The sequence below is a fragment of the Grampus griseus genome, assembly GCF_964374135.1.
Source record: "Grampus griseus genome assembly, chromosome: 17".
NCBI lineage: Eukaryota > Metazoa > Chordata > Mammalia > Artiodactyla > Delphinidae > Grampus > Grampus griseus.
Window position 1 is genome coordinate 64,279,980 of NC_139011.1, and position 72,089 is coordinate 64,352,068.

A 72,089-nucleotide genomic window follows, 5' to 3' on the forward strand; every position below is an offset into this window, starting at 1 on the left:
TATTGAGATGAGCATGTGATTTTTTAATCTTTCATTCTGTAATGTGGTGTATCATATTAACTAATTTTTGTATGTTGAACCATCCTTGCATCCCAGAGATAAATCTCACTTGGTCATGGTGCATAATGGTAATAGTTTTGAGAGAATCCTAAGCATTACATTGTCATGTACATGATAATTTGCTGTTGAACCTTAGATTTTTTTATATTGCCAAATATCTGTAACCTCAAATTTGAAAGAATTCATTAAAATATAAAATATTTAAAAGAAAAAAGTCTTACAACTTATTTTAGCTATGTTCTTAAAGGCCTCTTGCTTTAAAATCCCAAGAATATGTATTTACGTGTTATAAGTAAACTTTTCATTTAAATCTATGTTAGTATTTAATTTGTATGATGGAAAACAATTTCTTTTTTTGTATTTTGTGTCCTGAATCCGGTGCAGCATCTTACTTTCATCAGCACTGTTGAAAAAAGAAGAAAAAATGCCAATGCTGCCTCCTGAAATCAAATTTGAACCTTCTAATGTCACCAGAAATTCCCTTGACAGTTGTTTTCTTTTTGAGAGAAGTTGGAGGAAAGCAGTTTTAGAAACACAAAAGATGAGGAAAGGTAACTTCATTTTATTCTTATTTTACTTACAAAAATATAGAAGTAGTACCTTGAATTTACATGTACTTTTTTAATCAGTCAAGAGACATTAAATAATTTTTGTAACATTTAGGTAAGAAGGATAATACCATAGGCTTATGGAAAAGAAAAATGGAAGCAGATAAGGAATAATTTACTTAAGGTCATTCAATAACTCATGATAAAAAACAAATTCTAAAGAACTACTCTTGATCTCAGTGTAGTGCTACCTCTGTTGGATCATACTTCTTTTTGTAAGTCATGTTTGTTTTAAAATACCTCAAGTTGGTATTTATATTTTAAGAAACTCAAATCTTTAACAGCACCTTTTTGTATTAATAATTCTAACCCAAACTTTATTTTTTGAGTGAGCTATGTGGAAAGTATCTTATATCTTATAGTTGCTCAATAAAGACTAATTTCAGAACTTTTGACTTGTATATGAGTGTAATAACTTTCCCCCTTAATTTCAAATTATAATTGTATTTTTTGTTTATACTGAATTTTGCCTTTGGCTTTATTAATGGAGATAGAATTCTTGAAAACAGCAAAATTCAAACTCCCCAGCCATTTCATCACTCCTGGTTTTGACTGTGTGTTACTGTATTTTTTCATCGTTTTTACTAGATTCCTATTAAAGATACACCAGTTTATCTGTTCTCCTACCTCCAAATCTAATTACTGAAAAGAAACTCTACATGATTTTGATCAAGAGAAACTATTTTTTCCAAAAAAGAATAATCAAAGGTTGAAAAATAGCATTTTGAGCATTTAATATTACTCTAGTCCCATTAAATGCTATTTCTATTGCTATGCTAGATTTACTTAGTAGAGAAAGCTTAGAAAACAATTCTCTATGTTTAAAAATCATCCAAACCTTTAATCTCTTGATCTTCTTTTTCCATTTACTGTCTTCATTTTGAATTTTTTTTTAAAGAAAGAAAAATTTGAACAACGTCTTATACCAGTGGTACCTGAGGTCAGTAGAAGAAGCCCTCCTGATGCTTCAGATGTTGCTGTTTATAGATTTGATGGGGGACTTTGCAGAGTGAAAGTTAAAATCAATGCCTGAAATGGAATTCTTTTCTCTCTCACTGCTAGCTCCGATAATCATGTATTTGTACCTCTTGATTTCTACACAAAAGCAGGAAGGTGAAAGGATTTAAAGTAGCAGATATTACAAGATGCTTGAAAGTGCCTTTAATCTGTCTTTCAATGTGAATGTATCTAATGTTCTGGGAATTCTGATTAAATAAAATAATGAAGGACAGTGATGACTATGGGAGATCTGTGAAGCTGCCCTTCTTCCTTTTTCTAATAGTTCTTAGCGCCTTAGTCAGCCTTGCCTACAGTCCCTATCCTTGGAATTGAAAGGTATTCTCTTGGGAAAGATGCTAGCTCAATTACAGTAGCTTAATTTTATTTTCTTAATGACTGATTTGGTATATTTATTATACATTTTAGTATATAGCAAAAAAAATTATATACATTTAATTAAGAAGTAATACAGATGGTTATTATACTATTTTTAATTAGAATACACCACAGCATTTGGTCTAGAAGAATTCAAAGAATGTGTCAAAATGCCATATTTACCAGGATTGCAAAATTGCCAAAAAAGTGTAAGTTCCACTCCACCAGAGGTTCATAAAAGACTCCTGCATGCTGATACCGAGATGCCTCCTGTCAGGTAGGGCATTTCTTTTCGATTCTCTTTTGTTGAATATTTATTTATAGTAACACTGCTGAATGTAGAGGTTTTTCTGGCTAGTGAATCTAATTCTTTCTTGCCTACTATTTTTTGCATAAAGGATTTAATTTTAAAAAATCTCAATTAGCAATTTTATTCAGTTTGACCAGTAGGTACTTTTTTCTGTTTTCAAGTGACATTGCCAGAAGGAATTTAAGGACTTACTTAAAAAAATCTTTATTTCTTTAGCATAGATTGCTCATGAGAATATTGGAATTTTTAGCAATATAAATAAATGAACTCTTTGCAATATTAACAGGTTTCTGTACCCTGAATAGAGAACCTTGTGTTTCATTTCTAGTTTGACTGAAGCGGTGTGAGGGGAGATCCTGAATGAGATGTCAGCCTAATGAAGACCTTGCATTGCTATCAGATGAAATGAGTTTGTCAGCCAGAAAAGTCCCACTGACTTTGAATACTGGCATTTAAACACATTATGATAAACACCTTTCCTACTTTAAATCAGGTTGCCTGACATAGCATTAAAAGAAAACTTCTTTCTCCAAAGGGACCTGTAAGTTAGTAAGACAGTCTCATATCCTATTTGGTTTCTGCTTTCATTTATTTATTTATTCATCAAGTATTTATTGAATGCCTAGTACTAATTCATTTTTCCAGCCTAAAAAAAGATGAAGCATTTATAGCAGGCTGAGTTGTAGCTCTCTTTAGGGGAGAATGTATATTTTCATATTATCTCCTGCCATAGTGTGCTTTGAAGTCATCTAGTTATGCATAGCACACACATATTGGAATTTCAGAATATATTTCTTGAGTTATCCACTAGTATTACTGGTCTCGTTAATTACTCTGGAAACAAATTTTGGTAATATAAATAAAGAATTAGAATATACTGAAAATGAAAAGTTGTGGATAATTTATATCTAAATTATGAAAATAAGAACTTTGTAGAAAATTTGGGGAAAAAATAAAAATAATTATTTGATAATTTATCCATCCTAACATATCCATTTTTATTGTTGGAGGTTCTCTTCTACCCTCCTTCATTTTGGATTTTTATTGGAGTTGTGATTTTAGTGTACTTAAAATTTTTTATTCTGCCCTTTTTTACTTAATATTACACATACGCATTTTTTTCATGTTATGACATAATCTTCAAACAGTCTTTACTGGCCACATTATATTTCATTGTTAGAGCCATAGTTTATTTAATTTCCCTATTGTTGGACTTTCAAGTTGCTTTGACATTTTTTTGATTTTGCAAATAACACCATAATGAACAATAACATACATAAAGCTTTTCCCATCATTTTTTTTTTTTTTTTTTTTTGGCGGTACGCGGGCCTCTCACTGTTGTGGTCTCTCCCGTTGTGGAGCACAGGCTCTGGACGCGCAGACCCAGCGGCCATGGCTCACGGGCCCAGCCGCTCCGCGGCATGTGGGATCTTCCCGGACTGGGGCACGAACCCGTGTCCCCTAAATCGGCAGGCGGACTCTCAACCACTGCGCCACCAGGGAAGCCCCCCCCCCATCATTTTTAATATCATTCGAGGACAGATTGTCAAGCTATAAAAATATAAAAAGCAAAATTACTCTTTCTGAAGTGAGGTTATGGTGAAATAAGGCAGAATCAGAGATAGCAGAAGAGAGATTGTGAGTTGCTAGTGGAGTAGATGGTAGCAGTTAAAGAGGAGGGATGGCAGGGATGTAGAAAGAGGAGACACCATTGGAAACATGAATATGAAACCTACTTAAGGGCAGTGAGTTTCCACTGTTACCGAGACACCTGTATCCCTGACACTTAGCTCACTCTTGACCTCTGGGCAAACGTATGTAGGGCTGCCTATGGCCGTGGACTTGTCTCAGTACAGACCAGTCTTTCAATGCATATGATCATCTTAAAGAAACTGGAAACCCAGAAAGCACCAACAATTAACCCATTGGGCCTCTAGATTTTAAGTCTTCAATTTGCTTCCTTTTTCATCCGATTTCAGTTCATTATTTTTTTCATTTGCAATTTGGCTGTTTGTGAAATGATCCCTTAATATTTTATGTTGACTTGAGTGTGAATTTACTTAATTTAATGAAGAATAATTTGACTATATTATATTCGTGTTATGACAAGTGTTCTTCAGACACAAAGTGGAAGAGTGGTGGCTGAGTGTCACACTGCTTATGAACTGCTTGGCGAACGTAAATGTTGGTTCTTTTCCCTGTGTCTTTATTTTAGCCATTCTACTGAGAAAATGTCGGGTTGCCTACAAGTATTTTATTCTCTGCATATTGAACAACGCCTTGTGAAAGAACAGTCTTGGCAAAGCAGGGAAGTACTAATTTTTGTCTGTCTTGTATATAACCCTGTATCCTTTTTTTAAAAAAAATCTCCATATGTGGATATTTGATTTAAAAACTCTGATAAAAGTTTAATGTGTTTTTAAATTTCTTAAATGATAAAATTTTTCAGTGAATCTCAAGGCATACTTTGGTAATATAACTGAAAATAGTCTTCGAAGTGAAGTGCATTTAAAAATTACAGCTATCCTGCGGTATGACAAACTGCCTCTAGCTGGCAGACTAGCAGACCTGAAACGATGATTTGTGAGTTTAATTCCCTTAAATTAATATTATGAAACTGAAGCAATATGACCTCTCAACTCACCAGTGTTATCTTTAAAAGTTCCATGCAGCCAATACACAAAGATATTTGTTCTGATATTGGACACTGTTTTTTAAAAATGGATGTTCTATGTTTTTTGAAGGACATAAAGCCCTTCACGCTAAGGAGATGAATCATAGAATTTCAGTTATCAGTCAGTAGGTGGAAAAGAATCTGAGGAGTGTCCGTAGGGACCACTAAAACCTTATCACATAACAATCATTAAGGCTGGTCTTGAGTTCCAAACCTCAGTGTGAATACTAGGTCGGCTCATCTTGACTGTACCCATATTTGACAACTAGGAAGTGTGATGTTGCCATGGTAATAAGTTGCTAGGATACCTCCAAGCAGCCGTGTAAGCTGACTTCATTAAACTGTATCACATGGATTGAGAACTAATATATGTTTTGATTGAATAGAGAACAAAAAAAAAAAAGTTATAGCTGACTTCTAAAGTTTAATGAAGTTACAAGAAATTTGGAATTCTCATGGGTTATATCGCCCACAGCAGATTCAATCGTGACATATTTCCTCTAATAACCTACTCATTATCTATATCTATTCCAATAGGACCAAAGTTAATTATGACAAAACTCAGATTGTGGTAATTAATAGGTAAAAAGAGCACAAATAACTGATAATTGGTATCTGGCATATCTAGATACCCTGTTCATCTAATCTTGAGTCCCTTCCTCTAGCATTTCCTGAATCATGATTAGTGATAAGATAAAGGTGGGAAAAGTCAGACCTAACACTCAGCCACTGGTATAATTTATTAACAAAAATCGAGATACTGAGTTGGTTCATATCTGCTTCTGATTGGATTATTTGTGATAGAAGGAGTTTCCTTGATAGAAGGAGTTTCCTTTCTTTAACGTTTATTTAATTTTCATATGATGTCCTTCAACAAGTGAATTTCACTGAAAGCAAGCTTCTTATCTCTTACTGTATTTAAAAAAATTAATGTACCCTGGATTTATGTAAGAGTGAATTTATGATAATATATAATTTTAGGTTAAAGAAGACTAAGCCAGCATGTACTGTGGCACTACTTCAGGAGAAATCAAAAGATAGGCTGGGTCATCTTTTTCTCCTACCCCATGTCTTATTAGCTATTCCATACTTATCTTTTCTAAACTTCCTTTCTTTCCATTGACTTAATTGTCTTTGTTTTGTTCATGTTTCTTTTAAGCTTTGTTTATAAACTTAGTGGATGTTGTGTTCAATATATACATACCATTATTATCTCACGTTGGAGGATGGAGGGAACAAAAAGTGCCTACCGAACTGAGAAGGCATCTTGAGACCAAAAGCTGAGGCAGGCAGCTCCACATAATCAATGGATCAGCTTATTATATGGTAACTTACTCACAGGATGGGATTGAGGGGACAGCCATCTGGAAACGTGTAGTCACACTCCACACTGCCGAGGGGTCATTGAGACAACTTTATAGTTAACCTAGGGCATGGGGAGTGTGTGCTTGAAAACAGGAAGTATATTCCTAAGTCAAGATTTATGAATGGGTAACTATTCTCATGGACGCCAGGAATATGTCAGGGAGGTCTTCATCATTGTTTGGAGGCTAACAGGGCATAGAGGTCACCTGGTCCTAATGATTATTAAGCAATATCTATTAACTACAAAGCCCTTAACAACAGAGAAGTGATTGACTGCACAGTACAGTCCCGGGTAAAGTCAGTGGGAGGACAGGAGAAACTGTGTGGACCCAAGATGGCATCAGTTATGCTAACAGGCATACCTCTCAGGACCCTGGGATAGGCCCTCATCATCTCTCATGTGGACCGTTGCATAACCTGCAAAATGGTCTTGCTTTAAGAGTTTCTGACCTTGGAAGTCCTTTAACACTACAACAAAAGCCTAAAACTTGGCCTCTAATCACATCACTCCCTTCTTCAAAAACAACTTGTTGGGCTTCCCTGGTGGCGCAGTGGTTGAGGGTCCGCCTGCCGATGCAGGGGATACGGCTTCGTGCCCCGGTCCGGGAAGATCCCACATGCCACAGAGCGGCTGGGCCCGTGAGCCATGGCCGCTGAGCCTGTGCGTCTGGAGCCTGTGCTCCGCGACGGGAGAGGCCACAACAGTGAGAGGCCCGCATACCACAAAAAACAAAAACAAAAACAAAAACAAAACAACTTGTTACCTACAGACTAAAGTATGAACTCCTTAGCTTGGCCTTGAACTCTTTACCGTCTTCCCCTAACTTTCCTTTCTAGCCTTATCTTCTAATTAATTTTTTCATGAACCTGTGTACCTATAACATCCAACTACAAAAACCTATCTATATGCCAACAGTTTGGGTTCCATAAAGCTACTCCATGGTGACTAAGAGACTTTACAGCACCAAGGAGCATTCCCACCTATTTGGAGTATGAGTTTGTCCTTTGAAGCTTTAAAACCAGACATTCTCACTTCCACCTTTCTGATACATTTAATCAGAATTTTGTTTTTCAAAAACAGACACTGTTGAGTCAGTTAGTTACACTTTTAATGATGCCTACAAGATTTTGGAGAATTTCCTGGCAGCTCTGGTATCTACACTTACTGCCTCATTCCTTGCTTCACGTGTTACAGATTCATGGGGCAACATATTAAAGGAACCATTTATGGCATATGACACAGTGCATATGTCTAGCATTTATGTTCTCCAATAAATTCTTAGCCATTTCCTGAAGTGATTTTACCCAAAGTCAGTGGTGAAGATTCTTGAGCTGTACAGTCAAACATCTTTCATTTTGTCATTATATTTTCTTGCCTTCTGTTGATTATTATCGAAATAGGATTTTTCAACAGTGACAGTATTAACATTTTGGACTGGATAATTCTGCTGTGGGGGTCTGTCCTGTGCATTGTAGGATGTTTAACAGCATCCATGACCTTTACTCACTAGATGCCACTAGCACCTCCCAAGGTGTGGTAACCAAAAATGTCTCCAGATGTTGCCCAATGTCTTTGGGGTGGCAAAATCACCCTCAACGGAGAAACACTGTTTTAAGCATTACATCTTTAACATTATATGTTACCTGTTACTTGTCCTTCAGACTATCAAGTGTTTCATCCTTTACCTGTGCACAACAGTTATTTCCTTACCAGCATAACATGTTTTAAACCTTACTTATTTTTAATTTTTGTCATAATCATAGTTGTCTTCTTATAGTGCATTCATCACTTCCATGATTTTGCACTTATGGAGTAGTGGAGTTAATAGAGCACCTCCAAACAAACAACAAAAATGAAAATTACTAAGTAAGACTTCTATTGAGATTGTCAGTGGCAGTCAGATTGATTTGTTAGCAGCTTTGTAAGTTTAGCCTGTGGAAGTTCATAAACTTCTTGGATATTTCCTTTATCTGAATTTCCATCAGCTATAAACAACTTCTGTAATCAACAGGTAACATGAAATAAAAATATAAATGTTAATTAGAACAAAAGACATTTGTTTTGCATCTTGGCCCAAATGAATATTTGCCTGCCTATTTTCCAGTAGGCCAACTTTATGGTTCTTCTGGGCTGGGTACTATGTCTTATTCACCTTTGTATCTCTGTAGTGCCTGTACCAATCCTACAACATATGGAGCCTTCAGTAAATATAAATACTTGTTGCTTTTCCTTCAGAGTCATATAAGAAGGCAGTTCATTCGTTCATTCATTCATTCACCAAACATCAATTTAGCATCTACTCTGTGCCATTCATTGTTCTAGTTCTTAGGCCTAGAGTACATCTCTCAACAAAACAAAGATCCCTGCCCTCGTGGAGCTTACATTCTAGTGAGAGAATACAGCCAACAAACATTAAATATAATAAACAAATCCATCACACAGTATATTAAAATACATACTATTTTTTTAACTTACTTTTAAAATTTTTATTTTATTTTATTTTTATTATTTCTGGTTGTGTTGGGTCTTCGTTGCTGTGCGCAGGCTTTCTCCACTTGCGATGAGTGAGGGGCTACTCTTCGTTGCAGTGCACGGGCTTCTCATTGCAGTGGCTTCTCTTGTTGCAGAGCACGGGCTCTAGGTGCATGGGCTTCAGTAGTTGCAGAATGCAGGCTCAGTAGTTGTGGCTCGCGGGCTCTAGAGCGCAAGCTCAGTAATTGTGGCACATGGGCTTAGTTGCTCCACGGCATGTGGGATCTTCCTGGACCAGGGACCGAATCCATGTCCCCTGCATTGGCAGGCGGATCCTTAAACACTGTTCCACCAGGGAAGGCCCAATACATAGTATTTTAAAAGGTGGAAGTGCAGTAGAAACAACAACAAAAAATAGAAAAGGGTAAGGTAGATCAGGAGATCTGGGGAGAGAAGGATGATTTACAATTTTAAATAGGGTGGTTGGCAATAATATTTGGGCAAAGATTTGAAAGAGGTGAGGGAGTTAAACTCTGGGAAAATGTTATTCTCTTGGGGCCAGCAAAGGTCCCAAGGTGGGATGGTACCTGACCTGTTGGAAAAAAACATCAAGAGTCAAGTATGGCTAATCTCAGAGGGTGGAAGATGAGGTAAGAGAGGTAAGGGAGTATCTGACCTTGTGGGGCCCTGAAAGGGACTTTATATTTAACTTTGATTGAAATGAGGAGCGATTACATGATTTTAACAGAAGAATGATTTTAATGTGATCTGATTTAAAGTTTGAAAGGATCATGTGGTCACACCTTTCAAAAAAATGGCCCAGAGAACTTCCATCTCTGATTATGATGGAATAACTTATATCAGACCAACTTTACTACCAAGAATTCGCGTAAGAGCTAATCATAAAAAATAATTTAGGGCTTCCCTGGTGGTGCAGTGGTTGAGAGTCCGCCTGCCGATGCAGGGGACGCGGGTTCGTGCCCTGGTCCGGGAGGATCCCACATGCCGCGGAGTGGCTGGGCCCGTGAGCCATGGCCGCTGAGCCTGTGCGTCTGGAGCCTGTGCTCCGCAGCGGGAGAGGCCACAACAGTGAGAGACCCGCGTACTGCAAAAAATAAATAAATAAATAAATAAAAATAATAATTTAAATATATTTTATGATATATAAAATAAGTATAAAAGTAATATATTACATATATATTAATATACAGTAAAAACATTTTTTAAAAAAATATAAAATAATAAAAGTATTTAAAAAACAGTGTTTTAAGTTGTCAAGAGCAATCATTTCCAACTCAAAAGGCTGAGATTCTGAAGGAATAACTGCAGAGAACTGAGCCCAAATGTCTGTGAGCAAATTCCCCAACAGGTGTTTGCCTGTTTCTAAGTGACATGTATGCTGGGTAATATTTTAGGACATGAAACAGAAAATAGCTTCTTGGAGGCTAAAGGACTCAGCAGAGATTTCAGTAACTTAGCATTTGCCAGAGAGACAGAGGTGGGAGTTGAAGGGAGTTTAAGGCTTGCCAAGATGGAAAGCCCTTGGCAAAGACAAGCTTTCAGTTGAAACTGTTGAAGAGCTACACACTGTAATAACGGCATACAATAGACTAGCTTTTAAAAAAGGCTAAAACCCCATTTTTTTTTGACATTTGGCATGCTATTTATTTCATCTTTAGCTCATCCTTTTACACTTTCTATTTATTGTGTTAAAACCCAGTTTTGACTGGATTAAAGTGATATGCCTACCAGAAGAAAATTAAATTTTCTTTGGAAAACTATAAGATAAACCAGAGCCTTACAGGTTTGTGTACACAGTCTCAAGCATTCAATCAAAACTTATCAGACATTAAAAGAAATATACCTTGGACTTCCCTGGTGGCGCAGTTGTTAAGAATCCATCTGCCAATGCGGGAGACACGGGTTCGAGCCCTGGTCTGGGAAGATCCCACATGCCGCAAAGCCACTAAGCCCGTGTACCACAAATATTGAGCCTGCATGCCACAATTACTGAAGCCTGTGCACCTAGAGCCTGTGCTGCACAACAAGAGAAGCCACTGAAATGAGAAGGCTACACACCGCAATGAAGAGCAGCCACCACTCACCACAACTAGAGAAAGCCCACATGCAGCAATGAAGACCCAATGCAGCCGTAAATAAGTAAATAAATAAATAAATTTTAAAAAGCACAACTTATCAGGCAAAGAATGACAAAAACCAAGAGAAGAAACAGACAATATCAGCAGACCTACAAAAGATCCAAATAGGCATTATTTGACAGGGATTTAAAAAACTATATTTAATATATTCAAGATAATAGAGAAAATGATGAAAAATTATATCAGAGAATTAGAATCTATAAAAAATAAATAGAAATTATTGAGCTGAAAAATACAATAATAGATTAGATTTAACAGATGATAGGGCATAGGCAACAAAAGCAAAATGAACAAGTAGGATATATCAAACCCACAGGCTTTTGCACAGCAAAAGGAAACAATTAACAAAATGAAAAGGCAGCATATGGAATGGGAGAAAATATTTGGAAACCATATATTTTATAAGGGGTTAATATCCAAAATATATAAGGAACTCCTACAACTCAATAGCAAAAAACCAAATAACCCAATTTAAAAGTGGGCAAAGGACCTAAGTAGACATTTTTCCAAAGAAGACATACAAATGGTAGTAGATACAGGAAAAGATGCATAACATCACTTGTCATCAGGGAAATGCAAATTAAAATGTAGAAAATAAAAGGAAGAAATAATAAAGAGCAGAAATCAATGAAGTAGAAAACAAATATTCAGTAGAGAAAATCAACAGAGCCAAAAGTTAGTTTTTTGAAAATGTGAATAAAATTGATAAATGTGCAGCAAGTCTGATGAGAGAGAGACAGAGAGAAAGAGACAGAGAGAGAGAGAAATTACCAATATTATATAAGAAAAGAGAAAACACAACTTAGAATTGACACAGAATTGACACTGGTGAATTCTTCCAACATTTAAAAAAAAAACAAACTATGTTACGTAAATTATTCCAGAAAATAGGAGAAGAGGGAACACTTAAAGACCCAGTTTATGAGGTCTCTAACCTTGATTCTAAAACCTAGCTTTGACATTATAAGAAAGTAAAATTATGGACCAATTTTTCCTATAAAATAGAAGTAAAAATTCTAAACAAGACACTACCAATTGAAATTCAGCGATACATAAGAAGGATAATGCAACACAATCATATCAGATTTACCTAAGGCATGCGAGATTGATTTAACGTTAGAAAAGCAATCGGTGTCATTCATCTTATTAATAGAATAAAGGAGAAATCTCATATGTTCACTTTAATAATTGCAAAAGATATTTTAATGAAATTCTATATTCATGATTAAAAATATTTTTAGCAAACTATGAGAAGGGAACTTTCCTAATTTGATACAGATTATCCTTTTTTAAACTCCTACAGTAAACAGTATACTCTTAAACAATTAATGGGTCAAAGAAGAAATCACAAGGGAATTTAGAAAATATCTGGGGACAAATGAAAACAGAAATATAACCTACCTATAGATTGCAGCAAAAGCAGTGCTAAGAGGGAAATTTATGGTAAACACATAAAAAAAGGAAAAAGATTTTGAATGAACAACATAAACTTATACCTCAAGAAACTAGAAAAAGAAGAATAAACTAAGACCAAACTTACAAGAAGGAAGAAAATAATAAGATTAGAGAAGAGATAAATGAAATAGAGAACAGAAAACAAATCAACAGAATGAAGATTTAGTTTTTAGAAAAGATGAGCAAAGTTGACAAATCCTTGGTTAGACTAAGAAAAAAAGCAGAGAAGACTCAAATAGCTAAAATTGAGAATGAAAGAAGAGACATTATAACTGATCACAGAAATAAAAAGGATTATAAGAGGCTACTGTGAACAATTATATGTCAACAAATTGGGTAACCTAGAAAAAAATGGATAAATGTATAGAAATATACAGCCTACCAAGATTAAATCATGAACAAATAAAAAACTGAACAGACCTATAACTAATGAGGAGATTGAAGCAATTATCAAAAACATCCCAACAAAAACAAAAAAGCCCAGAAATCTAGGGTAAGAGGATTATAATTTAAAGATGACCAGAAAGTTGCACATTTGCTCATATCTTATTGGTTCATACTTATTAACAAAGCTCTACTTAGCTCTGAAGCAAGCTGAGAAATGTAATCTCTACCTGGATGACCTTGCGCTCAGTAAAATCCTGTTCTGGAAGGAGTAAAAAGTTTTGAAAAGATCATTAGTAGTCTGCCATAATTCTTTTTTTTTTTTTTGCGGTACGCGGGCCTCTCACTGTTGTGGCCTCTCCCGCTGCGGAGCACAGGCTCCGGACGCACAGGCTCAGCGGCCATGGCTCACGGTCCCAGCCACTCCGCGGCATGTGGGATCCTCCTGGACCGGGGCACGAACCCGTGTCCCCTGCATCGGCAGGCGGACTCTCAACGACTGCGCCACCAGGGAAGCCCCATAATTCTTTTATAATTAAAATTTCTAACATTCTATTACAGATATTTGGAAATATAGTTAATTTTTGCAATTTGATCCACATTGCTAAAGTCCCTTATTATTTCTTGATATATATTATACATTTTATACTGTGTATACATACATATTATATATGATATATATAAATTTTTGAGTTCTCTACATAGATTATCATAATCATATGTGAATAATGTCAGTGTTATTCTTTCTTTCCAAATCCTATGCCTTGATTTTTCTGATTTTTCTAAGCTGGCTAGAACCACCAATACAATAGTGAAGAGAAATGAAAAGTCAGCATCTTTGACTTGTTTCTGATTTTAAAGGAAATGCTTTTAATGTCTTCTCATAAAGAATGACGTTTGATATATGTTTTGGGTAGATATCCTTTATCAAGGTAAAGAAGTTCCCTTTAACTTTAATTTGCTGAGAGTTTTGTTTTTTGTTTGTTTTGTTTTGGGTTTTTTTGTTTTTTTAAATATAAATGAAAGTTTAATTTTATCAAACATTTTTCTGAATGTGATTTTCTGTTTAATTTTTTTAAATAAATTTCTCATATTTTTAAAAATATTTATTTGGCTGTGCAGGGTCTTAGTTGCAGCATGCGGGATCTTTTTAGTTGTGGCATGCGAACTCTTAGCTGCAGCATGTGGGCTCTAGTTCCCTGACCAGAGATCGAATCCAGTCCCCCTGCATTGGGAGCGCGGAGTCTTAGCCACTGGACCACCAAGAAAGTCCCCTGTTTAATTTTCTAATGTGGACAATAACATTTGTAGATTTTGTAATGTTAAGCCACTCTTACATTCCTTGAATACCCCCATTGAAGGCATGATGTATTATCTTTTTTTGTGTACTGCCATATTTAATATGCTAATATTTTATTGGGTTTTAAAACCTATGTTGATGAGTGAGCTTACCACTAATTTTCCTTTCTGTCCTCTCCTTGTCTGGATTCAGTGTCAAGACTGTAATGGCCTCATGGAATGAACTGGGGAGTATTCTGCTTTTTCTATTCTCTGAAGGATATGACCTAAAATTGGAATGATCTCTCCCTTGAAAGTTTGATAGAGTTCATTTGTAAAATCATTTGGATCACTTGTTTTCTTTGGAGGAATCTTTTAATATTAATTCAGTTATTTTAATTTTAGGACTCTTAAGGCATTCTAATTCTCCTTCCATCAATTTTGGTAAGTTATATCTTCTAGAATGTTTTGCATTTTGTCTAAGTGTTCAAATTTATTGGCATAAAGTTTAGTCTTTGCTCTACCTATACTTCTCCTCATATTATTTATTTGGGCCTTCTGTCTTTTTTTAAATTAATCTACCTGGAAGTTTTCCTTTATTATTAGTCTTTTCAGTGAAGAACTCTTGTCTTTTTAAAAATCTTTCTAATTGTAAGTTTGTTTTCTACTTCATTGATTTCTCCTCTTTCCTGTATTGTCTTCCATGTTCTTTGGGTTATTCTTTTCCTAACATATATCTTATATCTAGCTTACTAATTTTCAGTCTTCTTTTCTAACACAGGAATTTTAGGGTATAAACCCCTCTATGTTCAACTTTTGTTGCATCACACAAGTTTTGTAATATTTTCTTTATCATTTAGTTACAAGTATTTTTAATGTTTATTACAATTTCTTTTTTTGATGGATGAATAATTTAGAATGTGTGTATACATTTCTAAATATTTGAGAATTTTAAGACTTATTATTAACAACTTCCAACTTAATTGTATTGGTCTGTATGATACCAATTCTTTAAAGTTTTTTGAGGTTTGCTTAATGCTTAGAATCTAGTTATTTTGTAGCCAGAGAGTCTAAGTGTCAAGTCCATCTTACTGCTAAGAACTGGAATCCTGATCAATTCTTCCCTTCTACTCTCAGTCTGAAATTCCCACTCTCATTACACACCCAAATAAAACAAAACAAACAAAAATTCCAACCACATTGGAGAATTGAGGTCAATTTTTGTTTTTGACACGTGAAACTGAAGTTAAACAATAGTATTTTAAAGCAATATGGATCAGTGTATTATTTTCAAAGCCTTGTATGCTTCCAAATAAAAGTATTTATACATATTACATATTTAGGGCAATATTTGTGATTACATGGGAACTCCAAATTGATGCATCTGGGTTTAAATCCTGCCTCTAACAATGTCTAAACTCTTTTTTAAATCTGTAATCCAAGATAGTACTAGTTACCTACTTCATAGTATTGTTGTGTGGATGATATAGATGAAAAATACTTGAAATAGAGAGATCATTCAATAATTGTTATCTGTTATTATTGTTATTACTATCCTTCAAAATAGAAGCTTGATTAATGCTGTTTCAGTTAGTGAGTGACTTATTTTACTTTATAGTTTTACTCTTTCACCTCAACATTTATGAGAAATCGTTTTGTTTGGAGACAGTAGCTTGATAAGCATGTAAGGTATGAAATGAGTTCTTTATGGAGATCATGCCTTTTATTTTGGAATAAATTCCACAGCCATCCCATGTTTTAAGAAGCATATGACAGACTCAGTTTTATATCATTAAATATAAACATTAAGCATTTTTTAGTTAAATATTTTTTGAGATGACTTGCCATCCCAGTCACTTTAGAAAGTTAAGTAGCTTTCATTTCTACTTCAAAGAATGTGTTATATGGAGAGCTAGTGGTGGTTTTTTGTTTTTTGTTTTTTCGTTTGGCTGTGCTTAATTTCTTTTTAACATCTTTACTGGGGTATGATTGCTTTGCAATGGTGTGTTAGTTTCTGCTTTATAACAAAGTGAATCAGTTATACATATACATATGTTCCCATATCTCTTCCCTCTTGCGTCTCCCTCCCTCCCGCCCGAGCTAGTGGTGTTTAATGGTGATTTGAGGAACAGATATTTGGTGTATACTCTCTTAGAGAATATCATTCATGTGTGCTTAATTTAATTGTAATAACAGTTTTGGGGTTTTTTCTTTACAGGTTCTGGCTTCAGCGATCCTCTCACTGGAGCACCATCTCAGTACTTACAGAGACTTTCTAAAATGGCCATTTTGGAGTATGATACCATTCGTCAAGAAACAACCAGAAAATTTGAAAAGAGCAAGAAACAAGAGCTTTGAGACTGCTGATTATCCTTTCGTGGGATGCTTTCTTCACTGACTTCTAAGGTTTGTCTTTTTCCTTTCTTTTCCTTTTTTCGATATATGCTATGATGTGCAGCGATTTACATACAATGGAAATGTAAATAGGAAACAAATATTTTCTGTTATATACGGCATATGTTGTATTTTGTCAATCTTACAGACGTTTAAGTTATTATTTATACAGTTTATATATGGGGACATAAGCCTAAGAAGAATTATATTCTATGAATTTTATGCACATTGGTTATATCTTTTGATTCAGTTTGATGAATGTTTTTTGAGTATCTGCACAATGACGTTTGCTAGGAGCTGCAGAAGATTCAAGAATGAGTCCTCACTGTTAGGGTTAGAGGCTCCCCATGAGAACCCCTTCTTTTCCCTGCTCGAGCTTGAAAGCAGTTGTGAGATAAGTATTCAATCAGATGAAAATGAAAATATTAGTTTTGTTTGCTGATAAAACCTGGAAGGGAAATCCTGGTTTAGATGTGTGGCAACAGTGGGTTTCCTAACACTGAACTTCAGAATTGGGCAAATGTACATACTCAGGTATTGCTCACCTCAGGCTCACCTGCTGAATTGGGCCTTTACTACCAAGCAGAACAAGGCATCTCTGCTGCGTAGACAGGCGGATCCCTGAGGGGAAAGTGGGTGGGAAGAGGGACTCGCTCAGTCTCTAGGGGAGGAGGAAGAAGGTCTAGGTCAAGAGGAAAAACCCCTCCTCAAGAAAGCCTGAGGTGTTTGTCAATGCAAGTCCCTGAAAAACAGGGAGAAATCAAGGATACCAATGGCCGATCCAGCAGAGAATGAGAAATGGGCCATAAGAGAACAACACAGTGTTAACAGAGGAACGAAAATGAGGCAGTGATGTCCAACAGGGAGGTAGAGAAAGCTTCATGGAGGATGCAGTGTTAGAAATGGGCCTTAAAGACATGAAAGATGGAGGGAGAAGGCATTTCTAGAAAGATGGAATAACATAGCAAGGACATACTATGCATTTGGGAACGATATACTTGGCTGGAGCTCTAGGTGGTATAGGGCAAACTTCATCAATTCACGTGCCTACAGACACCAAGCCAGTAGCGCATTGAATGATACCAATCAGATGAAGGCTGTGGTGGCCTGGGTCATGTTTCTCCATTCATAAACAGGCACTCACTGCCTAGTTTCAGCCCTCTTGTCGTGTGGGAATGTGGACCCAAAGTTGCCAGATATTCTAACCTTTCATGAGAAGCCAGAATCTGGATTTTTGTGAAATCTTCCAATGTGTAAATATTAGCAACTAATTCAAAATAAGCAACTTATAATTAAAAATTTATAAAGCCATTGTGCAAGCCAAAGAAAATTACATGGGCAAGCCAGATCTGGCTTTGCGGGGCTATTTATTTAAATTTGTTTGTTTATTTATTTATTTATTTAGGGCTGTGCTGGGTCTTCACTGCACGTGGGCTTTCTCTAGTTGCAGCAAGTGGGGCCTACTCTTCGTTGCAGTGCACGGGCTTTTCATTGTGGTGGCTTCTCTTGTTGCAGAGCATGGGCTCTAGGCGCGCGGGCTTCAGTAGTTGCGGCACATGGGCTCAGTAGTTGTGGCACATGGGCTTAGTTGCTCCGCGGCATGTGAAATCTTCCCGGACCAGGGCTTGGACCCGTGTCCCCTGCATTGACAGGCAGATTCTTAACCACTGTGCCACCAGGGAAGTCCCTGTGGGGTCATTTATTTATGCATCCTCGGGATCAAAGGACTAGAGGGCGATAGGGCTCATAACTTGATCACATCTGGTAGAGAACCTTCAGATGCCAAGTATGAGTCTGTATTTCCTCTGTTTCACAATGGAAGATTTTGACAGTGAAAGTAAATTATTGCTTTTGTGATTTAGGAAGATTCATCCAGGTTTCATTTGTAGGCTAGATTGTAGTGGGAGGAGACTGGAGATAGGGAAACCAGTCAGGAGGTTTTTATAAAAATTGAGGTAGGAATCTCTCAGTAGAAAGGTAGAAATAGGAATGGGAAGGACAGATTAAGATAATTAGGACATCAAGGCAAAGGACTTAAGATCCTTTGATATAGGCTATCAGGAGAGGAAGGATCAAAACCAGCTTATTTCTGGTCTTAGACATAAGATTCTCAGGAGATGCTAGTTTGGGGGAAAATGAGGATGAGTGCAACTTTGGGTATATTCAGTTTAATGTGCCATCAGGACGTCCACAGAGAGATGCCAAGCAGGTAGTTGAAAGCAGATGTGTAGTTCCAGAAAAAGATACTGACTGGAGTTAAAACTTTGAGAAACATTTGCATAGCCAAGGCTGTGTTTTCCCCAATAAAAGAGGAGAGAGAGAAAAGAACCCAAATTTATAAGGGATGAGAGGAAATAGGTAGAAGACAAATGAAGAAGGAGAAGGAGAAGGAAGAGAAGAAGAAGAAGAAAAATAAACTGTCACAGATGTAGGAGGACGAACATATTCTATGTCCTTGCATGCTCTATATTAATGTATAAAATACACTATTAATGTGTTTATATGCATTACATGATGCATTAGTTTCTAGGGAAATAACCAAGTAAACTTAAGTGGATGTGTTTTTGCCTACATCTGAATTTTGACTGAGAATGATTTAGATATTACCTGTACCTTTTCTATGTTCTGACCACCTCCTCCAAGTGTGGCCAATGATTTAAGAAATGAGAAGCGGGAGAAAAGGTTTTCTCAAACAAAAATTTGATGAACTTTTAAAAAAATTTATTTTATTAAAGTATAGTTGATTTACAGTGTTGTGTTAATTTCTACTGTACAGCAAAGTGATTTAGTTATGCATATATATACATTCTAAGAACACGGTACAATTTATGTCAGAGAATATTTTGTGGATAGGCACTTCTAAACACCTTTGATTATCAGATGGATTTCATTTATTGAGCTCCTACATGTACTCTAAACATTTAATACTTTTGTAAACCTTATGAAAACCCTAAAAAGTAGGTAGGTGATATTATTCCTATTTTATAAAATAAGTAGATCGAGGATTGTTTTATACTTGGTCTCCAGCTAAAAATAGGAGAACTAGAATTCTAACCTACTAGGATTTAAAGCCCATATACATAAAATCAGTAGAATAATAATTGTTTTAAAACTTAAACTTAGTTGATACAGCATGGTTTAATTACTTAAAATTTAGAGCAAGATAGTAAATACTTGCACAGAAAATAATATCTCCTAGTATTGAGTTGAGTTCCTGACTTATGACACTAACACATCTTGGAGCATTTATACCAGTAGAGTAGATAGACCCCTCCCCCATCTCCCCTATGAAAGAGTTCAACTGAAGCCAATTCAAGAAAGGAGTGGAATGTTTATTTCTTTTTAATAAGTGAGATATGCTAACGATAATTAATCATCTTGGGATTGAATTTAACATGTTTTTCATTAAATCTTAAAAAAAAACCCCAACAACACAGGCTCTACTTCCTTACATTGCATTTACTCTTTTTGTTCCTCATGAACTTTTTAGAAAAACCAACATGTATTTGGTACTCAGAAGGCTCAAATCGTCCCCAGTTGAGCACACCCAAGATTTAGACATAAAGATAAGATGCCAACTTCTGATATTGTAGCTACCGTGGATGTTAATTTTATGCTTGGGATGAAGACAATGTTGCCAGCATGACCCTTTTGCATTTGTGATTTGGAAATTCCTCCAGTGTAAGCAATATCAGTCACAATTTGGGGAAACTAGACCTTACGATAAATATTTAGGATGGAAGAACGGAGTCCTGATTTTAGGATGAGAAAACAGTTCTTTACAAAGAATGATTACTTCAGTGAAGGACAAACCATTAGTCAATGATAGTTCCGAAGACATTTCCTGAGAAGACATTGTTCATCAAGCAACATTTTAATATGTAATTTAGACTCCTGAGTACATATGGTCACCGTGAAGCAGATGCCATGTCTTAGATTAAGGAATGGGTATGTTAATTAATATCTTGTGATTCTGATTCACAGTCTCTGTGAGTTTGGTTGATGTGAATTGGTACGCAGATCCTGATCATCCTGGGCAAATTAATGAAATGAGGGGTTTTTTTTTTTACTAGAAAAATAACTTTAGTATTTTTGGAAAAATAGTATACATTTTTAGGAATGTCAGCAATGTAGAAAAGTACAAACAAAAAGTTTACAAAACACTTCAAATCTCACCCACTCATAAATAACATCAGGTAAACATCTTTCTCTGCATATATGCAGATAGATACAGAAATACCTGTATTAAAACGGATCATTCTGTGCCTCCTATGTTTAAATAAAGTTAATTTTACTCTTGTAAAAGAAATAAGTGAAACTGAAGTCATTGCTAAAATCCAAATGTTATTAATTTTAAAATATTTTACAATATAGGTCTAGATCTTCTTTCCTAAAAGAGATTTTTTTTTTTTCCTAAAATATTCCTCTTCAAGAAACTTCTGGTTCTGGTCGAAAACATTTGTCAACTTAGAAAAACCTACCTAGTCTTCTAAAGATGAGTTTAAAAAGTTTCCAGATACTGCCTTTGTTGCAAGGGAAACTTAAGCATAAGTACTACACAGAGACCTTGGGACTTGAACTGCATTCTCCACTAGGATTGGTCTCTGTTTCACTTAGTCACTCACACTTATAAAGGGTCTTCTATGGGCCAATAAGTCACCGCACCCAAAGATAATTAACCCCTTTGCAGAACCAGCAAATCTTTATAACATTAATAAAGTGAACAAAATGTTGAGAGAGACAGAGAGATTCTTCTGTAAGGTTTTTCAAAGTTAAGCGTGCATCCAGATCTGGAGAGCTTGTTAAAATACAGATTCTTATAGGTCTGGGGTGGGTCTGAGAATTTGCATTTCTAACAAGCTCCCGGGTGATGCTGATACTCTGATCCACGGATCACACTTGGAGTAGCCTGCCTGAGAATCACCTGCACTTAGAATTACCTGGTGCATTTTTGAGACACACTATAGTCCAGGCTCTACTCCCAGAGAATCTGATCTAGCTGGTTTGGGGTGGCCACTTACATGGGTAAGTTTTTAAATCTCCCCAGGGATCCTAATGTGCAACTAGGTCTGAGGATTACCATCGAAATGTTAAGAGATTATGAAAAATATCAAGAAATTGAAATAACCTTTTTCCTTCTGTTCAGAGCTTTATGGACACTATTACATTGTCTCCCGGCATTAGTTGTTGCTGTGGAGAAATCTGATTCTTCACCATTTTTTAATCCCTTGTAGATTATTTGCCATTTCTGCCTGGATGTCTAAAGATTTTCTTGATTCTTGAAACTGAATCAGAGTATGACTCACTGTGTGTTGTCCTAGATCAAAATTTCCTGGAACATAGTATGTTCTTTCAAAGCTGCATATTCCATTTTTTCTACATTTTTGGGAAATTTTTTCTTTCATTGTATCTTTGAATACTTACTCCTTCTGTCCCATATTTTTGAATTCTCTACTTCAGGAACACCAAACATGCCTGAGATCATCTTTATCTGTTTTCAGTATCTGGCGAGTTGGAAAATAAGATTTATCTGTATTTTTCTATTTTCTTTCTGATTAATCTGTGGAATTTTTTTTTCTCCCCTAGCTGTGCTGGCTGTTGATGATTTTAGTGTTTCTTCTAGGTCAGCTATTCTCCACTGTGCCCAGCAGGGTGAAGGTATTATTTTCCCATTTTATAGACAAAGAAATTGTGATTTAATAACTTACCCAAGTTTCCACAGCTCACAGGTTCCAGAGCCCAGGTTTGAACCTGGGTTTACCTGAATCCCAGGTTCCTGCTTTCTCCATCACAGTACAACCCTCTTTGAAAATGTTATCTTGAATGTCCTTCCAATTCAAAAAGTGCTTGTGGGCAGGTCCCTGCCTGCCCTACTCAGACTCACCCATTGACAACAATTAATGGATGGGCCATTTGTGCTGGGTGCTAGATGAGGGCTGTGGGGACATTGTCGCCTGTCGCTAATTCCTCCTTCCTCACGCCATGTAGGGCATGAAGCTTCAGAGTGACGGTCTAGCATTCCCACCTCAGAAAACAAATAGAAATATTATAGAACCCTAAGGAATAGTTTAAAATTTAAATAATCACTGGCATCTATATAGTGATTTATGGATTACAAAGCCCTTGCACACACAGTTTCATTAGCACCTTGGAAGATGACGTCACACAGGGATGTTACGTATGGATGACTTCTTGGATGAGGATAGCAGAGGGTTCCCTTGGTGCCGCACGGTTACTGACAGGCAGCTCCACTGTATCTTGCCATCAGAAACACTTTCTAAATCTTCTTTAGGTCCATTGTAGACTCATATAATCAGCCATATAATTTCAAGTGCTTGACATTTATTTGTTTTTTCCATCTGGATTTTTCTCCTTTGAAAATCAGGGTGGACTGCCAAGTGAAATTATGAACTGGCTCCTGTTGGAATGGGTTTGGGGTGTTGAATAAATGACTGATGTCAGCAGACACCCCGAGTCAGAAGAAAGGTGGACTAAGACCTGCTTTAGAATAAATATTTGTGATTCCTCGAGCAGTTCTTCCCTCTTAATGTATGGCTTTTTCAGAATGCTTACGGTCTGTGTCCTGACTGATGCCTGTGTTTAAAGAAGTATAGAAATTGCCACCAGTGCCTGGTGATTCCATCAAACTATTCAGCTAAACACAGAAAATGTACGAGTTCACAGTTACAGGCATAATTTACCTTCCTCAGAATACAGGTTGATACCCACATAAAATGGACATGTGAGGAGAAGAATGCTTTTGATTCATGGCATGTTTTTCTTGTGTTAAATTTTTAATCTGAAACTAAAGAGATATCAGTCTGTAATTTTTCTACAGCTCCACAAACCTGAGTATAAGCTGAGATAATGTGCTCATGAAGAGAAACCAAAATCCTATCTTCCAAAAAAACTGAATCTTGTCAAATAAGGCCGCCAGGGACCTTATCCTAAAATTGATAACTCTGAGGGATATGACAGACTTAAAGTCCATGCTTATGGAGCGGTGTTTTGGCAACAACAAAAAGATGGAAGAGAAGACATCTCTGGCACATGTCAGGTCAATTTCATTTACTGCAAATGTATTTTAGCAGATTAAATACGTTCACAAACTGATTTAGCACATACACTTGAAACAATTATGGACGGCTGTCCATCCCCCCGCTACAGTCTTTGGACAGTCTTTCTGTGTGTGTGGTAAAATACACATAACATAAAGTTTACTATCTTAGCCATTTTTTTTTAGCACACATCCTGTCTCAATTTTATTAAGTTTAATATACATTAAATTTTCAATCCCATTCATTAAAACCATGCAGATTCAATGTATGCATTTCTACAACTAAAATTCCCTTTCTAGTGGATGGCAGAAAGAGGAAACACCAACATATTGATGATTCAGTATTTTCGGAAGTTTTTTTTTTCTTTTTCAATATCTTTTTTTTATTAGAGTATAGTTGATTTACAATGCTGCATTAGTTTCTGCTGTACAGCAAAGTGTATCAGTTATACATATACATATTTTAAGTGTTCAATTCAGTGGCATTAATACCCTGCCATCGACAGTCTTGCATTCTCTTGGTTTTTTGTTTAGGACTGACTTCCTTTCTTCTCTCCTACTTCACTTCTGTCTTCTTGGCTTGACTCTGGCCATCCTAACCCATAGGCAAAAAATTCTGACGCTTTGTACAAAAGCAAAAATAGAATGGTCCACATAGCACCCCTGGCAGGATATCTGATCAAAACCTGACTTCAACAATGATGGAAATTGGTCTTGGAGAAAGAGTTGCAGGCTCTCAGGGAAATGCAGGCACTCTGATATGTGTACGTAGACTGAATAGGGCTGAAAGCAGAGTCCTGGTCGTGCACTGTGGTGGGAACTCAACACACAGTGGCAAGATGTAGCCTCCGCTTTGGGAATGGAGCCTTCCAAGAGAGGAAGACAGGACACTCCTGTTACAATGTAGTTCGATCCCCTGAATTCCTGTGAAACCTGTTCAAGGAATCTTTTTTTATAATTTGGTAAAATTAGAAGTCTACTCCTATACAACTTTAGCATAAGTTGTAGATGGCCTTGGGTGAGCATTTCCATCTAAGCATAAGGTTTCCGCTTATTAGAGATTATTTAGATCAACTCGACAACCGCTAAGCTGACCACGTGCAAAGCACAGCAGAGGACATTTAAAGGGAAGTAGGATACAGCTCTTGCCTTCAAGGATTTTACATGCTAACGCAGATGGGTGAGCGTGGATAGCTGTGTGATGGGATGGCATAAATGTTGTAAACTTAGGTAAATACACAGCACTGACTTTCCTTGAGACTTCACTTCTGGTATGGAAGGTATATGAAACCAATAAGTGAAATACAGTTATGAGGAAATCTTCAAGAAAAATGACTAATTAATCAATTTACTTCAATATGAATTGATTTCGCATGTATCAGGCCCTACGTTAGTGACTGGAAATCCAAAGAAAAATGAGCACAGTCCCTGTCCTTGAGAGTCTGACACACAGGAAGGGGAAGCTGACAGCCACTGACAACGCAGTGTAAGGAGAAGCATCTGGTCCCCCTGGGTCTCTGCATCCCTTTCTTGGGTGGATCTTCTCAGGATCATTTGGGCCCTGGAGCATCCTGATCACTGAAGTTGTTGAAGGAGTAATGGGCCTAATCCTGCAGTGCTTGGGTAGACAGGGGACAGAGGGGAAGGGAGCGGAAGGGGGAAAAGGGCAGTGCAAGGAAGGGCAGAGGAAGGAAGATCGTCTGCCACGAGTCCAGATGTATCGCCACCTGCTGTCTAAGTGATGGCTCTGCTACGGCTGAAACTGATAGCTGCCTCTTTAAGATGGAATAGTTAAAGCTTCATTTGCTGAGAACATTGGTCAACCCTGCAGGTGAACTCATCTACCCCTTTCTACTTCTTGGCAAGCCAAACCGTAGGGTGTGGCTATGGCCTGAAATAACTTCTAGTCCCTCCTGAGATCCAGCCCAGGGTCAGGGAGAGGGCCTCGGGGGCCAGACTGAAGCCCCACATGGCCGACTGGTTCCTGGGTGCCACATGCGTTGCTCTCAGAACAGTTGGGGAATGTGCAGTATCCTGGACCTTAGACCTCCCAGCAACATGGTGAGTATCTTTGCCCAGCTGGATGGAGTTCTGAGAGTCACGTTAGAATACGGGTTGACCACGTGGTGTCTGATGTCAGGCTGCCTGGGGTCAAATCCCCACTCTGAAACTTGCTAGCTGTTTAACTGTGGTCAGGTATCTTTGCCTCCCCAAGTGTCACCTGGAAAAGGGAGAAGTTAAAAAAAAAAAATCCAGAATAATAACAATACCTACTTCTTGGGGCTATTGGGAGAGTTAAATAAGGTATATAAATCTCCGAACCCCATGTCAGCCACTTGGTGTTTAATTATGTTATTTTAATCCTTGGGGATGGTTCCCACCTTGGAGTGTCAGGGGTGGTGTGGAAACAGACGCCCTGCGTGAATAGCGCTGTAACCCGAGAAGGGCTGATCAGACACTCTCCCCAATTTGGAAGGGGTTGAGTGGGATACAATTACCAATTCCTGATTTTCTTTTCAATCTTGGCAGAAAGGGTATAATTTTTTTTTTTGCGGTACGCGGGCCTCTCACTGTTGTGGCCTCTCCCGTTGCGGAGCACAGGCTCCGGACGCGCAGGCTCAGCGGCCATGGCTCACGGGCCCAGCCGCTCCGCGGCACGTGGGATCCTCCCGGACCAGGGCACGAACCCGCGTCCCCTGCATCGGCAGGTGGACCCTCAACCACTGCGCCACCAGGGAAGCCCAGAAAGGGTATAATTTTAATAAGATGAAAGGAGGCTTGCAGGTTCCTGACAACGAAGAAAATCACAGGCTACCGCCGTGTATTCACACCTTCTCTGGATCATTGTAAGGAAGCGGATTAAGGAATCCACAGGGAAGGGAGACTCTGGTGCTCCCCACTGAGACGTGGCTTGCCCTCAGGGGCACAGGCAGGGGAGAGGAGCCCAACTCGAGTCCTCTTCTGATAACTGCTGATGGTAAGATGGGGGTGGTGGTACAGGTGTGCTGGGGGAGACTTTTCTGAGCATTCCTGAGCTCTCCCGCCAGGCCTGTGGCTCTGATTTCTTAAATGACCTGTTCACAGTTGTGAACTCAGGGGAAAGTGAGTATGTCCCTAGCTCCGTGTTTGAAAGATAATAAGTAAATGCTCATATCAGAGTTTAAATGTTGATACGTATTCTCTTAAATGAACTTTTACATTGGCCCCTTCTTCTCGCCTTCACTTGCCAAGTAAAGAACAGCAATATCCAACCCTTGTTACTATTTTGGTTCAAGAAAACAGCAGAGAATCTAGGATTCCTTCCCACACACCCCTTCTGGCAGCCCTCTAGTGGCTTTCTCCTCACAGTGTTTTCGTTTGTTTGTTTTTTCCCTTTATTCACAGCCCTATTGCCCAGTGCTTAACCCTGATACAAGAAAGACACATATGACCAGTGCACTTGAAATTGCCAGTCACTGAGTGACTTACTATATTCTGCCTCTGTCTTGAGAACAACAACTTTTGCTGTCTCCTCCCTCACCCCCACTCCCCTAGTTGCCAAGGAAGTATTGCTAGAAGTCTGAGAACAGCAAACCATAAGAGTTGTTAGATTGCTAAGAAGAAGTGTGACATCTCCTTGGAGACCTGAGGATGGGTCCAAAGCAGGTGACTTTTAGAAGATGCGCAGATCAGTAACTACTGCTGTCGTCTGCCCTGTCGATGTCAGATGCTAAGTATTTAACCAACATTGTTTCATTTATTCCTCACAGCGGCCCAGTGAGCCAGGTATGATTGTTATTATTATTATCCCCATTTTTCAATGAGGCTCAGAGAGATTAGGTAACATTCTTGAGGTCTCATAGCTGGTTAATGCTAGAACTAGTATTTGAACCCATGTCTGTCTTACACCAAAGCCCATGCTCTTAACCACTCCAGGATGCAGGACCCTTTGTGGGGTTACACTCTACTCAAGCAACTTATAGTCTAGAATGATCTGGAATGCACGTCATTGTGTCTTAACACACCATCACTATTTGTTTACCAAGCAGAACATATGTAGCATCTGATTTTGTCACAGGAGGGAAGAGTCGCACTGGTAGACTCAGGTCCCAATGTGACTGAGGCGCACTTTCCCCAAAGGCAGTCGCGTGAAGACGTGAACATTTACCCCGTAAGCAAAATGACAGGCCCAGCACGGTCCTACCAGATGAGGAAACAGCCTGGGGACAGGGGTGGACTGGCCATGCACTTTTACTGCAGAGGGCCTGTGTTCTATCCCTGGTTGGGGAAATAAGATCCTGCAAGCCACGCGGTGCAGCCACACACACAAAAAAAAGATTTGATTTGTGAGCTGTTGCAGACAAATCCCAATATTTTTATCGAATGAAGAGTACTGTTTTCTCCAGGGGTGGCCAAGTTGCAGGCCCATAGAGTGACGGAAGGGTGGGTTCCCCTAATTATTGCAGATTCACTTCCACAATTCAGCACTAGCTGTGTTATGGGTGGTAACAGGATAGGCACTGTGACAGGAGTTAGGAACGCAGAGATGATTTGTCCCTTTGGCCCTTCGTGGAGGGAAAGCCAGACCCACAAGCAAACAATTCTAATCCTGAAGTCCAAGTGCAGAAGTGGGAGTGTGCGTAAGGTCCTGTGTGGGCACGGAAGTTAGAAGGGCTAATTTTCTTGGAAGACTTCGAGGAGAGTCTCAACTTTTGGAGGAGACTTTGTGCATAGAGAAGAGAAGAAGAGGTCGTGTCAAGGGAACAGTATATTCAACGGCTTGGAGGTCTGACCGTGTGGGTCATTACTGCGGGATAGTGAGTAATTTGTGACCAAGGCATCGGATGTGTATGGGGAGGTGAGGAAGTTGGGGACCCCCCCTTAAAAAGGGTTTATGACAAAGATATGCAGCAAATCTCTTCGTGTTGTAGTTTAAACACAACTTCATATCAGTAAAAGTAGGAAAAAAGGAAGCAGTATAATGTTCATGACCACTCTTTTTAGAAGAAGGTTTATCTTTCCAAATATTCAAGAGCATAATAATTCCTTTGGGTCATGGTCAATTTCTGGACACTGAGCTCTCCATTCAAGCAGAACTCTAGAAAGCAGAGGGATGTTCTTTTTACAATTACATAGAGGCAAGACTGGTGATCATTTATAAGAAGGCACTCTGGCAAATGGAGGTGGGACTCTTGAATATTTTCTTGATCTTGGGAGGAAAGAAATTTAAAAACAACACTTCAAGATAAAATAGATAGGACAAAGAGTAAATCCACAGAAGTTTTTGTTTCCTTACTCTTATCATTCAAATAACTTCCATGAATTAGTATGTGCGTGCAAAGAATCCACTGGAAAATTATTTCTAGCTATTTACAAGGTTGCTCTATTTCATAATTGTAAGCTTTCAAATGGACATTAATAATGAACTCCAAATGCCAAATGAAAAACTCAATGCATGTCATAAGTCATAGGGCTTCCAGTCCATTCCAGTCTTTATATCTGCTACTCAATTAATGATGACACGTAAGCAAATTAGAAACTACAGCAAAAAAAAGGAAACTTAATTTGAGAATGCGCTTTGGGATAACGCTAGAGTGGTTGAAAAAACGCTGGAGGTTCTGGAACCCCTAGGACATCTCCTGAGGGATTTGGTGCGTCAATTTCAAGTTTGGTTCTCTGAGCCTCTCCCAGAGGATGAGTTCTGTCCAGTTCTGGCTCCTGACCCACTCAGAAAGGTCCTCAAAGAAAGAACAAGTTTCTGGAATAAAAGAAAGACTGTTGGCAATTCAACCTTTCCTCTTTGGCGATCACAACGAGAGGTAGAACACATAACAGAATGGCTTAATTTAAATGACAAGAGGAGATAATGAAACATAAATACAAAAACATAATTCCAATTCCAAGGAGAGATGAAAATTAGCATCAATTCCCCACTTGGGCCCCTTCTGTGTTAACAGAGTCTGTACTGCCCAAGGAATCATAGGGCTGGCCATTATCTTGGAAAAGGAATTTATTATGAGCGTAATGATGTGTGTTCTCAACCATTTTGTGGATTTTAGTTTTCAATGCCCCTCTTTCATGTTTCTTGAGTTTTTCTGGGACAAGATCTCTCCCTCCCACAGGACTACACATGGCCAAATTCATTTTACATTGGATGACAAATTGCATTTGAATTTGTAGGGTTGAAAGGTCAAGGCTGTTCTCTGTTAGTCAGCCAGGCTCCCTCCTGGTGTTTCAGTCATGAGACTGTGTTTGAAGGTCCTCTGAGCCGCTGCCTCCTCCAATCCTCATGAATACCTAATTCTGCCCTGACTTGTATTCCTAATTACTGACTCTACCCGCAGGAGGGGATCATGCCAGGGGATTGACAAAATAAACTGAAGCGGGCCCAGCTCCATATTATTCATCCTGGGGCAATCAATAGTCAACCATAACCCAGAATTTTGAAAAAGGTCCATTTTCTGAGCCCATGTCTTGCCCCAAGCTGTCAAGCAGGGAATGCTCCGTGAGAATCAGCCTCTTTGCCAGAGCTCTGTACGTCCAAAACATTAATTAGCAGGGAATTCCCTGATGGTCCAGTGGTTAGGACTCTGCGCTTTCACCGTTCAATCCCTGGTCGGGGAACTAAGATGTGCAACTGTGAAATGCATGAAGGATGTCTCTAATCTGAGTAGCCCGTGGGCCCACCAGCCTTTAGCACATAACCTTTACCTAGTGGAGAAGGTTTTGTTGTGCTAAATTGACATTAATTGGATTAAAAGTGACTGACCCCAAGGTGCGTCGATCTCCTATGAGGACTCTGTCATGTCTCCGCGTGTGCTATGTATAAACATCACGCTGCGTACATACAAATGCACATGAAGAGAAAACACACATCACTCAGACCATGCTCATTTGAAATGTTGTGCCATTCACACAGATACTAGTTAGAATTTAATTTTGTACTCTCTGCAATAAAATGAGTTTTCATAGACCCTTAGTAGTATAACAGAGATTATAAGTAAAATACTCAGGAAAATTTTTTTTCCAAGTACTTATAAGCTCTAGCAGAAAGACAAACAACTGAAATGCTAATTCAAGTCATTTTTACATGGTCATTTAAGGAGATCCTTTCAAGATGTTTACTAGGTTATATTAAGAGTTGTTTCGGGACTTCCCGGGCGGTCTGGTGGTTAAGACTCTGCGCTTCCACTGCAAGGGGCACAGGTTTGATCCCTGGTTGGGGAACTAAGAGTCTGTGCGCAGTGCAGTGCCTGCCCCCGCGATAAAAAGAGTAAATAAAGTGTCAAGAGGAAAAAACACGAACCTAGAATTCTATACCCCATGAAATTATTCTTCAAAAGTGGAGGGGAGATAAAGACCTTCTTAGACAAACAAAAAATGAGGGAAATTGTTGCCAGTAGATTTGCCTTGTGAGAAATATTAAAAGAAGTTCTTGAGAGAGAAGGAAAACAATATAGGTCAGACACTTGGATCTACATAAAGAAAGGAAGAGCATCAGAGAAAGAATACGTGAAAGTAAAATTAAAAAGAAAAAATAAACTCTGTTTCTTCAACTAGTTATTCACCCCTTCTTTAGCCTATGCCACAGAGTACCCTAAATTAAACAGGTTTTCAGAAATGTCTGTTGATAATTCTGTCTAACATTATGATAGTCATCATGTGTAGTTTAGTTAATAAATGTATATTAAAGTAATAAATATATAATAAAAAATTCCACAAACTTTTTCCTTCAATAAGTACTTAATAATAGCTATCATTTATTAAGCCCATATTTTATTAGGGTGCTAAATGCTTTATATCCATCATCTTTTAAAATTTTTCACCAGCCCTGTGATGTAAGTGTAAATATGATATTGCAGATGAAATTCAGAGAAGTTAAGTAACTTGCCTCAGCTCACACAGCAAGTGAGTGGCAGAGCTGGGATTCAAACATGAGTCTTCCTGATTCCAAACTCAGGACTTTTAATCACTATGATGTACCACATTCAGGGCATGGTTAAACTTGTCCCCCATGTGTCTGAATGGGTAGAATTTTTACTGACGGTATCTATGCCCCACAAGGCCTGGCCTCCATTCAGTCCTTTAGCAAACACTTGCCCTGCCCTTGTGGACACTTTAGATGAATGAAGAGCCAAGGTTAAAGTCAAAGCAAAAGGTAATATCTATCATAGGAAAGACTTGGTAGCAAATTTATGAATCAGATTTTGATAATCCAGTGTGAAACAAACCCCCAGGTCCTGCTTGCTTTTGTTGGAATATGAAAATATTGACTAAAAGACTTAGCAGTTATTGTTCATACTTTTGTAGAAGGCAGAAGACTTTAATTAAAGTGATAATTAATGTGGAAAGTAGAAGTGCGAACATCTTATTCATTTTTTAAAATGCACACTTTAGTTTTGTCAGAGTGAAAGAACCTAAACCTTTCCTTAAAAGGTTTCAGATTACAGATCCTAATAAATTCTTTTTAATTGATCTGAATCAGTTCTTTAGTCTTTAGATACATTCCATGTATAAAAATGTGAGAAATCCACTTCAGTTCTTCACATATTTCTCGACCATCTACCTATACCTTTCTCTGAGATGGATGTTGGAGATACTTTTCTTTAGGGACCCATAGGTAGCAAGTCAGGCAAATGTACACGCAATGAGTCTGGAATTGAAGTTTTTTTTTTAAATATAAATTAATTTATTTATTTTTGGCTGCACTGGGTCTTCGTTGCTGCGTGCTGGCTTTCTCTAGTTGCAGCAAGCAGGGGCTACTCTTCGTTGCGGTGCATGGGCTTCTCATTGCGGTGGCTTCTCTTTGTTGCGGAGCACGGGCTCTAGGCGCACAGGCTTCAGTAGTTGTGGCTCACGGGTTCTAGAGCGCAGGCTCAGCAGTTGAGGTGTACGGGCTTAGTTGCTCTGTGGCATGTGGAATCTTCCCGGACCAGGGCTCGAGCCCATGTCCCCTGCATTGGCAGGCAGATTCTTAACCACTGTGCCACCAGGGAAGTCCCTGGAATTGAAGTTTTTAAATGATGTTTATGAACATTATGACTCACGTAAAAACATTGGCCTGAGCACTGTCACACCAATATTTGGCTTCAGCAATAAGAGAATAATAATGAAGTCATGAAGCACTTTCCTTCCTTCTGCTTGCTTGAGTTTGATTTACTTTTCTTTCTCTAGTTTCTTACGTAGTTGAAACTTACATTATTGACTTGAGATCTTTTTATTTTCTAATATAAGCATTTCGTGTTATAAATTTCCCTCTAAGAACTTTAGTTGCGTCCCTCTAATTTTGGTATGTTATGGTTTCTTTTTCACCTTATTAAAAATATTTTCTAATATCTCTTGTGAATTCTTCTTTTAACCAAGGATTATTTAGAAGGATGTTGTTTAACAGGAAGTATTGAGTGAATTTTCTAGCTGTGCTTGTGTTATTGATTTCTAGTTTTAACCTATTGTGGTCAGAGAACAGACTTTTTGTGTGATTTTAATTTTTAAAAAATCATGGAGGCTTCTTTTTCCATCTTTTTTTTTTTTTTTTTTTTTTTTTTTTGCTGTACGCGGGCCTCTCACTGTTGTGGCCTCTCCCGTTGCGGAGCACAGGCTCCAGACGCGCAGGCTTAATGGCCATGGCTCACGGGTCCAGCTGCCCCGCGACATGTGGGATCTTCCCGGACCGGGGCATGAACCCGTGTCCCCTGCATCAGCAGGCGGACTCTCAACCACTGCGCCACCAGGGAAGCCCATGGAGGCTTTTTTTATGACTCAGAATGTGGTCTATCCTGGCGAATGTTTAATAAGCATGTCAAGTGAATGTGTATTCAGCAGCTGTTGGTTCAAGTGTTCCCTAAATGTCAATTAGGTCAATTTGTTTAATAGCATTGGTTACTATAGCTTATTGATTTCCTGTCTACTTTATCAATTATTGAGAGAGAAGTACCAAAATTTCCAATTATAATTGTATATTTATGTATATTTTTTTCAATCAGTTTACGCTTTCACATATTTCGAAGCTCTGTTAGGTGCATGCACATGAAGGATCAGTACATCTTTCTGATGAATTGACAGCTTCATCATTATGCAATGTCTCCCTTTATCATTGGTAATATTCCTCTTTTTCTGAAATCCATGTTGTCTGATATTAATGTACCCACTTATGCTTTATTTTGAGTAGTAATTTCATGGCATATCTTTTCTCTGTCTTTTCATTTTGAACCAGTTTTGTGTTTCCCTCTTTTTAAAGTGGGGTTCTGATGGACAACATTATACTTGGGTCTTGTTTTTTTTTTAATTAATTTATTTTTGGCTGCGTTGGGTCTTCATTGCTGCCCATGGGCTTTCTCTAGTTGCGGCGAGCGGGGGCTACTCTTCGTTGTGGTGCACGGGCTTCTCATCGCGGTGGCTTCTCTTGTGGAGCACAGGCTCTAGACGCACGAGCTTCAGTAGTTGTGGCTCGCAGGCTCAGTAGTTGTGGCTCGTGGGCTCTAGAGCGCAGGCTCAGTAGCTGTGGCCCACAGGCTTCGTTGCTCTACGGCATGTGGGATCTTCCTGGACCAGGGCTCGAACCCATGTCCCCTGCCTTGGCAGGTGGATTGTTAACCACTGTGCCACCAGGGAAGTCCACTGGGCCTTGTTTTTTAATCCAGTCTGAGAATCATAGCCTTTTACTTGGGCTTTAGCTACACCTGTACCACTAAGAAGGTCTCTCTCTGGTCTCTTTCTCCAATCTTTCTCATAGGCACTGGCTACAGGCCAGTGGTAAAGAGCTTGCAAGTGCAGAGTTCTCTTGCGTCTGGTGATCCTACCTATTCCAAACTGACCAGCTAGCCCACACTGGCTTTTAAGAATATGTCAAAATGTTAGATAATTTCTTTCTACCCACTTGTATGGCAACCACCTCTTCCTTCCTTGCCCAAAACAATATTTGTATCCTTACAGTCGCCTTGTGACCTCAACTCCTTGATGTGTTCAAGAAAATTATGATTTTGTAGATTATCTGCCATTTTCTCATTGCTGGGGAAGCTATGTTCTCTTGCACCCTAAGCGGAAGCAGAAGCTTCCTGGAGGGTTTTAAGCAGCCAAGTGATATTATCTGATTTAATTTTTTTTTTTTTTTTTTTTTGTGGTACGTGGGCCTCTCACCGTTGTGGCCTCTCCCGCTGCAGAGCACAGGCTCCGGACGCGCAGGCTCAGCGGCCATGGCTCACGGGCCCAGCTGCTCCGCGGCATGTGGGATCTTCCCAGACCGGGGCACGAACCCATGTCCCCTGCATCGGCAGGCGGACTCTCAATCACTGCGCCACCAGGGAAGCCCGGATTTACATGTTTAAAAGCTCTCTCTGGCTGCTTTGTGGAGAATGCATTTTAGGGTGGGCTGGAGTGGAAGTGGAGAGACCATCGAGGAGCTAACAGAGCAGTTTAATCACGAGACAACGGTGGCCTGGACGAGGCTGGTGCCGGAGGGGAAAGAGGGGTTTGGGACATATTTTAGAAGTAAACTAAGAGGATTTGATGATGGACTGAATGGGAGGGGGGAAGACTCAAGGATGACTCTTAGGCTTAGTTTGAGCAAAGGAATGAATGTTGGGGCCACTTACTGATAGGAAAACAGATCTGGGGGCAAATCGAGTTCTGTGTTGGAGATGTGAAGTCCTCGATCAAGTAGAGGTATCAAGTCAGAAGTTGGATCCTCAAGTCCAGAGCTCAGAGGAGAGTTCTGGGCTGACAATTTACCTGTGAGAGTTAACAGTGTGGAAATGATACTTAAAGTCCTGGGACTGGACGAGGTTACCCAGGGAAAGGAGATGATAGAAAAGGTCACCCATTTGACATAGGTTGGAGGAGGGAGCATAAAGGAGACAGAGAAGCAGTGGCCAAGGACACAGAGGAGAGACTTTAATAATCCCTTGAAGGAAGATTTTAATCTAGACTTGGTAGGAATCCATAAGCCACAAAAACACTGTATTTCATTCAAGAGAAACTGGAGATAGTACAACTCTATTAACTCTTTTGATTATTAGGTAAATAAGACTGCCAGTTGCTTCTGGAATCTTGGGCCTAAGATCTTTCATTGATCCCAGGCAGGAGTCTGCCACTGCTGGGAGGCATGGGGACGCTCAGTAACAAGGGTTATTGTAGTTCCATGCATGGGTAGCTTAGCGAAACTTTATTAAGCTTGGCGGGTATGTGCACATATCAGAGGCTTGATCGTCCTCTTTAAATTTTCCCCCCTCCTTTCTCTCCCTCTGAGGCAGATGCTCCTGGCCTGTTGGGTCCTGGCTGCATCACACAGATTCCTTTCTTGGTCTTTGCATGTGTTATTGTGAAATTTAAAGCTTCTTCAGAGGAGACATGCTCTATTAAGTAAGAGAAATGTGGCTAAAGGAACACAATAATGAGGCTGATTAGATGTTTTTGTTGGTGGTGACCTTTCTACTTAACTCCGAGAATGTGTTGTTTTGGGTTTTAAAATACATCATAGGGACTTCCACTCGAACGAGACGTGTGGGTGAGTTGCAGGCTGAATGTGTTTGATTGGCGTGGAGATAGACTTCAGGGCAGCACAACTTCCCATTTAATATTAGACATCCTGTTTGAATTAGGATTCTCCAGGAAAACAGAACCAATAGAATGTGTGTGTGCATGGGTGTATGTGTGTGTGTGGAGAGAGAGATAGAGATTGATCTATATATCTATAATCTATAATCTGTCTATCTAGAGATTGATTTTAAGGAATTGACTCGTGATTATGGAGACTGGTAAGTCCTAAGTCTGCAGTTTGAGTCTGACGGCTGACAGACTGGAGACCAAAGAAAGAGCAATTCAAGTCCACAGGCCACCTGCTGGCAGAATTTCCTCTTGTTGGGGTGTGTCGGGGGAGGACATGTCAGTCTTTTGCTCTAGTCAGATCTTCAACTGATTGAATGAGACCCACCCACATTATGGTGGGCAATCTGCCTTCCTTGAAGTCCACCGATTTAAATGTTAATCTATCCAAAACACCATCACAGAGACATCCAGGATAATGTTTGACTGCGTATTTGGGAACCTCATGGCTCAGCCAAGTTGACACACAAAATTAACGGCCACCCTAGTTTTCAAAACTCTTTTTCTACTGCAAAAAGCTGCTTAATAACCCAGTCTCTCTGCCCACCCCAAATGCCTGCTAATTTATAACCCTGTGAAGTTTGGCCACTTCTCTTACTTGGTTGAATCTTCAAGGTCTCATTTTCCATGCCCAAATGGCTTATCAGTGTGTTTAGAGTACTGGGGCCAGATGTTAAGATGACCATTTCCCCCACTCTGTTACATCTATAAAACTGCTGTTGATGTAATGGCAATTTAAAAATCTTTCAGGATGTCCTGTTTTAAAGAAACTGAACAATCACTTGCATTTTTAAAACCTATAATAACTTATAGTATAAAAGGACTTATTGTAAAGAGTCTATTAAAAAGGAGAATTCCCTTATGCATTTAAAACATGATTGTGTATAAAGTTTGGTTTCACTGCAATCTCTCAGGACACACTGATAACGAAAAACCAGGCACAACTGGGACTTCCCTGGTGGCGCAGTGGTTGAGAGTCTGCCTGCCGATGCAGGGCACACGGGTTCGAGCCCCGGTCTGGGAAGATCCCACATGCCATGGAGCAACTAAGCCCGTGCGCCACAACTACTGAAGCCTGCGCTCTGGAGCTTGTGAGCCACAACTGCTGAGCCTGCTCTAGAGCCTGTGAGCCACAACTACCGAAGCCTGCGCGCCTAGAGTCCATGCTTTGCAACAGGAGAAGCCACCGCAACGAGAAGCCTGTGCACCGCAACGAAGAGTAGCCGCAACTAGAGAAAGCCCGCGCGCAGCAAAGAAGACCCAACGCAGCCAAGATAAATAAATAAATGTATTTAAAAACCCCACAAAAAGCAGGCACAACTAAAGTTTGCCTTTTATCAAGCAAGAGTTCATGGTGTGTGTCCAGAAAGCTGGAGTCTTCTCTTGTACTTTGCGTTTGCACTGGGTCAGTTCTATCTCATGCCCACAGCTAAAACTACCTCACTCCTGGCCAACCCTAGAGTGGCTGGGGACACTAGCTACTTAGAGGCAGAGATGCTTTTTCCTATGATTTTATTTTTAATCATTAGTACTCACATGTACTTATTAAAATGATAACAGCTAATAGTTTTGGATACCTGCAGTGGGCCAGGGCCATGCATTAAGCACAGTATATGCTTTGTCTCGCTGAATTTTTAAAAGTCACTCTTTTAAAAAACTTTTACTTTATTGAAGTATGGTTTATTTACAATGTTGTGTTCATTGCTACTGTACAACAAAGTGACTCAGCAAAGTGTGTATATATATATATATATATTATAATTATTATTATTTTTTTGCGGTACGTGGGCCTCTCTCTGTTGTGGCCTCTTCCGTTGCGGAGCACAGGCTCCAGACGCGCAGGCTCAGCGGCCATGGCTCACGGGCCCAGCCGCTCCGCGGCATGTGGGATCTTCCCAGACCGGGGCACGAACCCGTGTCCCCTGCATCGGCAGGCGGACTCCCAACCACTGCGCCACCAGGGAAGCCCTATATATTCTTTTTCATATTCTTTTCCATTATGGTTTAGTACAGGATATTGAATATAGTTCCCTGTGCTATACAGTAGGACCTGTTGTTTATCCATCCTGTATATACTAGTTTGCATCTGCTAATCCCAAACTCCCAATCCTTCCCTCCCTCCCCTCCCCTCCCCCTTGGCAACCACAGGCCTGTTCTCTATGTCTGTGAGTCTATTTCTGTTTCGTAGGTAAGTTCATTTGTGTCACATTTTAGCTTCCACATACAAGTGATATCATGTAATATTTGTCTTTGGCTTACTTCAGTTAGTATGATAATCTCTACGTCCATTCATGTTGCTGCAAATGGCATTATTTCATTCTTTTTTATGAGTAATATTCCATTGTACGTGTGTACTCTATGTTCTTCATCCAGTAGTCTGCCAGTGGACATTTAGTTTGTTTCCATGTCTTGGCTATTGTAAATAGTGCTGCTATGAACATTGGGGTGCATGTACCTTTTTGAATTAAAGTTTTGTCTGGATATATGCCCAGGAGTGGGATTGCTGGATCGTACGGCAACTCTATTTTTAGTTTTTTTGAGGAACTTCTATACTGTTCTCCATAGTGGCTGTACCAGTTTACATTCCCACCAGCAGTCTAAGAGGGTTCCCTTTTCTCCACACCCTCTCCAGCATTTGTTATTTGGATTTTTACAAATCACTCTTATTAGGTACTTTTATCAGCTTCATTTTACAGATGAGGAAATGGAGATTTGACTACTGTTCCCAAGGTCACACGGCTGTTTGATCCTGAAGCTGGGACTTGCATGCAAAAGGGTCTGAGTCCAAGCTTAGCCAACATGCCAGGCCCTCTCTTAGCCAATATGGCAAAACACTCCCCAGCCTCTCTCTGACCATGTGCTGAATATTCTGCTGGATATCTCCTCTAGCAAACCTGCCGGTTTTGCAAAACTTTAGGGATTCAATCAGATTACCTACTAAACCGCTTCATAGCATTTTACAATAAAATTAAGAACTCCCTTCTTTCTCCATGCCTTTTCACAAATCAATTTTTAGTGTGTGGGAGGGAGCCCCTGGGGGGTGGGCAGATTCTTAAGGCTCCAGCCTGCAGAGTCTGTGGAACAAAATTCTGCCTCGTTCATCAGCCACGTAGCTTGGGGCCAGTGTTGGCGTCAGCCTGGCGCTGTTCATGGCAAAGGCTGAGGAATCATCCTCCAAGGCTGCCACCTGCTCTGATGTCTCAGTGGCTGTTATCTGTCTTGTTCTGAGAGACTTTTAGAAAAGAAGCTTCTTGGACAGTTTCCTGAGAAGTTATCCCAGAACCTTAGAACTATCTAAGTCAGGAAGAAAAGAAAAATGTAAGACAGAACGACAATAAGAACATCTGGAATTTCACACCGGGCAGGACTGGTGATGATATGCACGATATCTATGGAGAGGAGGAAAATGAGGACTGTCACTTGGTGTTTCTCTTGTCACTCCTGCAGTAAGGGGCACACAGCGAGTCAGCCACAATGCCACCAAGCTCCTCCTGAGCTCTTGGGAGCCTGAGAGGAGTCTCTGTTTAATGCGTTACACAGAAAGTAACTAGGCTGGAAGTGGATGATCCCAGTGGGAGGGGCTGAGAGCAGCCTTCCACTGCCCTGGCGAGAGGACACTGGCCACCATGGGGGTGGGGACCTGGACACACTGAACTGAGCAATTAAGCAGCAGTGGCAACAGCGTCACCATACTCTTTCCTACCAAGGAGCACAGGCAGCCAGAGACGTTCAGGACATGTTGAAGTGCAAGACAGCCTTCCACTCAACACTTAGGAGACTGACCAAGTGCAAGTAGAGCCTGAGAACGCTGTAGCAGACCACCCAGCCTAAGGGTGGAGGGAGGCCCAGCTGGACCATGCTACTCCCTTCTCCATGCAGATGTTGGTTAGGGAGGGTACTGGCCGGGTGGGTGCAATTTACATTGTTAAAATTGCTCTTAATCATTTCTTTTCCTTGTTATCCAAGTAAAACACAGTGATTGCAAAGGAAAGAGAGAAGGAGGGAAGGAGAGAAGGAAGGAAGGAAGGAAGCGGGGGGAAGAAAGAGAAGGAAAGAAAAAAAAAGGTGAGCAAAAAAACAGGGGTTTGCCATTTGGGGGAGCTGGGTGAAGGGCACATGCGCCATGTCTGTACCATTTTTTGCAACTTCCTCTGAATCTATAGTCATTTCCAAATAAAAATAAAGGAAGCAGGAAATCCCATAATTCACTCCACGGAAATCACCACCATTACTATTGCAGCATATGTCTTTGGTTAGTGTTTCTGTATAATTTGTTGTAATTAACAAAGGCCTTCATACTTTTTTGGGGGGAGGGTCTCCCTTTGATTGTTCACAACAATCCCACAAGGTGTAGCATCAACTTAATATTTATTGAGGATGGTAGCAAGCAACACAGACATTGTTACTCTCAGATACCAGATAAGTTAGTGGTATAAATAGAAGTAGGATGAGACCTCCAATTCCCTGTTACCATCCTATTACAAGGGATGCACATGGTGTAAAATCCCTCTTAGACAGTGCTGACTGCAACTTCCCTCAGCCTGCAGGCAGAGGCGTCACTGGGAGAAGAGGCAGGCTGGTTCCTCAGGCAGGGTCTAAAGGACTGGTGGTGCCTTGGGGCCACATGGGCCAAGAGATCCAGATATGCAATTCCAGAAACTGTTCATGCCAAGGGGCGTAACTTCTCCTCACCAAACCTGCAAAGACTGACATGTCAACCAGCTCTCCAACTTGTTAGTCCACGAGGAGATCCACGACTGCCAACTGTCATGGATGTGTGTGTCAACTGTTCAGTTTTAAGATGTATCTTTCCCCCTCACGTTTTAACATCCCTGACACAGGGATTCATTCTACAACCACTGCCAGCCAGACAGCAGCTCCGACACAGTTGCTGTTGCCTGCATATAGAAGAATTTGGGTGTTATTTCCTGTGACATGCCTGGAAAACTACAGCCATTCATGCTTCAGTCAGCAAACAAGTGAGGACCACTTAGGGGGAGAATAAGAGGTATAATTCTTTTGTTGTTGTTTTGTTTTTTCCTCCTTCCTTTTCTTAAATTTTTAATATTTTATTTTATTTTATTTTGAGTCATGATTCTTGTCTGAAAACTTCTACTGACATCCATCTGGTAAAATCAAGAAAGCACTGGAACCAAAACCCTCCAAACTGGTATTGACAGCTTGAGAAAACTTGGAAGAAAATCTGAATGGATTTCTTTCTTTCTTTCTTTTTTAAAATAATTTTTTAAATTTTTAAAAATTATTTTATTATTTTTAATTTTATTTATTTTTGTCTGTGTTGGGGTTTCATTGCTGCGCGTGGGCTTTCTCCAGTTGCGGCGAGTGGGGATTAATCTTTGTTGTGCTGCGTGGGCTTCTCATCGCGGTGGCTCTTGTTGTGGAGCGCGGGCTCTAGGCATGCGGGCTTCAGTAGTTGTGGCACACGGGCTTCAGTAGTTGTGGCTCCCGGGCTCTAGAGCGCAGGCTCAGTAGTTGTGGAGCACGGGCTCAGCTGCTCTGCGGCATGTGGGATCTTCGCCGACCAGGGCTTGAACCCATGTCCCCTGCACTGGCAGGCGGATTCTTTTTTTTTTTTTTTTTGCGGTACGCGGGCCACTCACTGTTGTGGCCTCCCCCGATGCGGAGCACAGGCTCCGGACGCGCAGGCTCAGCGTCCATGGCTCACGGGCCCAGCCACTCTGCGGCATGTGGGATCCTCCCGGACCGCGCCACGAACCCGTGTCCCCTGCATCGGCAGGCGGACTCTCAACCACTGCACCACCAGGGAAGCCCCGGCAGGCGGATTCTTAACCACTGCATCACCAGGGAAGTCCCCTGAGTGGATTTCTTAGTAGAACACTTTTCTTTCTCATAACATTTTTTTGAAGATTTTTTTTTTTTTTTTTTTGCTGTACGCGGGCCTCTCATTGTCGTGGCCTCTCCCGTTGCGGAGCACAGGCTCCGGACGCGCAGGCTCAGCGGCCATGGCCCACAGGCCCAGCTGCGCCGCGGCACGTGGGATCTTCCCGGACCAGGGCACGAACCCGCGTCCCCTGCATCGGCAGGTGGACTCTCAACCAGTGCGCCACCAGGGAAGCCCCCTTTTGAAGATTTTTAAACTTACAGAAAAGCTTAAAACGTTATTTGACAAATACCTAGATCTCCTTCACCTAGATTTTCTTAATGATACCATTTAGAGACATTTGCGTCTCCTCTCTCTGTTTTTTGGGGTGGTTTTGTTTGTTTATTTATTTGTTTGCCGGATCATTTTGAAAATGATGTGCAAATATCATGACACTTCACTCCTAAATACTTCAGCACGTATCTTTTAGGAACAAGGACATTCTTTTCGATAACCGCAGATTATTATCACGCTCAGGAAATCTAACATTGATATCTTAATAGTATCTGATATGCAGCCCATATTCAAATTTCTAGTGGAAAGAATACGTGTATCAGTTTTATTCTCTTTTAAGAAGCTGCGTCACCAACATTGTTGAAAGTAGAGGATGACTGTGTAGGAAAAAACAGAAACATCAAAGGCTCTGAATCTAAAAGTGATTCAGAGAATTAGACACCAGACATGAGAAAGCTTTAGGAAGCCATTTTAGCCATTTTACTTCCCTTCCATTTTTCCTTTTATGGGTGCACAAGGCTTGACGTATTAATAAAATCTGTATCTCAATAAGTCACAAATCCTCTAAGTGATTAAATGCCGAAGGGATAGGAAAGCATTGTATTATAGTGTAATTGGCATAATTGTTTTTATTTTGTGGTACGTAAAATGATGGTGCATCTAACATATGATGAAAAACTTTGGGCAGCTGGCGGTTCAGAGCCAAGAAGAAAACATGGCGGTACATGATCTTCGTTGATCGTCCTGAGTGTGACTGTTTGCACACCTGATCCCCAGCGGTCAGGGCAGGATGGCCCCCACTCCTGCATCCATCGGCTGGAGACAGGCTGACCCACTCTCACTCTCCTCCTCCCCTTTCAGGACTCTGAGTGGGGGGGTGGCCTCTCCAGCCATGTCTGTGGTCACAGTCTCTCTTCAAAAATTAAGTTGTGCTTTCAGTCCACATGGACCAGCTCTTCCCAGCTCACCTCTGTCTGAGCTACTCTCCTGGCGCATCCTTCAACTTGCTCAGCTGGCTGATCGCACTCGTTTGGAATTTATTCTTCCCTGTTCTGCTCTCTCAGAGCTGTTGGATTTCTGCTTTCTGGGCTCACCTTCCCCGCAACCTTCTGGGTTCTGGCTCCCAGTGCCCTGGATTCTACTGTGCGCCATGAGTATGGTTGAAGTTAGCAGGTCCCACTCCAGCTTATCCGAACACAGAGGTGCAGGGAAGCCCTGAACCAGTGACATTTGACCTTCTCTTCAGGGAAAATTTCAAAACAGTGAATTTGCCTTTGTCACCTTCTCACCTGCCACCCACAAGTGACTCCTTCCTCCCTTCTCCAGAAACCCCCAAAGTGCCTTTCATTCCCTTCCTTCCTGTCTCCTGCCAAACTTCATACCCCAGCAAAAGTTTTCTGATAAATTAACCCGTGCACAGGTGTGAATAACTCCCTTCTGTTGATGGTTTGGGAGCAGATTCTGTAGAGAAAGGATAGGAAGAAAGTTTTTGTTTTCTGGAAATACTCAAGCCCTAGCAACCCGGGCCAGAGGGGTGGGAACATCTCCTTGCTTGATAGATCCAGGGAATTGTTTAGTGGGACCTACAGAACTGCTTGACCAGATTCTACCATTTGAGTGCAGAAAGGCTTGCTTTCACCTGGCAAAATAGTATTTAGTAAAGTCATTTAACTACAATGAATTTTAATAAATTGTAGTGGGTTGTCTAGCTATGGTTTTTGGTTTTCTAGCAAACTTTCTTCCATCTCCCTCCTTTTGGTAGCAGACACCCTCCCCACTGCCCCCTACCCCACCCTGCCCCGGCCATAAACGTGTGGGTACATAGCCTGGGCTGAGCCAGTTGGAGAACTCAAGGCTTCTGGATCCTGACCCAACTGGGGCTATTCAAAATCCTCCTGCAAGAATCAGCCATGTTCTCAAAGTGGTGGAAGAGAGAAGCTCTCCTTTCAAAGGGGTTGCTATACTTGGAGTACGTGAATCTAGAGATACCAGCATCATTTTCCCCAGAGACAGAGGTAGAGATCTTTCTTCAAAATAAAGGCAAGACTAAAGAGGCAGAAGGAAACAGGAAGTGATGAGAAACAGAAAAAGAGAAGTCTAGTGGTACTAGGTCCTCTGTCCCTGAAGGTCCTCTGTCCCTGAAGACTGGTTTCTACAGAAATTATTCCTTTGATGCTATGAGGTAGATCCCCTCCCTCTTTTTAAAATCTAGTTTTAGTTGGGTGTCTGCCACTTGCATCCAAAAGCATCCCAACGAATGAAGCCATTGTATCCATTCATGGCCCCCAAGCACTGTGTCAGGGACACTTGGCTGTACCTTTTCTTTGATTACAACACCGTACTTTCCCTCTGTCTCCAACAGTGTTTGCCCACTAAATATGTTTGCTTTTAAACGACTGAAAAGACAAAGGGGGACTCTGCTGCTATCCAGTATTCTTTCTATTTTACCACTGCTATGATTGGTGCCTTCATTTACACACACACAAGCCACACATACACACTCACAACCCATGTCAGGTCTAGATCACAGATTACAAGCTCATTTAATTACAGAGGTGAAGCAGGTAATGTGAAATGAATGAGGAGAGGCAGATAGATACTCTGGTAATACAAGGGGTAGTAGAAAGGCTGCAGCAAACTGAAAGGAGGATGCTCTGCCTGAAGGCTGCCAAATTCAATTGAAAACAACAGCCGCAGCACCGTGTGAGCCACAGTAAACACGTCTGTGGTTCGCCCTGCAGGCCGCCGTTTTGCAACTCCCAGCCTAGACTGTATCTACCTGCCTCCCTCTCTTAGTCAAGAGGAGATTCTGGTTATGAAGAACAGAGCTCCGCTCGAGATACCTCGTGTAAAGGACCATTGCTTAGAGAGTATAACAGATAATTTCTTGGATATAAGATCCAAAGTTCATCCAGCCTCATGGGAACAGGGATGTGGGCACTGTTCAGAGCCAGGTGTGTTCTCTGCTCTGAGTACTGTCTCTCTGTTGTACCTCAGAGTCTCGAGGGAGTGTTGACTCGCTGCTGGCCGGTGGACCAGACATCCGTTCCTTGTCTGACAGGCATAGGCTGGAGACGGGGTCATGGACAACCGTGCCCAGCTAAACTTCTGTCTCCAGCAGAAGCTCTGGATTGGGGATAGGGTTAGGGCTGGGCTGGGGCAGACAGTTGAAGTTGCTTCATACTGTGGCTTTGCCACTCCAGACATCATCAACGCCACAGTTAGTTCGGATTCGGCGCATTGGTTATCTTTGCATATTTCCTTCTAAATTTTTTCCCAATCTGAAAGAGGATGTGGGGCTTTGAATAGGAAGTATGGTACCTACCATTAGTCATCAGTGAACATTCTTCTGAACTTAAACTGGGTCGGCTCTTACAGCATCTTTTCTCTGTCCCCTTGGTGATCATACGTCTCTCTTTCCAAACCTTCTCTTCCTCTTATTCCCACAGCAGTCCTGTCTCATCTTCTGCACAGATCAGTATAAAATGTCTGGTTTCTTCTACCTTGGGATAACCCTGAATGTCATCTCTTAATTAATCTTTTCAAAGTGCCATTGCAATTATATTCCTCTTCTCCTGGGAAGGTACTATGGTTCTCCACAGGTTTTTGGTCCTAGAAAAGTTAACTAACGTCTCTGGATCTTGTACTTTATTATAAAATGGCACACTATTACCAGTCTCGTAGAGCTGTGATCAGGGCTAGAGATAATGTCCCGAATGCCTGGGACAGTGCCTGGTAGAGTGTCGGTGCTCAATCAGTGTTCATTTGTACTCCACATTTTCACACCACTTCCTGAGTCTACGTCATTTCCACAGAGAGACCTCAAGCTCCTTTAGAACATTCTCTTGCTTTCTTCCCCTTCATTATCTACAGCCTTGGAACTTCTAGGTAGTTGGAAGAGCCTGGCACCCCATACACATTCAGTGAGGCGTGGGCAATGAAGCTAAAAATGGTGAGAGCAGCGTCTGTAGGAGAAGCGGGAGGGGGTGGGGCCCCTGTGGCCAGGAGACAGGTCACTGCCATTGTGCTCATTCATCCCAACCCCAGGGGAGGCCCGAGGGTGGAGCCCATTGTTTCCCAGCACCTACAGGTTGATTCCTAGGCGGCTAATGGGTTCCAAGCTTTCCTGACCCTGCTCAGGGTGCTTCTGTGACACCTTCCATAGCCCTGTCACTGCACGATGAGGACTGTGGACACTTACACTTCTCTTCCCTAGACAGGACTAGGAAACCGCACGGTAGGAGGTTAACTAACAGTCCGTACGCTGCTGACGAATCCCCACCAGGGTCTGGCTCCCTGGACGCCTGTGTGTGTTCCTCGTCCTTCCTGGGTTATCAGGAACAGAAGCGCACTCACTCGACTTCAAGGGCATTGTTGTCAGGACACCATAGAAATAAGGCCAGAGGAGCCTCTGCCACAGGGCCCAGCCTCCTGGTCACCATGAAGAGCTGGGGCTCACCCAGGATGGACGTGGTTTGGGAACGGAAAGGTCTGTGTTCTTCTGGTGCCCCATCAGCGGCATGAGTACCCCTTACCATGTCCAGATCGTCCTGTCTTTGTTTTCTCAAATAGTTTTTTCAAGTTCTGCTCCTTCCACTACTGTTCAAGCCTCTTATTTGTCTCCTGTTCCAACTCCTCAGATAATAGGATTCGAGTAATGTACAAGGTCATTGTCATGCCTGATGGGCAGTTTTGACCCCCACCCTAGGTCCTGAATGGGTTGCCTCAGATCTGGTGCCCACCCAAGTCCAACAAACTGTGGCCAGGGTGGAGGGGTCCCAGGCAGCAGGAAGGCACCCACAGGAACCACGGAAGGAGTGTGCGTCTCAAGAGGGTTTGTGGCTCAGGACTCCTTACTTTTACCCTTGTCCCATAAAAGATGTCAAATAATAGTCAATATGTATGGAGAATATATTATTTAGGGAAACAAGCTATTTCTTTTTTGAAACAGTCTTGAACTTTACTGCTTTCCTCTTTCAATTCAAGCTCCACACTACTGCTAAAGTTCTCTTTGTAAATGTGTATTAAATCACATCAAGAAAAAAAAAATCTTGCATTGGTTTTCCATTACCTTCAAGCTGAAATTTTAACTCCTTGGCATGACGTTCAAGACCCTTATGATCTGGTTTCACTGGTCTCATCAACCTGTTTCACTGGTCTCATCTACTCTTCCACTGCACACACCTCTCACCCCCACAGTACATACACACGTGCGCACACACACACATACACACACTGTGCATATAGACACCCTTTGCTCTAACCGTGTCCAAATTTTGCAGTCCCCTGAATTTATCATATTCTCCCATGTCTGGAGGCCTTTCTAGAATATCTTTCCCTCTCTCTCCTGTTTAGCTTCTGTTCGCCCTTTGGGATTCCAGTTTCTTAACACGGTCTTCCCTTATTGTCCAGAGCTGACTTGGATGCCTTCTGTCACGTATGCGTAGCCTACGACCCCACCTGGAGCAACTCACCACACTTCTTTGTAACTGTTGATGTACTTGTTTATTTTCTCTGCTGAATGACAGACCTACTGGGGGGCAGGAGCTATATTGTATTCACCATGATATCCTCCCATTTTATGGGAGCTCAAAAATTTTTTGAATGAATGAATTTCCTCCAAAACAGGTTCCTGTTGCAAAAGCAATGAAATGAAGTTAAGAACATGTGCTTTGGAACCTTGAATCCCAACTCTGCCACTCACTAGCTGAGGGCCCTTGACCTCTCTAGGACGTGCATTGTTTGTTGGGTAGAGTGAAGGCTTGGGGGTTGGGGTGTGTGGACTGAGGTCCTACTCTCTGGGTTCTAGACGCTCAAGGACAAGTGTCCACATAGGGCCACCCAGCAGAGCCTAAACAGACCTTCCCTGCTCAGGACAGCTAGTCACCAGGCATGGGACAAGACTTTGCTCCCTCCTCTCAACTTCTGCAGCATGAACGACATCGTTCAGTAGCTGCTTCTCTTTGGCATTTTTAAGAAATGGTGCCTTGACTCAGTTTATTTTCTATAACTGGCCTTTAAGAAGAACAAGCTTTAGGATTTCCCTGGTGGCACAGTGGTTAAGAATCTGCCTGCCAATGCAGGGGACACGGGTTCGAGCCCTGGTCTGGGAAGATCCCACATGCTGCGGAGCAGCTAAGCCCGTGCACCACAACTACTGAGCCTGCACTCTAGAGCCCGCGAGCCACAACTACTGAGCCTGCGTGCCACAACTACTGAAGCCCGCATGCCTAGAGCCCGTGCTCTGCAACGAGAAGCCACCGCGACGAGAAGCCCGTGAACCGCAACAAAGAGTAGCCCTAGCTTCGCAACTAGAGAAAACCCGCGCACAGCAACAAAGACCCAGTGCGGCCAAAAATAAATAAATAAATAAACATTTTTAAAAAAAGAACAAGGTTTAAAACCTGGGGACTAGCCAAAAAGGGGGAAAACGGGACTCTGCCTACAAGTCCTCACTTTGTCCTTGTGCTATATGTCTCACTACATACTCCCTTTTCTTTGAAACTTTTCTTTTGAAATATTTTTAGATTTTTCCTACTTAAATCCTCTCCTTGATTTGGAATTTTTCTGGGATGAACAGTGTCCCAGAGACTTCCTTCTTTCTCATGATAGTATTAAAATTTTGAAGGACCATGAAATGCATGGAACGCCCAGAGTACCTGCATCCTGGACAAGGCACAGCCACACCCACCCGTTGCCATGTCTGTGGCTAGAATGTGTTGACCTGAGGCCCAAGCAAGTGATTTCAGTTAGTTGCTGATATCAAACCCCTTGCCTTTCAAGATGAATATCGGTCCGCCTGGTCATGGTGGCCAAGAACTCTGAATAGAACATAAAGACGAGGTGGATTATGGGCCTCCAAGTGCCCCTCAAAGGCAAACCTTGCCTTTAACTGGGTTTTTATGTGGATATTCTCTCCCGTTATGGTGTTCAATACCCCTTGCCCTGCACGCCAGAGCTGAGTTATTGGTGGGGGAGTGTTTACTAGCCTTCTGGGGATAGGCTTTTAATCACCTGCAGAGAGCAGTTGGCCGCCTCTAAAAACACTTCAATAAATTGGGATTCAGGCCTTAGTTGGCTCAGCCCTTGTCAGCCCCAGGCTGCCTTGTGCCAAGATGCACTGAAGCCAGAAATGAAGGTCAAAAAGTTACTAAGCATTGGCATGTCTTGCTTTCTGGCTTGTTTGGTAGATCCTTATTAAAACATAGGTGAATGTTGGCTGGCTTCTTTCTCGCAGTTATAAATACTGTACTGTCCGTTTTCATTCCTTTCTTCTCTGCCCACTTCTGCAAAGATGGTTGTGACGGGGGATGGACAAGCTGAATGCATTGGTAGAGCTGTCACCTTAGAAGAGGGATTCCGGACGTCCCACACGATTAACACTGATGGTGCACATCAAGGGAATGGTGTTATGAGATCACCTGGAAGCTGGCCAGACGGACCAGAGCAGTTATGGCTAAACCCTTCCCTGGAATCCAGCTCTTCTGGGAGGGCTTCCAAACAGCGGCTAAACTCTGAGTCCACTAGATGGCACAGTGACACCGGCACACACATCGTGGTGAGCCTCTGGGTGTCCTGCACTCACTGTTCTGGGCTTGATCCCTCTTGAACAAAAGTTGGAGGCTAGTTATTGAGAAAGGGAGCTGGGGATAAACTCCTCGAAGTCCTATATCTTGGCTCTATTTCTCTAAATCTTCATATAGCCGTTGTGAAAATTGTGTGGATTTTGTAAAACTGTGGACAATAATGAATGATGAAGAATGATAAAAATACCTAAAATCCTTGATTATGTAGCAGAAATGCCATAGAAAGAGGATCTAACCATCTCTGATACTTTGAAAATGCATCCTAACATTTTGGGGAAAATATATGTCTTAACTAGCTCTTGTGTTATCCCAAGTAGTAAGTACTTTATCTGCATTAATTCCATTAATCCTTATAGTAACTTATGAGGTAGGTGCTATTTTTTTTTTCTTTTTTACAAATTTATTTATTTATTTATGGCTGCGTTGGGTCTTTGTTGCTGCTCTAGTTGCGGCGAGCAGGGGGCTACTCTCTGTGCGGTGCGCGGGCTTCTCATTGCCAGGGCTTCTCTTTGTTGTGGAGCACAGGCTCTAGGCACGCGGGCTTCAGTAGTTGTGGCACGCGGGCTCAGTAGTTGTGGCTCGCGGGCTCTAGAGCGCAGGCTCAGTAGTTGTGGCGCACGGGCTTAGTTGCTCCGCAGCATGTGGGATCTTCCCGGACCAGGGCTCGAACCCGTGTCCCCTGCATCGGCAGGCGGATTCTTAACCACCGCGCCACCAGGGAAGTCCCGAGGTAGGTGCTATTAACATACTAATTTTACAGACAGGAAAATCGAGGCACGGAGAGTTTAAGTTACTCACCTACAGAGCTAATAAGTGCTGGAGCTGAGACTCAAAGCTTGAGAGTTTGAGCTCCAAAGTTCATGCTCTTAGGGACGATACTCCTCACAAAAGAGAAGTCTGGGGAGCCCTGCCAAATAAGCTTTTATGCTTTCTCATGACAAAGGAACAAGCTTAGGTTCTAAACACCTTGCTTCCTATTATGTCCCCTTTAACATTACTGGCCTGGGACATCAATGCTATGTGTCAGCGTATCTGTATTCTCAGCGTATTTGTTATGTTCTGATCCTACAACAAATGCCATCATCCTTCTAGAAATCATGCTGCAATAGCATAATGTTTTGTCCTTCTCTTCCGAACATTGCTTAAAAAAAGCAAAAGCCCTGACTTGTTGATTCTCATTCTGACTTTCAGTTTCAGATAGGAAAATTAATATGCTAAGTCATTTATCCGCATAAGGACACTTAGGCTATGACTAGAGAATTTACTCCTACATTCATTCCTCCATTTATTCTGTGATGTTGACAGAATGTATGCAGCGTGCCTGGCCCTGAGTTTAGAGCGATAACTCAGGCAAGTGTGCCACCTTCACATCACTCACAGCTCGATACGAGAGGCAGACGTGTGAACACAACACGAGAGGCAATCCTGTTGTGACTGTAGCAGAGCTTCGGACAGTTGGGGGAGAAGGGGCGCTGCCCAAGTCTTTGAGGGGTGGGAGCAGTAGGACAGCCTTTGCAGAGGACTGCGAGGCAGTCTCTTGGGTGGAGGCGTGAACGATAAGCAGGGGTCCTCTAGGTAAATACAGCGTCCCCAGGAAGAAAGAACACAGCATGTTCCCAATGCTCAGAGCTTGGAGACTGTAAGAAATGAGCCTGGAAAACACCCAGAGGCCGGTCGCAAAGTTCTCCATGAGCCATCAAAGGTGGAGCTTTATTCTCTAGCCGATGGAAAGCCACAGTGAGCTTTCCAGGAAGGGAATGATACCATCAGATTTGTGTTTTAGGAAGAGGACTCTGGTCTGAAGGATAGACTGCAGGTCAGGGGGGCAGCAGCCAGCCACATTGGAGGCAGAGACCAGTTAGGAGATTTTTGCAGGAGTTGAGATGAACTGAGACAGTTAGGGTGAGGGACCATGAGTGATATGGGGGTCAGAACGAGCCTCCCCCAAATGTATCACTCTTGGATGAGGACTATTTTGAACTAAAGGCAATCGAGACCCTGTGGGTTCAAGAGAAACTACTGGCCCTCCCCTAACTACCTACAAGAATTTAAATTGGGGATTTTTCCCAGCCAAGAGTTATTACTGGAGACAAATTTTATCCAAGTGGTCCCATCTGTATGGCAGGGCAAATATCTAGATACCAGGCATCTGCTCTTCCTCTTATTGTCCTGTGAGGGACCTTCTTTCCTTGGAAGCCCCAGGCTCCTATACCATTTCTCACTCAGGATGGCATATAGACTTCATTTTACCTTTCTGTCTCTGACCCTTTCATGTGTGTGGGGTTTCTGTATGTGCAAAATTAAATCTAATTTTCTCCTGTTACTCTGTCTCATGTCGATTTAAGTCTTATACCAACCAGAAGAACCTAGAAGGTAGAGGAAAGTTTTCTTCCTCCTTAACAGTAGGATAGGGGAAAGGAGTTTTAGGGACATTTCAGAGATAATGTAAGTAGGGCCTTTATTTATATATGGAGGTGTGAATTATTTATAGCCAGCTTTCTCCCACGAAGGATTTGGGGTAGAACCGTAGGACTTGATAATGAGATGAATTCAGGGGCTGAGGGAGAGAAAAGGATCCAACAAGATCCCCAGTTTCTGGCTTGGACAAGGAGGTGGATGGGGTACCATCAGTCAACATGGAAACTGAAGAGAAAGAAGCCCATACTCAAGGGGATGCCCAAGGTTTCATTTCAAACATATTGCATTTGAAGTATTGTGGACAGCCAAGTGGCTCTAAGGATCTGCACCCTGTGGGAAAAGTCGAGGTTGGAAAGGTAGAGTTTGAAATTATCAGCACATTGGTGGAGGCTGAGACCAGGAAGGTGGATGTCATTACAGGGTCTGATAAAAATATGAACCATTTTGTTTAGTTTCCAGATGTTTAGCTACTTAGTTTCTTATAGCTCTGTCTACATTTTTTTCACCTCTCTTCAAGATAGGTAGCTCCAGGGAATAATAAGAGAACTGAGAAGAGTACGGTGTCTCCAGGATTTCTTTGGGTCTGCCTTTCCTTCCGTGCAAAGTCTGTGTACATTTTATATTCCAAGTTCTTCCCAAGATAACTCGAAGACTGGTGCAGAGGGAGAAGACCCTGAGCTTTCAATCACATCACTTGCAGACAACGCTCCACCTCCAGCCCCTGAGTACCACTCTGGCTTTTTGAAGAACTGGAGAGAACATGCTTCACTGGCAGGTGAAGACAGGGAGGGGGTTGGAGCCGGCTTCAGTCTTGTATTTATTTTAAAACTGTAAATGTTTAAAATATGATGTGTAAACTTGCTTTCAGGCCACTTTTCATGGTAGGCGGCCTTGACAGTTAACCATTAGGTTTCTCTGGGACGGTGGAAACTTGTGTTCTTTTGGAGAGGACAGCAGAGAGACTGCTCGCTTGCTGGTATGGGGGGCAAGGCAGGTGGGTTTGCCATCTGCTCTCAGCTTTGGCAAGATGGAGGCATTGAAGGCAGCTGTGACAGCACTCGGGAGAAATTAAACAGGAGATAATTTATTCCCCCAACCTCAGGGCTTTTGTCATGGTAACAACTCCCAGACTCGGTGGCTTACAGACATTGACGTCTCCATCGTGCTGTGGAATGGCCACAGCTCTGCACTAGGCTGTGGGCTGACTATAGGGTGGCTTCTAGCATCTTCCTGTTCTGGGACTCGGGCTGCAGGAGCAACCCTTACCTGCAACCCGCAGCCCTGTGACAGAGAACAGAAGCACAAGAGGCTGAGCTAAGCCGTGCATTCTCCCTTCAGTCCGCTCCTCGGAAATGGCATGCGTCCCGCCCACTTGAATGTTGTTGGACAAAGCAAGTCACGTGACCAATCCCAAAGGGTTGTGCTCTAAGGAAGGAGGAATTGAATACTTGAGCATAATAATGTCATCTGCCAGAGTTAGTCATTCTTTTGCTAAATACTTACTGAGGGCAAGCATTGTGCTGGAACTTGATCTATGGAAATAGATCTGTTCCCTGCCCTCATGGAGCTTACAATCCCACTTGGGACATAAATGATGAGACCAGAAATTACAATAAATTTGTAATTTTCAGTCCCAGATTTCAGGGCCCTCACAAGGATAGTGGAGGCTGCAGAAAGCACAGGATGACTGCCATAGGATGAATTACTCCAGGATGTTACCGTAGCAAGACCTAAACAATATTTTTCCCTGGATGGGGTAGGGAGTGGCGGAGAGATTCTGTTCTTCAAAACTCTACTCAGGTCACCAGCCTTCTGAGGCTCTCTATGGCCTTCTTTGCCGAGATAGTGTCAGGCCTGGTAGGTTACCTGCCTTGACACCCTTTGTCCCGCCTGCCACCTGTAAACCCAGCCCCACCTCCCTTCCCAGTCCGGTCAGGTCCTGAATCAGCAAGGACTTAAACGGATCCAGCTCCGTATTCGGGGGCCGAGGATCAAGTTACCCTGGCTGTTTGCCTCTCCATGACCAGCTGTACCAATTTGAAAAACTGGATTCCTGCCACATTCCTAAGCTTTTTCTATAACCTTCCAAACCCTTCCATACCATCACACCCATACTGCTCTGACCTAACATCCCAAGATTCCAACCCAGTGATTCCCATCATACCTGTTAGACCCCCAGTCCCGGGGTTCCTAAACACCCCCATTCCCTCAACATCTTCACAGAGGCTGTCTCTCAGAAGACTCTTTCCTGTGGGTGCCACTTCTGCAGTCCTCTTGAACTCAGGACCGGGAGACCAGGGAATGTTCTCCTTACTCCCCACTGTGGCTTCCTATACCCTGGTGTGACACCGTGTGCTGCACCGGGTCTTCTTTGTGGCACACGGGATCTTCGCTGCGGCATGCTGGACCTTTACTTGTGGCATGTGAAATTTTTAGTTACTGCATGTGGGCTCTTAGTTGCGGCATACAGGATCTAGTTCCCTGACCAAGGATTGAACCCAGGCCCCCTGCATTGGGAGCGTGGAGTCTTAACCACTGGACCACCAGGGAAGCCCCGAAAGGAGAGATTCTTGGTTACGTATATGTAGATGGCTCCGTCGGGGTCCAGGGAAGACCCTGGCGGAGGCTGACGGCTGCTGTTCGTATTCACTGCTTGGTGCAGCCAAAACATTGTGCAGGTATCAGGAGGTGGGTCCAGGCACACGGTATGCAGATGATGCCCCAGGTAGGGGATGGCTTTGAAGTCTGGCAAACCAAGAGTTTCCATCAATGACTGGTTCAAATTTCCCTTTCATATGAGCTCTTGGCACCAAGAACAATACCCTAGATGTTGGGGTCCAACGTCACAGGTGAATATAAGTATATCCAGAGGTCCTATAGGAGTTTACACAGGGCAAGTTAAGCTGAAAGGAAGCCAGCCAAGTGGGGAAATAGCTCAAGAACCCTGTCTGCAGAGCTTTACTAAGATTTATTTGGAAAGTTATGGTCTCTCCCAAAACGAATCCACAGATTGCTTTGCTCTGATTACAAGAAGAACGTTGAGGTCTTTATTAACCGTCATCATTGGATTCCTTCCCTCCTTAAGGAGATTAATTAGGTAAATTTCATTACAGTAACATCAACTTTCTTGGAAAGAAACCATCCAACTTCAGAATGACTGTGAGTTTATATCTGGAAACTAAGCAATGTTAATGTTTACAGTTGAGAATGTGAAACATTAGGTTTTAATAGATGTTGATGTCATTCTTGGCATCCTGCAATGATATAAACTACTCTGTGAAGAGGTAACACGTTGTTAAATGGAACCAAAATGCAAAGAAAGGAGTTGGAATGTACACACACAGGGTTCATCCCTACCTCCCACTTACCCATCCTGCATCTGCCGTCTGAGCTGAACCAGAAAATTGTGGTTGGCGTGCCCCATCTATCGCAAGTGTCCGGGTAGAGAGACGAAGGAATTTCTCCCATTCTATTTAGTGCTTTGCTGCTCTAGTATTTTCAAAGAGGGCCAAAATGGCCAAGGAAAGACAGGTCAATTTTAGTTCTGGTTCTGCCACTAATTGTTTCATGTTCCTGGACCAGTCACTCCCTCTGTGTTGTTTCCCCATGCAAAAAGTGAGAAGTCTAGACTCACTGGCCTCCAATGACAAGCATAAAACTCTGTTTAAAAGAGATTTTTCCTGCCTTTTGGGTAGACTGTCTAATATGCAGCCATTTGACAACCCCCCTTCAACCCTGAGGGAGTCTGGGAAATTTGGGGCTGAATCTTTTTTTTTTTTAAACCCCTCTCTTTTCCCCTATTATTTGTTTATTTTTAAATTAACTCTGAGTTTATTTTTAAATATTTATTTAATATTTATTTGGTTGTGTCGGGTCTTAGTTGCAGCACATGGGATTTTCATTGCAGCATGTGGGATTTTTGTTGTAGTGTGCAGGCTCTAGTTGCAGCGCACAGGCTTAGTTGCCCTGAAGCATGTGGGATCTTAGTTCCCTGACCAGGGATCAAACCCATGTCCCCTGCATTGGAAGGCATATTCCTAACCACTGGACCACAGGGAAGTCCTGGGGCTGAATCTTTAACCCTGCTAGGTGGGTGCTCGGGTCCTTGAACTTGCCTCATGACAGCCAGGGGCTGGGGCAGTTCTGAGATGGCCTCAGACACAGATTATGTAAAAATTCGCTCTACCCCCACCTCCCTCTCTCCTCTCTCTGCTTTTACAGTTTTTAAAGGATATCACTATATATTAGTGCATTCCTGCAAAGTGGGCAGGGCAAGATTCTTACATGGAATTGCTAAAAGAAGCTCATATGTGTTCAAATGGTTCTGATGAACCTAGGGGCAGGACAGGAATAAAGACACAGACACAGAGAATGGACTTGAGGACACAGGGAGAAGGAAGGGTAAGCTGGGATGAAGTGAGAGAGCGGCATTGACATATATACACTACCAAATGTAAAATAGATAGCTAGTGAAGCAGCAGCATCACATGGGGAGATCAGCTCGGTGCTTTATGACCACCGAGAGGGGTGGAATTGGGAGGGTGGGAGGGAGACGCAAGAGGGAGGGGATATGGGGATATATGTATACGTATAGCTGGTTCACTTTGTTATACAGCAGAAACACACTATTGTAAAGCAATTATACTCCAATAAAGATGTTTAAAAAAAAAAGAAGCTCATATGTGTTCAGTAATTGAAATTTTCAGGCACAGTGTAGAATTTCTCCCCTAGTGCTGGGGAGAGGGGCATCTTTGTGATTTGTTTTCATGTCCCTAATATCATTCTGCATAATAGCCTCCCATAAATAGGCTACTTTGGTAGGAGTTTGTCAAGTTCCAGAATGACCTGAATGCCTGATTTTACTTTAATTTGATTCCCTAGGGAAGCATTAGGACTCGTCAACCTTTTAGTAGTGACCTGGTACTAAGCTGGACTCCCCAATTATGGAGTTATAGGGTGTATCTCTGAGGACCCTCCTGCACTACCTCTTACTTAAAATGCTGCGTGGATGGAACTTGAAAAACCAAAGCCCCCAGAACAGATTTGCTCAGGCCTGGAGAGTCCAGAGGGACCTGCAGACCAGAGGAGGGTCCGTCTTCCCAAGGAAGCAGGAATGTTGAGCATTTTTGCACTGACTGCACATACCCTCAAGATACCGTATTCTGTTCCGGATTCCACAGCTTTAGAGTGACAGGAAAAAACAACACAAAAGCTCAGAGGAGGATGAATAGATTGGAAAGTGTTATTTTATGCATGGAATGGAAAAAGTGGGTACATTCACTTTGAGGAGAGATACTTGAGGAGGTTAGTGATCACCTTCAAACACATAAAGATTATTTTACAAAGACTGGAGGACATTTGCTGTCCACGGAGGAAGGAACAGAAGAGGCACACACACACTCGTGCCCAGGTGGATTCAGGTGGCGTGAGGGAGGCTAGTCAGAGTGGTCAAGCCTGGGATGAGACCAAGGAAGCTGTCCCACGCCTTCCTCTGGGACCCCTGTAAGCAGAGGGAATTCTCCTCTTGCTCCTGAGGTTGAATTCCATGATGACAGCAGCAGAGGGACTAGATCATACATACACATTGACTCAACCCCAGTAGCTCTGCTTTTTCACCAAAGGGCAACTAAAACCCACCTACAGATTTATGGAAAATAGCATCGTGTGAGAGTAAAAACATGAGGAAAAAAAGGAAGTATTTTAACTGTCAGCTCCAGGAATTTTGAGTGTGAGAGCTGGGGACAGGGCTGGGGCCTCAGGACATGGGAACACCCAGCTTTGCTTCCCTCAACTATTTCTTTCTTTTCCTTTTTAAAATTTATTTATTTATTTATTTTTGGCTGCGTTGGGTCTTTGTTGCTGCGCGCGGGCTTTCTCTAGTTGTGGCGAGCGGGGACTACGCTTCGTTGTGGTGTGTGGGCTTCTCACTGCGGTGGCTTCTCTTGTTGTGGAGCACAGGCTCTAGGTGCACGGGCTTCAGTAGTTGTGGCTCAGGGGCTCAGTAGTTGCAGCACGCGGGCTCTAGAGTGCAGGCTCAGTAGTTGTGGCACTCGGGCTTAGTTTTTCTGCGGCATGTGGGAATCTTCCTGGACCAGGGCTCGAACCTGTGTCCCCTGCATTGGCAGGCGGATTCTTAACCACTGCGCCACCAGGGAAGCCCAAGACGTTTAATCACAAATTGCCTGACATTTAGTACGCACTAATGTTTCTATTCTTGGTCTATCCTGGGTCTATTGTAATGGTTTCATCTTACAGGAAGGGAAACTGGAACTATGAATGTTGGGTGGCTGCTCTACAATGACACAGTCCCTAGTGATGATGGTGGGGCAGGTACGCAGATGAGGGAGCCCTCCTGGCCATTGCCCATTCCACCACCCATTGCCGTGTGACTCATGACACAGGAGTGCCAAGACCAGCTCTACAATAAGAAACAGCTCAGCAAAAAAAAATGCAAGTAGCATTTGGAGGGTAAAGATAGGACTTTTTTTTTTTTTTTTTTGCGGTACGCGGGCCTCTCACTGTTGTGGCCTCTCCCGTTGCGGAGCACAGGCTCCGGATGCACAGGCTCAGCGGCCATGGCTCACGGACCCAGCCGCTCCGCGGCATGTGGGATCTTCCCGGACCAGGGCACGAACCCGCGTCCCCTGCATCGGCAGGCGGACTCTCAACCACTGCGCCACCAGGGAAGCCCTACCTGCACTTTTATATTAATATTTATTAACTTTACATTAAAATGAAACATAAATATTTCTCTATATTAACTCATTTCTGATTATATAAATCTATTTAAAAGGTAATTGTATATCTTACCACGCAAGGACAGCTACCCCACTTCCCACAAATAGAAAGTAAATACAATGAAAACAAAACTGAGGTATTAAATTCTAGCTGGTAACTGTTGCTTGCCAAAGACTGAGCCAGAGGCCTGAGCTCTCTTTATTAAAAAGGGAGATTAGCAAGTGTTAGAAAAGTCTTAAAGATATATTAATCCCAAACTGATACTTTCTCTTTGACATAATCATGAGGGTTGAAAGAAAATTAAAAGACTGGCTAACTCTTTTGTAAGAAAACTTTCTATTTGGAAATAATTTCAAACTTATAAAAAAAAAAAGGTGTAAGAATTGTACAAAAGAACTCCAGTAGAGCTTTTATCCACATTTACCAGTTTTGAATATTGGCCACATTTACCCTCTCTATATATGCTTATAACATTTTTTTTTTAGCCACTGAGTTGGTTGCATCAACCATGCCCTTTCTACTTCAGTATGTATTTCCTAAGAAGAAGGCTATTCTCTGTTATAATCACAGTAAAATAATCACATGCAGAAAACTTAACATGGCTGCAATTTTTCTATCAAACTGCAGGCTATAATTTGATTTTGTCAATTGACCTAGTAATGACATTTATAGCATTTTTTCCCCAGTGTAGGCACCGGTTCTGATCACGTATTGCGTTTAGTGGTCATTTCTCTTTACTCTTCTTTAATCTGGAGCAATTCCTCAGCCTTTCTTTGCATTTCATGACACTGACATTCTTGAAGAATGCAGGTTAGTTACTTTATAGACTGACCCTTAATTCCTGGTTGTCTGATGCTTCCTCTTATTAGATTTGGGAAAGATGGGCATACTTCTGATTCCATGCTATTTAATTCCATGTCCATGTTCCTATGAAACTGTCTCTTGTATCCCGGTGAGAGCCACACACGCTGACACTGACTGAGACTGAAGGAGACCAATTCCGTGGTTCCTTTTAGTACCTTTTAGTTTATATTTCTGAAGAAAGCCAGACCCTGGTTTTGACCAAGTCACATGATCTATAATGAATCACATCATCTGCAGTATTTCATGTTATTTCTGGCGCTACCAGAGGTTGAATAGACAGTCAAAAGTCTAAAGAGAAGTTCTTCATACCTTTCTCTGTCTCTGACAAGGGTTGGTAATGCCTTTTATTTGAGAGTCAGGCATGGCTGGGGAGAGAGGGTAAAGAGAATAAAGGATACATGAATTACATGTATACATGAATACATGGATGGTTGTAGCAGTAATTTCTGCTCAATGTGACCTCCACTGTGAACAGAAATGGAAAATAAACAATGGGAGAGAAATGGCCCCTGGTGAGGAGCTTTTCGGGTCAGAGTGTAAGTCTTCGCAAGCACTTATGGAAGCAGCCAGCAGGTGGTAGCCAAGAGTACGATTCAAGCCTGCTGCCCCTTCTGCTGTACGAAGTATCTAATGTTTAGAGACAAGAAAACCAATTCAAAGTAGCATAGGTAAAAATAATTGATCACCTCACGTGTTTTTTTTTTTTTTTTTTTTTTTTTTTGCGTTACTCGGGTCTTTCACTGTTGTGGCCTCTCCCGTTGTGGAGCACAGGCTCTGGACGCGCAGGCTCAGCCGCCATGGCTCATGGGTCCAGCCACTCCGCGGCACGTGGGATCCTCCCGGACCGGGGCACGAACCCGCGTCCTGTGCATAGGCAGGCGGACTCTCAACCACTGCGCCACCAGGGAAGCCCCATCACCTCACTTATTAAGCCTTAGGAATGGCTAGGGGCTCAAATGATATCATCAGGAGTGTCTTTCAGCTCTGCTTTTTTCTGTTACTTTCTTACTCCATTCGGATAGAAAGATGACCCCAACTAATTTGCATATTATCCTCCAAAGTGGACTCTGGATGACCTTGCTTGAGTCAAAAGTCCACCACTGGACCCATTATTGTGTTTAGGAAGATGGGATATTCTGATTGGCCCAGGATATATCACATACCTCCCATTCACTGAGGGAGGAGTCAAGGCATGTGATTGACAGTACCTTCAAGGGCAGAAGAGGCAGTTCCCCCAAGGAAAAGATGCCATTCAGGGGGCTTCCCTGGTGGCACAGTGGTTAAGAATCCGCCTGTCAATGCAGGGAAGACGGGTTTGAGCCCTGGCCCCGGAAGATCCCACATGCCACAGAGCAACTAAGCCCATGCTCCACAGCTACTGAGCCTGAGCTCTAGAGCCCACAAGCCACAACTACTGAGCCCACGTGCCACAACTACTGAAGCCTGCACACCTAGAGCCCGTGCTCCTCAACAAGAGAAGCCACTGCAATGAGAAGCCCGCGCACCGCATCGAAGAGCAGCCCCGCTCACGGCAACTAGAGAAAACCCGCATGCAGCAACGAAGACCCAACACAGCCAAAAATAAATAAATAAACTTATGTTTAAAAAAAAGATGTTATTCAAGGAAAAAATTAACGAATATTCGGTACAAAGTTATGGTGCAGTATAGAGGATGATTTCGTGAGTTCTCTGATGTTGTATGAAGAAGAACTGATGCAGTGCCGTAGCTAAGATCCCAGGCTTTGGGTCTGAATCCTTACTGTACCATTCACTACTTCAATGGGCCATAGACAAATTCTCTCTGAACCCTAGTTTCTTCATTTGCAAAATGGAGAAAACATTTACCAGAATATCAGGGTTCTTAGTTGCAAACAAGAATTCTCTCAACCTAGTTTAAGCAGAAAGAGATGTATTAAGAGATAGTAGATGGCCCATAGGACCCCAGAGGATCTAGAGAAAGGGGCTCCAGGGTACACTTCCAGGAGTCCCTCCCAGAATCATGCTCCCTCATGGACTTGATGGAGACATTGCTACCTCTACCCTACCATTCTAGTTGCAGCAGTGTGGAAATACTGTCTACCCCAGAAACATACTGCTTCCACGGGCAACTGTGTTGGCAAAGCAGAAGGCTCCCCGCCACACCTGTTTCTCTGCTCAGCTCACTCCTGAATCGAGCTCTCTCAGGGGTGTGTCAGATCCCTGGGACCGTGTTTACATGCACGGTGGCTCTATGGTGCGTGACCTTGGCAAGTTCGTGCACAGGGCTCCTCTCTCAGAAGCGGCCCGTGCTTGGTTTAATGGTCTGCTGCTGCTGCTGCTGTCTTGAAATTCTGAATAATCTTATCTTTGAACTTAGTTTTGTACGTGAAGCCTGCTGGGGCGATGAAGCACGTGCGAGTGCAGAGGAGACGCACTGGGTGGCAGCATATGCACACATGGGCTCAGGCGTGAGGGAAGTGTGGACCCTGAGCAGATGGCTTGGATGCCCAGTGCCCGTGGCCTCACCTGGGGACAGTCCTGGGTACTGTGAAATTCCCAGGTGGGAGCGGGCAGGGACCTGGGCCCAGATTGGTGGTGGTGATGGCAACAGCGACAGTAAAAGAAGCAGCAGCTGTGGTGGCAATGGCCGCTCCCTGGGAGAAGGAGAGGGCTGCATATGGAGTAGGGCAGGGATTACGGTGGGAAACCAGGCGGTCTGTGCATTCTTGCAGCATCTATACAAATATTTATACAGTGAATCGAATTGAATCTAGATTCTCCAGCCTGAGAACCAGGATGGGAACTGCTAGTGCTTATTACGTTTTTTCAAAATAAAAGCTGTGTACACATAGACATTGCAATAAAGCGTATTAGGAAATAATTGGAATTCTTCCAAGAATTTAGAATCCGGTTTTTAAAACTGCTGCAACATTGCGAAGCAAATTGCCACCGGGTTAGAGAGGAAAGTTAAAAATTTTTAAGATTGCCATTGATGGAAAAGAAAATTCTTTTCATATGAAGCTTTGGATGAACCAATTATTAACAAGGAAGATAATTTTATGATTAATTTTTCTTTGTATTTGAAGATACTGTGACAGAATGTATGAACAGGTGTGTTTTGAATTATGCACAAATCATAGGACCACTTTCGGTTTCCTGTATGACCTCAACAAATTATAGGAATTGTCAGAGGAAACATCAAAATGTCATTGTATAAATTTACATTTAAAATTAATTTCAGACTTACACAACACTGATTTGTGTGAGGAGTTAAATCTTTTTAGAAAATTCGTTCTGCAAGAATCGTCAACTCTAGATGTACTAAAATTTGTATTTCAAAATAATTTATCAAAAATTTATCCCAGTGTTGTCGGAGATGACAAAATACTCTTAAGAACGCCAATAGCAGTGGCGTCAGAAAAGTCCTTCTCAAAATGACAAATTGTGAAAAGTTATTTGTGATCTTACATTTGCTAAGAGCAACTGACTTTATTTTGATTATATTGATTGAAATCATGTTGTTAAAAGCATAAATTCTGAGAAGGTAATAAGTGACGTTTTAGAAAAACAAGTTAGAAAAATCTTAAGATCAATCAAGATATTACATTAATAAAGTATCTGCCTTAGAATATTATTTAAAATTATGGCGCAACTTTTTTTGCAATTTATAAATTTATGTAGGTATTAATGTATCACTATTACCCCACAGTACATTTTATGAGTAATAAAATATGTTTAAAGAAAAATGAATTCTATTTTAGTGCCTTTAACTGTAACTTTCACTCCTACATTTTAATAAAGGACCACACATTTTCCGTTTTCACTGTACCCCACAAATTACGTAGCTGGCTCTGGTTACATGTCTATACTATAGGTATGAGTGAAGCTGGAAAGTATAGTTTTGGGGGGTTCCTAGCTTGAGAAGGAGAGCTTCATAACGCAAGAAACCAGCTAGTCAGGAATGACACAGTATCAGCCCCCCACCCACCTTCTTGGCTGCCAAGCCACTAACCATACTTATTTTCTCTCTTGGTTTGGTTGGCCCCAGCAAAGTCTGAAAGAGGATGAGATCACAGCATTAACTCTGCCGTTCTAAGGAAGGTTCAGCAAATCCCAAAGGCCAGGGTGGTGCATCAAACCGAAACTGGCTATCTTCTAGCTCTGTGAGGGGTGGTTTCCCTAACTATACACGGCCCCCTGGCTCCAACTCAATGCCTCTGGGCACCTGCCTGCCTCCCAGAAGTCATTTTTGTTCTTTAGTGCTTTCCTAATGCTGTCTAATGCACAGAATGGATAAACAGCAAGTATTTACCTTTCTCAAAGATAGGTCTCAGGAAACTCTTATTGATCTAGAAAGGTTAGTCATTTAGTCTCACACCATTTTTATGTTCACTGAATGACTAGGTAATCCTAGAATTCGCCTCCACAAATATCCAGAAAGGAGAGGAAGAGGAACAAGTTGTTCTGGATTGAGGAATGAACTTGAACCTGTAAATCAGAAAGCTCCCCTCCAGGACTTGGCAAAGATGCATTCGCCGTCAGTGTTTGGGTCTTGCTTTTTTATGCCCCAAAGGACACCATGAATACTTGTGTGTGTGGATGGCCAGTTTCCCAAAATTAACCTCTTTGTGTTTCATTCCTGCCCAAAGATAGCCCCATCAAGCTCCCTGGGAAAGCCTGGTGGCTACAAAAGGAGGACTGACCAGTCTTACACACCTGGAAAGAGACCATCGAGGCACCCTTTGTTAGAGTTTTAGAGATGGCTGAGACGAGTTTCTTCAGTTTAGAGAGAAGAACCCTTGTTGGTTGTTTGGAGGCAGAGTTGAGGTCTCCAGAGCCCGGGGCTCACCTGCTTCTCCTCCACACTGCTTCCCTAAACAGCACCAGAGAAACACGTGTCCAAGGGCGGCCATCTAACGGGCTTAGGGCGCCCATTCATCCTAGTACGTGGTGACCTCCTAGCCCAGAGCTTTCACAGCAGGAAACGTAAAGCAGGAAAGCTCAAGACGTGAACACAGCTGCTTAGATTTGCAGCTGGAATTTTGGGGTGAGGTGGAACAGGGGTAGGGGTCAGAAACTTGCTTCAGGCTAGGACTGGGAAAGGAGGAAAGTGAGTAGTGTGCATGTCATCTTTCTGCACGAGGGAAAAAGAAAAGGCATCTGACTTTAGCATCCCAAGAAATCTGTGTATGTGTATGTATGTGAGTGTGTGTGTGTGTGTGTGTAGCATACAGTCTAAGAGTGACAGTTGTGGGATCGCACTGCTGGAAGACCTCCCAGCTCCATCAGTTACTGGTTGAGCCCTCTGGGCAAATCAAATCATGCCATCTCTCTAGGCTCCAGATTCCTTAGTTATAAAGTGGGGGAATTTTAGTAGCTACGGCATAGGGACATTGTGAGGATTAAAGGAGATTATCTATGCAAAGCACTTGGAACTGTGCCTGGCTGTAGGTAAATGCCCCATCAAGGTGTTATCACATCTGTTATCACATCAGACAGCGGCTGTGACCCATACTTTTCAAGCTGTTGGTTTTCTGGGATACCTGCCCGCCAAGCATGCTCTCCTGCTGTACACGGAGCTAACACCCTCCTATCCAGATTGTATGCTAGCACTTTTGTGCTTAGAAAGGGACCAGCCCACCTAATAGGTCCCTTCCTTCATGGGGTGATGCCTGCTCCCCTCACCCCCACCTCAAACGTGCCACTGACTGGGGCACTGACATGGTCAGACATCTACCAACCACAACCTCTATCCCCATCCCTAAATGATAGTATATTCTCCTTCCCTCCATAAGGACTCTTTCTTTTTTAAAAAAATTTATGTTATTGAAGTATAGTTGATTAATAAGGACTCTTATGTCTGAATTTTCCTATGAAATAAGTGAGATCTTAGAACTTGTTCCTTGTAGTAGATTTTTCAAAATAAAAAAATACCTTTTGTACAATTAGAACAAGATCACTTCATTAAATAGATTTTTACCCATCCATTGTATACGGAAACCAACCTTGCTCTTTGATTCTTCTTTCAAATAACTTTATCAACCTCCTGAATTTCCTGGCCTTAGTGCTCTGGTAATTATAGCTATTGAAACGTCTTTACCAATCCAGGTTGTTCTGAACTGACTGGGCACCCAGAGTCCAGCCCTTCTGAGGCTCCAGATGGAGGTGGAACAGCAGAGGGTCAGAAGCTCTGGGGCTCTATGGCTGCAGGGAAGATTCTAGCCCAACACAAGAGTTGACCTAATCAGTAAAACAAGAAGTCCTGAAGGGACAAAGCCCATATTGAAAGATGGGTGAGAACTTTCTGGTGTCTGGAGAAGCTATATACTCTCATCAGGGGCTGAGGCAGCAGGAAACTCTGTCCAGCTGTAGCGCACAATGAAGAGCTTCTCTTCACTGCCTGGACTGAGGCAATGGAGGCCAACAGGGGGGACCCGGTATTCAGGCAGCCCCCAGAGGGTCCACATCTCTGGTCCTGAAGAACACTTGCCTCCACCTGACCATTGCTTTTGGCAGGACAACACCACCGGGGAGGCTGCACGTCCTCAGTAATCTCTGGGCTCAGGGCGAGTTTTTCGTAGGTCTACAAACGAGGGTAGAGTAGAGTTTGGGGTCATTATGGGGGCTGGAGCCTGCCCTTAGAGTGTGATGTGGCTTCCTCTGGCATGGCTGGCCTGGTCCCAGTTTAAGCGACCCTGACTGTAGATTTGGGATATTCTGAGCAGATAATTTTATAATATTCTTGGCTAACTTCTTAGCAGATCAGTCCCTCACTCACCCACACACTAATCCCAACACCTGCTCAACCATAAGCCAGACTTGTACCAAACAACAGGAAGACAGAGAGGAGACAGGGCCTGTCTTCACACAGTTGAGTAAACTGGTGAGAAATCTTAAGTGGTTGGGGAAATGTGATGGTTACTTTTATGTGTCAACTTGGCTAGGCTACAGTGTTCAGGTATTTGGTCAAATATTATTCTACAATAGATATTTCTGTGAAGGTATTTTTTAGATGAAATTAACATTTAGACCAGTAGACTTTGAGTAAAGCAGATTACCCTCCATCATGTGGGTGGGCCTCATCCAATCAGTTGACGGCCTTAATAGAAAAAGACTGACCTCTGATTAAGATGGAATTCTGTCAGCAGATAGCCTTGGATTGAACTGTAGCGTCAACTCTTTCCTGGGTTTCCTGCAAATTTTGGACTCGCCAGCCTTCACAATCACATGAGCCAATTCCTTAAAATCAATCTCTCTCTCTCTCTCTCTATGTATATATATGTATATAAATGTATATGTATAATTCTATTTTTTCTATTTCTCTGGAGAACCGTGAATAATACAGAAATCTGGTCTCTTTTATTGCCCTCTTGATGAATTTTGCATTTTATTAAACAATTTTTATTGTTTTTTTAATGATAAAATGCACACTGTATTGAAAATACAAATAGTTCCAAGATGGCCACTGTAAACATCTTGCTGAGAGCCCCTCTCTTTTTTTCTGTGCATGTGTTGGCAGGTATACCCAACAAAACTCGGAACACGAGTCTTCATCCTGTCTTCTTTTTTTAAAAATAGCATTAATTGTAAGCACTTTAAAAAATGTCATTATAAAATATATGGAAAGCTGTTTAGGGGCTGCCCACTAGTCTTTTTTTGTTGGAAATTTCAGTTGTTTCCTATTTTCTGTCATTATAAATAGCTCTGCAAGGAAAGTTTTTGTTCATAAATCTATGTCTGTCTCTCGACTGTTTCCTTAGGGAAGATTCCTGGAAGGGGAATCACTTAGAACTCTGGCCTCATAAATAAGAGAATTATGAAAAATGGAAGGGGAAAAGCAATAAGTTAAATGAATTGGGTTGCTTGACTCATTCTAACTGAGAAAATAAGAAACACCTGACCCCCTCCAGGGCTGAACTCATGGTCATGGACATTACTTAGGGAAGCCGTGAGGCATGGTAGAAACAGGACTGGATTAGGAGCCAGTTCTGTGCCCACTTTGATTCTCTCCATAGCCAGGAGCTCCTGGGCAAACCTCTGACATGTTCTGCTCCCAGTTTTTCATGTAAAGTGGGGATATAGTAACTGCCCTGCTTACTTCCCAAGAGTTTGTGAAGGGCCACTGATGGAATGTGTGTGAATGGCTCCCACCCACATTTTTTCGAAAGCACTGCTTCTTCTGTGAAGTTGGCTTCAACTTTCCCAGGATAAGTCAGTAGCCTCTAGTCTAATGCTTTCTCTAAGCTCTTTACTAGCATATGTAATCTTGAATAACTATGATTTTTTTGCACTTCTGTTCCGCCAGCTGAGTCCGAGTCTTACCTTTTCTCCCCATTGGTGCTCAATAGAGTGCAAAGCACTCTACTAAATTCATGTCTACTGAAAGAAATTGTAAACTGCTAAATGAACATGATATCAACCATCAGCATTTATTAAGCACCAATGATATGTCTGAACTCAAGGCACTCACATTGCAGTAGAACAAATATTTTTAAATTTCAGGTGGCATTTGCTAAGTGCCCCATTGGCTGTGCAGACCCAAAAGTGCATAAAGCATAAATGTAACTTATTTTAAAATAGAGCTTTTGAGTGCTTCTACATCATTTCACTTGACTTTCTCAAAAGCTCTGTGGGGAAGGAAGGGGAGCCATCTGTATTGTTACCTACATTTGTTAAGTGAGGAAATAAGTAGCTTCCCTGGTGGTGCAGTGGTTAAGAATCTGCCTGCCAATGCAGGGGACACGTCGAATCCAGGGTTCAAGTCCTGGTCCAGGAAGATCTCACATGCCGCGGAGCAAATGAACCCATGTGCCACAACTACTGAGCCTGCACCCTAGAGCCCACGAGCCACAACTACTGAGCCCGCGTACCACAACTGTGCGCCTAGGGCTGGTGCTCTGCAACAAGAGAAGCCACCACAATGAGAAGCCCTCACACCGCAACAAAGAGTAGCCCCCGCTCGCCACAACTAGAAAAAGCCCGAGCGCAGCGACGAAGACCCAATGGAGCCAAAAATAAATAATAATAAATAAAATAAATATATTTTTCAAAATCTTATAAAAAAAAAAAAGTGAGGAAATAGGACAGATGATTTTCCCAAGTTCAAAGCCAGTGGTGGATCCAGAACTTGAACCCATGTTCTGCCCCCAGAGCCCATGGTGCTCTGATTTGCATTTAGCATTTATCTGATTTAGCATTTATCCAATGCTGCCTCTCTTAGAGATTATAGAAATCTGGTGAAATTTGGCAGAGACAGAAAGAGGTTGAGTGTAAAGTTCTGAAAAATTATTGGTAAGTAAAAATGAATAGAAAGGAATAGTAGCTGCTGTAGGTGTTTAAACATAAGAGATCCTGAGAGCTATGGAGTAAATGGGGCATGAATTACCCCTCGAGATAAACAGTGTCTAGTGGGAGGGATGTGCAAAACCACTCTCATAGAATTAACATTTTACTATAAATGAAATAAAGGGGGGGGGAATAAAGGACACATCTTTGGCAACCCTTCCTCCTTGTCACTATTTTTGGTTCCCCGTCTGAAGAAAGTTTTCAAGATTTCCTTGTAAGGACAAAAGAAAAAAATCATGCTGTGACCTCAGGACCTGAGTAGAAACAACCATGAGTGAATATTCCTCTTCTCCAGCGGTTGGAAAGAATTGGTTGCAGATTGTAAAATCTTCCCAGCCACCCACAAAGGGCATAAACTGATGAAATCACTTCAACAGTCTCAATAAGTGGTCTCTTGGAATCATCAACTCTCCATTTCAGATATGAAAAGCCCCCCGGGGTTTGCGTAAAGGGCACTCCCTATGAAGGAGTCAGACTTTCTTCCTTAAGTAGGCATTGGATCTGAGCCCTTAGGAGAGATGTTTGGTTATATGCATTTGGTTCTCATAAACTCTTTCATTTATGGAATTTCTTCTAGTTGGTGGAAAGAAAGAATAATGAGAATATCTCGCTCCCATGTATTCGGAGATGGGTTCTATTGTGTGAACAAGTTGCTGAGCAATAGGAATAAAGAGTAATTCTTCTCCCACGAAGGAATGTTGAGCTAACCCAGCTCATTTATTTATTAAACACACACTTAAACAATGTTTATTGTGTGCCAGGTAGGCACTTGACAAATACTAACTCATTTCAAACTCCTAACAACCCTCTGAGGGAAGTATTGTTTTACTCGTGAGGAAACTGAGACACACAAAGTTTAAACAACTGGCCCAAGGTCAAAGAGCTTGTCAGTGGACCCAGGGCCATGCCCTGGACTACCATGAACGCTCACATCTTCCGGGAAGAAGGTCTATTTGAAGATAGAAGAACTTGGGAGCACAGGTAAGCACAGGTAAGATATTTATTAGATTTTTATAATAATAATATATCTTATAATAATAAAAATAATACTAAAATAATAATAAAGATATTTATTAGATTCAGTGCCCTGTACAGTTCTCCACTAAAAAGAAAACTCCATTTCCCTCTCTCCTGCTACTACTTCTGATGCCAAACGTGGATTTGAAAATTCCAGCCCTCTAATCAGGTTGCCCTGGAAACCCACCTCCCCTCTCCTTTGGGGCTTTCCGAAAGTCACCTCATTAACATAAACTCGGGTGTGGTGGAAAGGGGCTAATGAATAACAAAAGATGCTCCTTTCACCTTTATTAGTCTGGAGCTGTTTCTGGAGCCAGGGATGAAGAACAAAATATATACTTCTTATTATATCACAATAGCAGCGTATTCAATTAATGGTTTTCTGAAGGAAGGAAGGAAAGAATGAGGGAAAGGAGGATGGGAGGGAGGGAGGAAAAAAGGAAGGAATGAAGGAAGAAAAAGAAAGTAGAAAGGGAGGGAGGGCAGGCAGGTGGCAGGATCATTATATACCAGGAAGAAAATGCTGGTTTGGGCATTTTCTCAAAAAAAAAAAAAAAAAAAAATGGTGCTACGGAAGATGAAGCTATATCTGATGCTCAGTTTCCTCATTTCTTTCATGAGGATTATCACAGCTAACTGCACTTGTTTGTTTATAAATATCCATCAAATCCGATAATGCCTGTGGAAGTACTTTAAAAAACAGACTGATATGTACATGAAGTACTTTTTTTTTTTTGCGGTACGCGGGCCTCTCACTGTTGTGGCCTCTCCCGTTGCGGAGCACAGGCTCCGGACGCGCAGGCTCAGCGGCCATGGCTCACGAGCCCAGCCGCTCCGCGGCATGTGGGATCCTCCCAGACCGGGGCGCGAACCCGTGTCCCCCGCATCGGCAGGCGGACTCTCAATCACTGCGCCACCAGGGAAGCCCATGAAGTACTTTTTAAATTATTATGATCAAACCAGCTCACTTGTTTCTGTTTTCAATTTTTCCTTACGCCACCCTTCATTTGACTTTGGGGTGAAAAGAAAAAAAAAGAAGACTCAAGAAACGAAAATCCTCCTGTTCTCCAGAGGTCGTTAAATAGCTACTAATCTTTTCCCCTTCGGCTGAACATTCCAAGTATGACACCACTTCCCCAAATGCAAAACATTCATTATTGTAATGATACCTTTATAAAGGAAACACTCTCTGAATGACATTAGTCCAAACTCTTAAAGTGCTTGAAAATCTTCAAGGCTTGACAATGTTTTACTGGCTTGCAAACGCTCAGACCTTCTGTTATCTACAGCAGCAGAGTTTTACCTACACGAAGCTTCATCCTTCTACGCCCCTTCCATACTAGTCAGTTCTCACTTAATCATGGACTCATCCCGTTTGAGGTGTTGACTGCCTCTTTCCTCTTCCTGGGAGGGTTTCAACTGCAGACATTAAGGCCACAACACAGGAGGGCTAGGACTGGGGGAGGGATTGCCTGGGTCTCTGAAAGAATATAAGCTCTCTATGGAGTCTGTGTTCAAAGTCAAGTGTAACTTTTGAGCTTACCTCTTTTTCTGTGTTTCACCCACATTTCTGTTCTGTTCCCTCAGTGTGGATAATTGAGATTGAGCCACATTTTAAATTCCTCTTCCGCCATTCATTCCAACCAGAAGTCAACCCCTACAACTTCACTGAAACTGCTCTCAGTTGCCTAAGTCACTGGACATATTTTAGATCCTGGGAATACAGAGACAACCAGGCCCTGCCCTTGAAGATCTTGTTGACCCTGAATTAGAGACACAGGTAAACAAACAGTGTTAAGACATAATAAAGTCTTGGGCAGGTGTTTGGGAGCACAG

At 41.8% G+C, this 72,089-nt stretch overlaps 1 protein-coding gene across 1 annotated transcript; it reads left to right on the forward strand.

Moving 5' to 3' along the window:
* Positions 1-484: 484 nt before the first annotated feature.
* LOC309835671 (uncharacterized protein C8orf89) lies at positions 485-37,109 on the forward strand (the record flags this gene model as incomplete). Its single annotated transcript, XM_082675283.1, has 6 exons — positions 485-611; positions 2,166-2,319; positions 6,008-6,063; positions 14,546-14,584; positions 16,359-16,546; positions 37,085-37,109. The coding sequence occupies 5 exons, from the start codon at positions 485-487 to the stop codon at positions 16,496-16,498; spliced, it is 516 nt and encodes a 171-aa protein (XP_082531409.1). The 3' UTR covers positions 16,499-16,546; positions 37,085-37,109.
* Between the last annotated feature and the right edge of the window lie 34,980 nt (positions 37,110-72,089).